This window comes from Triplophysa dalaica, chromosome 3, assembly GCF_015846415.1.
Source record: "Triplophysa dalaica isolate WHDGS20190420 chromosome 3, ASM1584641v1, whole genome shotgun sequence".
Lineage (NCBI taxonomy): Eukaryota > Metazoa > Chordata > Actinopteri > Cypriniformes > Nemacheilidae > Triplophysa > Triplophysa dalaica.
Window position 1 is genome coordinate 1,122,538 of NC_079544.1, and position 60,360 is coordinate 1,182,897.

At 37.3% G+C, this 60,360-nt stretch overlaps 5 protein-coding genes across 8 annotated transcripts; 4 read left to right on the forward strand and 1 right to left on the reverse strand.

Annotated features, from left to right (window-relative positions):
* Positions 1-332: 332 nt before the first annotated feature.
* c8a (complement component 8, alpha polypeptide) lies at positions 333-8,557 on the reverse strand. Its single transcript, XM_056741042.1, has 11 exons — positions 8,401-8,557; positions 8,218-8,329; positions 7,880-8,024; positions 7,652-7,799; positions 4,693-4,882; positions 4,288-4,470; positions 2,294-2,534; positions 1,979-2,110; positions 1,736-1,893; positions 1,382-1,607; positions 333-615 (listed from the first exon to the last, which is right to left on the reverse strand). Exons 1-11 carry the CDS (start codon positions 8,487-8,489, stop codon positions 467-469), a joined length of 1,773 nt encoding a protein of 590 aa, XP_056597020.1. The 5' UTR covers positions 8,490-8,557; the 3' UTR covers positions 333-466.
* Positions 8,558-10,922: 2,365 nt separating this feature from the next.
* si:ch211-188c16.1 (uncharacterized protein LOC562677 homolog) lies at positions 10,923-22,289 on the forward strand. 3 transcript variants are annotated; one of them, XM_056744477.1, is made up of 20 exons: positions 10,925-11,229; positions 11,623-12,526; positions 13,643-13,828; positions 13,903-14,314; positions 14,550-14,665; positions 14,749-14,774; positions 14,913-14,953; positions 15,057-15,098; positions 15,527-15,659; positions 15,863-16,022; positions 16,139-16,262; positions 17,660-17,694; positions 17,791-17,854; positions 18,413-18,447; positions 18,518-18,581; positions 19,446-19,535; positions 19,630-19,643; positions 21,490-21,523; positions 21,615-21,695; positions 21,832-22,289. In XM_056744477.1, the coding sequence occupies exons 1-19, from the start codon at positions 11,068-11,070 to the stop codon at positions 21,685-21,687; spliced, it is 2,715 nt and encodes a 904-aa protein (XP_056600455.1). In that variant the 5' UTR covers positions 10,925-11,067; the 3' UTR covers positions 21,688-21,695; positions 21,832-22,289. The 3 variants fall into 3 exon arrangements, 1 of the variants encoding a protein (XP_056600455.1); XR_008906322.1 differs by lacking the exon at positions 21,832-22,289 and having other exon boundaries at positions 10,923-11,229; positions 19,630-20,018; XR_008906321.1 differs by lacking the exon at positions 21,832-22,289 and having other exon boundaries at positions 10,924-11,229; positions 19,446-20,018.
* An 825-nt stretch (positions 22,290-23,114) lies between these two features.
* On the forward strand, positions 23,115-30,005 carry LOC130418184 (phospholipid phosphatase 3-like). Its single transcript, XM_056744181.1, has 6 exons — positions 23,115-23,333; positions 25,825-25,982; positions 27,426-27,706; positions 27,825-27,882; positions 28,002-28,178; positions 28,914-30,005. Exons 1-6 carry the CDS (start codon positions 23,204-23,206, stop codon positions 29,040-29,042), a joined length of 933 nt encoding a protein of 310 aa, XP_056600159.1. The 5' UTR covers positions 23,115-23,203; the 3' UTR covers positions 29,043-30,005.
* A 4,099-nt stretch (positions 30,006-34,104) lies between these two features.
* Positions 34,105-47,005, forward strand: LOC130418183 (outer dense fiber protein 2-like). Of its 2 annotated transcripts, XM_056744179.1 has the most exons (16): positions 34,105-34,626; positions 34,842-34,955; positions 35,799-35,918; positions 36,117-36,191; positions 37,917-37,988; positions 39,116-39,232; positions 39,402-39,587; positions 39,838-39,947; positions 41,087-41,222; positions 41,557-41,667; positions 41,746-41,850; positions 42,434-42,586; positions 43,601-43,701; positions 44,384-44,546; positions 44,619-44,744; positions 45,264-47,005. In XM_056744179.1, the coding sequence occupies exons 2-16, from the start codon at positions 34,857-34,859 to the stop codon at positions 45,432-45,434; spliced, it is 1,845 nt and encodes a 614-aa protein (XP_056600157.1). In that variant the 5' UTR covers positions 34,105-34,626; positions 34,842-34,856; the 3' UTR covers positions 45,435-47,005. The 2 variants fall into 2 exon arrangements, with proteins under 2 accessions (XP_056600157.1, XP_056600158.1); XM_056744180.1 differs by lacking the exon at positions 37,917-37,988.
* Positions 47,006-57,717: 10,712 nt separating this feature from the next.
* LOC130418137 (transcription factor HES-1-like) lies at positions 57,718-59,355 on the forward strand. Its single transcript, XM_056744103.1, has 4 exons — positions 57,718-58,002; positions 58,088-58,183; positions 58,274-58,361; positions 58,710-59,355. The coding sequence occupies exons 1-4, from the start codon at positions 57,883-57,885 to the stop codon at positions 59,153-59,155; spliced, it is 750 nt and encodes a 249-aa protein (XP_056600081.1). The 5' UTR covers positions 57,718-57,882; the 3' UTR covers positions 59,156-59,355.
* Positions 59,356-60,360: the final 1,005 nt, after the last annotated feature.

Below are 60,360 nucleotides of genomic sequence, written 5' to 3' on the forward strand. Positions count from 1 at the left end.
TTTTTCAATGGGGGGCATGTCTACTGATGCAAAAAAGTTGAGAAACATTTATCTTTGTGTACTGTCAATATTAACATGATTTTTGGGAGGCAACAGCTTATAGAAGAGAAGACATGATGTAAACCATTAGAAGGAATGGCCACTAGCGACCAAACCACCAGCCCCTGATGACATGCAGTGATAAAGTTGCTGTGTTGATGTGAACACAGCATAATATAAAACACCTCAGTTACACAGTGTTCTGCTTTGGATTATTTTTTTAAATGATTGAGCCAAAACAAAAATGCGTTGTGAGCTGCTCTTCCCCCACTGTAAAATAACACCAAACATACTTCTGGTAAACATTTTATTGTACAGCCGACAGAGGATGAAACCACCAACACGGCCTTTTAAAAATGTCTCTTACTAACATTTTTGTATAAATCAAAATAAACAACAACGTCAACAGACGCCGTCAGCCAAAAGACTAACAATTTTTCGTTTGATCGCTGTTTCCGAGACAAGGTGAACCGTTGTCTTTTGGCGCAGGGTTGTTACATTCCCGCTTCCGTGTCTTTTTTCCAGACGTGCAGGGCGACCAGCCGCTCCAGCAGCTCCAGGATCCATGTGTAGGACCTGCCAGAAAAAAACAGTACTTGCGTTCCAATCCATACACTATCCATCCAAATAGTATTTGAAAGTAGATTTGAGGCGTCCAAAATTGTAGTATGTTGAAAATAGTATTCCAAAGATTTGGTACTCTGGTAGAAGTTCGAAGTGCAGAACGACGCCAACTTTCACTAATCCTTGGTGTTTCCAGTCTGTTGTCATCACGCAACTGTGTTTTTTTTGGCAATTTTAACAATCATTGGTAGTTTAGTTGGTTAGAGTTTGGGGTTATGGTAAAGGATTCGTAAGACTTGAAACACTGAGGATTTAGTCAAAACCAACCAGCCAAGCCCACGGATCTGACTCGAAACACCAAAGCTGCGTCCCAAATGACATACTATACACTATGCATTTAAACTTTGCACTATGCACTCAACCACTAGAATATGAATTTAAGAAGTATCGTCCCAAATGGAATACTAAACGGTTTTACAATAAACGGAAGTAACGGTTACCCAGACGAGCGCCGATGACGTCAATCGCATGCCACCACCTGTGCATTATTATTATCGTCGTGTAGATGGTGAGAGCGGCTGTGATAAACACCCGGAGAGATAGAGGAAACTGGTTCTCAAGGGCGAACCCCATCCGTCAGTTCGACACAACGTCACACTCATTTCAGCATTCTATGATTTGAGACATACTAATTCTAATTTCTAATACTACGCAGCTATTGTCTCTCTATTAACATGATATTTAAATGGCACATGTTAAACTTTGTTAAGCACGTTACCTGTTCTTTTAGTCTCTTCACAGGCATCACCACTGTATCCAGATTTACACAAACAGCTGCAGGAAGTCCTGGACAACATGGGTTCTCCATTGTTCAGACAGCTGGCACAGCGACATGTATTGAATATCTGCATGTAATCCTCCAATGCCCTCTTCAGATGGGGGATCTTCGCATGTAACTGCTCCGCTGCGGTGCTAAAGCGCACCAGCTCGTATATCGGTAGAACCTATGAGCGGATCGCAATGACGATTAAACTCTTTTTGGTTGATAAATTTCACTCAGCAACAGAGAGTTGACTCTGTTAACATGAAATCCCTGCATGGCAAGCCATTACAGAAAGTGGAGCGAACGCACCTCAAAATCTATTAATGCAGGGTTGTATTTAAGACTCCTTCCCCAAATCTTATAACTTTTTTCATCCCTGATGTGCAACTGTCCAGTGCTGGGGCCTGTATATCCGCCTTTCACGGAGCCAAAGGTATCTTCAATAATGTCGCTGGATGACTCATTAGCTGTTAAGAAAAAGTTTGATTTAAAGAACTGTTGCATCACCCAAAGAAAGACACCACAAATCAGGCATCCAACAGCATGACGTACGTTCTTTTATCTCCGCATCTTTATGACATTGTTTTCCTTTCAACTTCAGATTCAGCTCAACGTTAGTTTCAACAGGCACACTCAGGCCCAAAGACGCACCGAGACAGTATCCAAACGATTCCCCAAAGAGCTCTGATGGGAACAAAATGGGATAGAATGACAATATACTGATTTCTTTCTTATAACTTCAGACAATCATAAAAGGAAAGGCCTAATATGATTGGAAATGCACAGAAAAGTGCTGAAGAAACACAATTTTCAAATGTTTTTCTAACGCTGTGTGATTAAATCTTGGGCGGAGATCTCCTGTCTTACCATTTCTTGTCATGGCATTCTTGTTTACAACTACAATATAATCCAGAACTCCACCCATGGTTCCCTCAGTGATGTAGTGTGTGCCGTACACATTGAAGAAATAGGAATAGGCAGCGAAGTCGTACTGTTCAGGAAGGTCAGTCAGAGCCCACAGCATCTCCTCGTCCAGCATCAGATCATTACTTCTCATCTTAAACTGAGCAGTCTGAACTTTTGACAAGAGCCTGACGAAACCCACCTCCTAAATATAAAAATGGTGAAAAGATGGACATGCGCTCCATGTAGGTTTTGCCTGCATCCGGACTGTTTTTATGTTGAATTGAGAACTGAATGTAATTCACAGTGTGGACATTCCAAATATAAACAAAAAACAAATAAATAAATCTAAGAAAATATACTATATCAGTTAAGTAAATGTATTTTTCAAGACATTTAGGGGCTTTAGAGGTGGATTGGATGGAAATGGGTAACACCCAAATACTCTATTGGGTGCAGTGCAGGAAATGCAAAAATTTGACAAGGATTAACCAGTATTTCATGATCCTATTGACCTCATACAGGACATCACTGAGAACATAATTTCAATGGGAAATATAGGGCCACGTTTACACAATGAAAAATGAAAAAGTTTTTCCAATGCGTTTTTGAAAAGTTTCACGTACACATGACAGCGTTATCGAAACGGTTTGCATTTACACAGATCCAGGAAAACTGCTAAAAACGCTGAAGTATGCACCCCTGGCAAGTGGATGCCATGTTGTTGTGTAAAGAAAAAGGACGTGCCTTGGCACATTCACGTGCACAGTAAGCCAAAAGTGCTGTTTAATACCATTGGTCGATGTATATGTGTGTTTAAAGTTTGGCAATTGTGCTAAAGTCTAGTGACTGTGTTAAAGTCAGGCGTTTGTTTTAAAGTCTGGCGATTGTGTTAAAGTCTGGCGATTGTGTTAACGCCTGGCGATTGTGTTAACGCCTGGCGATTGTGTTAACGCCTGGCGATTGTGTTAACGCCTGGCGATTGTGTTAACGCCTGGCGATTGTGTTAACGCCTGGCGATTGTGTTAACGCCTGGCGATTGTGTTAACGCCTGGCCATTGTGTTAACGCCTGGCGATTGTGCTAAAGTCTGGCGATTGTGCTAAACTCTGGCGATTGTGTTAATATTTGCCAATTGTGTAAAAGTCTGGTGATTGTGTAAAAGTCTGGCGATTGTGTTAAAGTTTAGCGATTGTGTTAAAGTTTAGCGATTGTGTTAAAGTTTAGCGATTGTGTTAAAGTCTGGCGATTAAGTAGTCGAGCAGCGAGAGCTCACATAACGGGAACCCGCCATATTGTTTTGGCTATACTCGCGCGACTGAGCGCAAAATACCTGTGACGTCATTGTTTTCATAATTTTACATGGAAATGAAAATGGCGACGTTTTCAAAAAGTTGCACTTTAAGACCCGTTTTTAAAAGTCTGCGTTTTCTGTCCCCCAAATGCGCTTTCCGTCTAAACGAACTGCTAAAACTCATAATAAAGTTTTCAGTGAAAACGGTGTCGTATAAATGGCCTCTAAATAGCACAAAGTGTGCACGACCCGCAATGGATAACACAGGATAAACCTGACAGAATGTTTTGAACTAATGATCAGAGAGGCCCTTCATAAGAGCGACCAGATGGAGGCGCTGTACTATATGCGCAGTGAAAAATAAATAAACAACCAACACGCTTTACTGCTCACTATCATAAATGATATTACAAACACAATATTTTACATGGAAAATTCACGTGAATGTAATATGAGACATAATGTTTGATATGCGTATGTTTTTTAAGAGAATTTTGTGACCTTCATAAAAGCAAAATGAAGTCTTCAGTGAACTTTTGTGAAAAGATGAAGATTTGTGATCTAATAGTTCATGTGTATTTTACTGCCTGTTGAAAATAACATCTCAAAACAATTATTTTGTGTCATATGCTTTTCATCATGTAAGCTGTAGTGCATGACATTACCTTACTGTTGTATTGTGATATGTTGTGTATTAAACTGTGTTCAACTCCTCCTTCCAAGCCAGCTTCCACATTATAGATTCCAAAGGTCATCCCTAAGTTGAAAGATGATTCTGATTTGATTGCTTTGAGTAAGGTAGCAGCATCCTCGTAATAGTCTGTTGATTGTTCAGTTGTTGCTTGTGTCTGTCAAGAACAGTACTGCTGTTAATCTAATGCAAAAAGTTTTCAGCGCATTCTTCATGACAGATTTACATAACTTACACTCAATTCAGTCAAATTATTTAACTCTTTTTAGTGAGTTATGTAAAATACCTTTCACAGGGATACTTTACCACAAGTCAATCAGTATGTCCTCATTCATCACCATAATGTTTTAAAAGATTATATAAGCTACAGTTGACGCACCATCAATTGATAGGAGAGGAAGTTGAAAGGTTTCCGGTAATACTTTTCATCGCCTTCATAACCGAGGTGTTCACAGAAGGGATCGTAGGCGAGTTTGCGCCACTCTCCGTTATAGATATATTCACAAACGCCTCCGTAGTAATTGTGGTCCAAAACAGGATTCATAGAAGTACCGGACAAAACATTATATCTGTTGAAAATAATCCAAAGGGAAATTTTGGGATTGAAAACTCACAATTGTTAGCTGTAAAAAGGTTGCTGTCAATTTTATAGCTTACTAGCAACTGGATGTAATGCCCTTTCAGACTAATTATGATAAGAATAATTGGTTACATTTATAAAGCGCTTCTCTGGGCACTCAAAGCGCTTTACATGGAAGTGGAATCTCCTCAACCACCACCAATGTGCAGCATCCACCTGGATGATGCGACGGCAGCCATATTGCGCCAGAGCGCCCACCACACACAAGTTTATAGGTTGAGAAGACACAGAGTACGGAGTAACAGAGTACATATGGGGATGATTAGGAGGCCATGATGTATAGAGGCGAAGGGGCGAATTTGGCCAGGATGCCTGTGTAACACCCCTACTCTTATTCGAAGGATATCCTGAGGTTTTTAATGACCACAGAGAGTCAGGACCTCGGATTAACATCTCATCCGAAGTACTGTGTTCTGTAATTTCATTTACAGTTCTGATTTCCTATTACAAATCAGGATTTTTTTACTTAATGCCAGTATGTTAGTAGACTATGTTTGTGGGATAAGCATTTTTTATCTTGCTTTTACGCATATGCTAATTATGTCCTAAAGATATTTGCTTAAGATTTTGAACATTCAGTTGCAAATGTTCTGTTGGTTATATGTACCTTGACACTTATGTAGTGATAAACACAAATAGAAATTGCTTCTGAACCAATCTTTTTTATCTCTTACAAAATGTTTTCTTGAAATACAGAGACTAAAACACTCATTTGGAAATGTATAAATGCATATTTCTAAATTTCTTTCTCTGTGATCAACCAAACAAAGAAATGTATGCAGGTTTGGAACAACTAAAGTGAGAAATTCATGACTGAATTTTCATTTTTGGGGTGAACTTTCCCTTTAAAAGGAAAGTTGGCTGTAGAGAGATGTATGGCTTTATATATTGACAATGGCATTGACTTTATAAATGTGAAATTAAATAACAGTGTAACTGTGATAGTATTCTTAAACTTATTTAAAAATGATTTTACTCTGAGGCCGCCATTTTTATTTGCGTCTAAATGCGTGAAGTCAAATGGTTGCAACCTAAACCTGTTCGCTTTCACTTCAGCGTAGCACACACGTGTTTTCACTATATATAACATAACAATATAAGACATCAAACATAAGATCAGATAAATAAATAAAAATATATAAAAAAGTCCAAATTTAGATCAAATGCTAAAAACATTCGAAATGATTTTGGTTATCAATAATATCTATGTTTGTATTGTTTTTAGACCAACAGTGTTAAAATTAGTGGTGGGCCGTTAACGGCGTTAACGCCGTTAACGCAGTGAGCCTATTATCGCGCGTTAAAAAAAAATCTCGCCGTTAATCTATTCTCAAAGTTGGGTTGGCAGCTGGGTCTATACTACGCAAGCTATGATGACTTTCACCTTGATATTTTAGCGCGGATGTATACCAGCTTAACTGCACTGTAGGGGGCGAGAACGAGATTTTTCAACTCGCGTGATTCGCGTCATTCGCGGAAGCAGAAGCCGGCTCATCATCTCATAACCAGGGCTTGATTCGCGCGATTCGCGCAGCAAGTAGGTCTATTGGCTCTTTGCATTAACATATAAATCACTCGCGCTTGACGCGCCATTCGCGTTTGGTCTGAACACAACATAACGTTACTGTGAAATTACCGCATCAAACGTGACGTGCTAACATGGATGCAGCTATGAAGCCGCCGGCTTTGCTTCAGGGAATATTAATTTTTAAGAAGCTTCCCAATAGAAACATCGACAAGACTAAGGTTGTTTGCACCTTGTGCAATGCGGAATTGGTTTAAAAAAAACACTTTCTCTCAACAGGTAGTGGTCTAGCTTTGGTTGAAACCAGTAACTTTGTATTGAGATCTAATGTATTATGGCTCCTGTATGACATATCGCTTGTTGCTCCCTCATTCTTTGTAAGTCGCTTTGGATAAAACCGTCTGCTAAATGACTAAATGTAAATGTTCTGTAGGAGCTCTTCCAGTCTCAAGTACCACCTAAACGGAAATCATCCCTTAGCTAATGCGGAAGTAAACATATGAGAATACATCAAATAGTGTCTTTATTTTCTTTCTTATTTTAGCATTATATATATATATATATATATATATATATTATCCTACAACACCTTATATTCACTGAAGAACTGATTAGTGTGTCTTTGTTCAGTTTAGCTGCATGTGTGTGAATCCATTTTACGTCATCCAAAAAGAACAACCTTAGGTTAAAATGAGTATTTCATTTAGGTTTTTTTTAAGATTTGAAAATATTTGATGCGTTTCTAATGACAAATGCTAGTAGTGTAAGGCGATTACAACCTATTAAGCCATACATCCCTCTATACTCCGGGTTCCCTTTAACAAAATATCAAATCAAGACAACCCACAACAAATGACACTAGAGCAACTTGTAGAATCACCTTCAGGTTTCTGAGACATTTTTCAACTTCTTTACAACCAAGTGGTGTCAGGGTGAACGTACGATGCATAAAACAAAACAATCAATAAATGTTACAAATTAAACTGTGTGATGTGATCCTAATGCCACTTTGTGATATTTTGTTACGCAAATTTAATGGCATATATTATTTTAAGTGCAGCTCAGATGTATAAATACTCATTTGGGGCCGCTATAAATTAGAAACCTCAAAGATGACCATCACACAGTATTCCACCACATGTTCATAAACAGTATTTTTAATCATCATCATACCCTTGACTGCCTTTCTCAGCTCCTGGTATGCCCATCATGTCGGTGCATTTAGTTTCTCTTTCGTTGATCTCGTTACAGCCGGTTTCATCTTCTTGTGATAGACATTCAATCTCGCCATTGCACCGGAGCGGCTGTGCAATACAACGCCCTGTGAGAACACATGAACACTGCATTTCAAAGTTGGACAAAAGGCAAATAGTGTTGACCGAAAGTTTGGGGAAAAATTACCATTGGGCCCACATGCAAACGTTCCCCCACAGTGGTCCTGAGGTTGACATTCGCCCTCTTCTTTACATTCCTTTTGATCCCACTGACTGTGAACACACTCGTCACCCCTGAACTGAGAGGGACGCTCCAAATGCTGGAACCGAGTCTGCAAAACAATTTCAATCGACATCGTTTCTGTGAAGCCTTCAAATAAATGAAATCAAAGGTTTGGATTTCAGAGGAATCTACACGTTTTTTTCCCTCAAAAACTGAAAAAACACATTTTATACAAGGCAAAGGAAATCCCAAAAGTGTTTTGGGTCAGTCTATGACCCCTTTAAATCACTAAGAGTGTTTACCTGCCTTTCCGTACAGGAGGAACATGTTGACCACGCTGACCAGCTCTTGAGTTTACAGTTGATGGGAGCAGGTTTTTCAGCACTCCTCGTTTGTCTTGAAGAAGCATTAGACCTGCAAAGACAAACCAGGCTGTGTAAACAGTAATGTCAAACATGAGAAGACCATCGGAGTATAACATCTACCTGTGGTGTAGGACATCATCTGTAAATCTGCCGGAAACACATTGACTGATACATAAAAGAAAAATCAGAGAAAGTGCAAATCCACTCATAACTGAAAGATCTGTTGCTGGGCTTGAGATTGATTTGACACTTATGGTCGGACAACAAACTGTTCGTTTGGTAAATGATCCACAGGGTCACTTACGAAATACCTCTTACACACAATCTATTGATACAAGGCTGTCATTATAAGACATATAATTTTAAGGTTAAAGTTAAAGTTGTTCATTCATCAGGACTGACGGTCTTTGATTTATTAAAATAAATAAATATAAATATGTAAGTATAGTTTTTAGAGGGTCCCGATTTCAGCATTTCGTTTGATGATTCAACATCTGGTTAGTCTCTTAAAGTCCCCATGAAATCAAACAGGAAAATTCTAAGTGTTTACACAGAGTTACAGGGATTATTATAAATGATTTATCCAAGCAAACCTTTATTTTCTCAAAATTAATTTGCACTTAAAAAACATTAAACTCCACCACATTTCACAATTAAACTTCTCCACATGACGTCAGCAGCAAAAAAAGAGGTAGGATTGTACTCACTGTCCAATGGCCAGGCATTTTAAGCTTAGTTTAAAACAAAGCAATCAAAAATCGAAGGGCAAAATACGGCCCGCCCCACATTTTTATCATTTTATGAGCCGTTTCTCTCAAAGAGGTCAATCACAACGTCCGTTTCACGATGATTTTAAAGACTGTCCGTTTCTCAAAAGGAAAGCTGAATCCTTCAGATGCCACATTTGCAGGCTGCATACGTCATCAAGCCTAGTTTATTTCAGTGAACTGAATATTATGTTCGCAAGTCTTAGACTACAAAGTACGCTTAACTAAGAATATAGTTCAAATGTATAATTGTTAATATTCTGAAGACACACTTTATGACGTATGCAGGCCACAAACGCGACCTCTAGAGGATGAAGCCTTACGTTTGAGAAATGATGAAGTAGAAAACGCACATGCGCAAAATAAATGTCTTTTTTGCGATGATCTACATCACTCCACGATCTGGTCCACGCTCGCGCACCTTTCTGCCGCGAGACTTTTATTCACACACAGCGAAAGAAAATGAGTCTGCAAAAGAAAAGAGAAGTTTGCCCTTTACACTGCCGTTAGGCAATAATTGGTTGACAAAAATGTTCCTTATTGTCTTCTGTAAACACCATTGAAGGGATTATATAGATTGATATTAAGATTATATAGATATATATATTAGCCTATAAAGACACATAATAATACAAAATTACTCAATTTAAAGTTAATTAGTATTAGCAGCTTTTAATAAAAAACGAAAGAAACCGTCTTTGACAATACTGACCTCAGATCGAAACACGACAAGTTAAATAGGCCTAATGCCATACATTAATGAATCACATAGGGAAGTATGGAGGAAACTGAAGGTTTGCAGTGACAGAAACCACTTAAACACATCGTAATACATCAAAATAGCCGTGAACAGTTCAATGAAAATCACAATGTAGCCTACAAAAATATACCGCCAGTTGTGCCGCCTGCCGTCAAGTGTTTCATCGCATGCGTGATACCAACAGTGTAGGGAGACCGTGACGTATTCTACTTCTTAATTACGCGCATGCCCAGAACGGACCGTGTTTTCGACAACGCCTGAGCGATCCGAAAAAAGCAAGCGGTACTTTATACGCCAATCTGTCTGCGCAGAGCAGACGAAATATGACCGTTGCTCAGGTCCTGTGGCATCATGGGATAGAAAGTGTTTACCCGACCCACATTCACGTATCTGGGCTGAATTAGTAGACCATCCGGGGATTCCGGACATATTATTCACGACTCCTACTTTATAGTACGGAAGTAAAACAAGACGCTCTGATATTATTTCCAAGCGTTATAACATCATGGATCCACTGGGTGGCGCTTGCATATTTGTGAATGTACTTTAATGTGCTTAGATGCACTGAAATGTTTTTGAGGTTTATTTTATTAAAGCTGGTCAACACTAAGATGTTCCCAGGTTTAAATAAGTGGCTGTTAAATTTGGAAATGTGCCAGTATAAAACATTTGTTTAATCTGTTAAATGTGTCAGTTTACAAAGATTATGCTTTCATTTTAGCATAAAATGTTTAATTTACTTGAAATATTACTCATGTTGGTAATGTGTTATTAATTTACCTACTGAGCAAAGTTTTGTGGACAAATGTTGAACTTATCCTTTTCATGGGCATTTTGTTTTCATAGTTAGCCAGATATTGTGATTTATCTTTATAAAATTGCCAAACAATATATTGATTACCGTAGAATTGCCACATCATGATATTATCAGTAAATATAGTTGCTGTCCCAGTTATATCCATTAAATAGGATGACAGCACGGATTTGTTTGGAGCTCATGAGCGCTTCATGAACCACGTGACCACACAGCGGCGATATCGTGTGTCGAAACTCTGTATTTTAACGGCTCTTGATCTGCGGAGCGCCGCTTGAAGTCAAACTCGTGTTTTGCTTAGAACATATTTAATATAAATATCCAGCGTTTGGCCAGCAGTCATTTGTCAAATCATTAACCAACGTTTCACTCAGGGAATTAGGAAAAACAGCTGGTCGCCTGACGCCTGCCTTCAGCCAATCCGGTGCGACTAGTTTTTAATATTCATGAGCCAAGCCTTCAATTGCGCGCCAGGTTTAAAAAGATCAAGTCAAAACAGCATCGCGCGTCTGAACGCGTCGTGTGAGTTATCAGGGTTTAGTTTGTGTAATGTGATGTTTACGGAGCCCGTTTTCGGCCAAGAAGGAGATAAAACAACAATGGAGCAGGTAAAGAAGTTATTTTGGGTGAAATGAACCAACTTATAATAATAAACAGAACTGAAGCCACGTTGTGCCTAAATGGATGGACGTTTTTATTACAAACACTTTTTCATTTGAATTTATGTAAATAATAATCTATTTAGCGTTTGTACACCAAATATTGACTTTCTCTTGTTAGAACCATTATTTAACCAATGTAAACAGTTACTCACTATATAGCTTTAGATATGTATTTCTACTAAATGTAATGGTTATACAAATGGTGATCAATCTGCAAAAACAAAACCATGGTTAACCATTTAGTATAATAATACAAGAAAGTAACTGCTTTTTCAACTTCATTCATATTTTTGTTTGGATTGCGGTTTAATTATTATTCACCTTTTGTATTGATTTTAGGAAGTGTCCAACTTCAAATCCATCAGGGCAAAGTTTCAAGAGGAGATCCTAGCAAAAAGCAGACCCATGCTGCCCGAGAAACCCAAACGCCTCCCAATAGCATCTTTCGGCCGCTCTGGTTTAATGACCATAACCTCGAGTCCAGCTCTGGACACCAAGACCCCCAGCCTACCTCGAGTCATTTTCCGAGAAGAGCAGAAAGTTCCTTCAGGAAAACGGCCTATATCATTTCCAAGCTTTGCTCACAAAACACCTGAAGATGGCGGGAACAGGCATTCGCTTAAAGTCCGACATTTGCCCCTCGTGTTGCCGATTTCAACTGAGCCGAAGCACGATATCGCTGCTCCTTCTTACAAGATGATCACCTCGCCTCTCAAATGCATCAAGAAACCAATGCCTGCACCATTCAAGCCAAGCAAAATATCACTATGTAGTAAAGAGACTGGAAAACACGGGCTGGAGCACATAAAGAGCGGCACTTATGTTCACGCAGAAGAGTCCGCTGATAAGGCCGTGAATACAGAACATGTTGAGATCCACCAGACGAGGGTGTCAAACCCCGGCTCACAGTCTCCCAGTCCACAGCACCCGTCTACGTCTTCACCTTGCGAAACGTTGACAGAATCGTCTACTAGCAGTGTAACCCAGTTCTTCGACCAGCATGTCTTCAGCACACTGGAGAAAGCCAAGAAGAAGCTCTCTCAAAAGAACCTGCTGGTGTGTGGCAGACCAAAGAGCTTCTACCCTAATAAAGGTGTAACATCCACTGAAAGTCCGCAGTCTCCTACTGAATCGGAGCGCTCTCATCCCGAGTCCATGTTTCCTGCAAGGACCGGATGTCCCTTTAACGGTGTCCCTGTTTATGCCTCCACTTCTCCATTTCGGTTCAATAAAACATCACCAAGTAAGTTGAGGAACTTCAATGCATAAATGTGTGTGTATGATATCTTGCATGATGAGGAGTGCTGTAGACCGTTTTATGCGCGCACTTGGACTGCAGTAAACTACCGGTCTGTGTTTGGCTAGTGTCTAACAATTATTTATATTTGACTTATAGGTGTAACAATTTTGCAGTAAAATATCCAAAAACCACGAGGCTAGAGTTATGTATTTTGTTCAGCTACTGAAATAATTTTTAATGTTTCCAACTATTTGTAAATCGTGAGAAAGTCGCCATTCCAAACAGTGACACGGGGCTGTGCAGTCACCTGTCAATGACGTAATATCCACGTTCCCCTTTGTAACCGCCTTTACTGACGTAGAAACCACATGACGACAGCGTCCTGGACAAATGCGGAAGTAGTGTCCAAGCGTCTAGCAAGCCACTAACTTGTTTCGAGCACTCACTTATTTATGGACCACAATTATTCGCAACAATTATAAAACTTTACCTCATCCGCTAATATGATTTCTCATTTCTGTCTGATTGATGGCCATCAGCAATGGAGTTAAAGACAACATATCCCATCATTCCACGCTCCTTCACAGCGTCATCAAGCTACGCCATTGTTGTTGTTTTGATTTTGCGCCCTCTTGCGGCGTTTTTTACAAACTGCACCTTTAATTTATGTTAATATTAATTTATACAATTGTATTAAATAAACTATTTGTGGAATGGGTTATGTAGTTTTTTTTCGCAATAAAGTAACCATATGATACATTGACATCTAGTGGTTGAGCTTTAAATTTAAAATATTAAACAATTTTAGCCAAGTAACGCTTCTTCCGGGTTTCTTTTGCTTGTTATCAGAAAGAATCTACAGGCGCTCTATTGTTTGTGAATTTGTACTGGAAGTTAAGGGCAGTCCTTGCAACGTTTGATTATGTTGTAGCTTTGAAACCTCCATAATGGTTACTTCATATAAAATCGTTGAGGAGTAATCGTTGACTTTAGAATTCATACTTGTATTCAATGTGTCTCATGTACAGCTGCTTTGTAACAATGAAAATTGTAAAAAGCGCTATATAAATAAAGTTGAGTTGAGTAAGAAATGTTGATATTCTTCCACCTGTACTTCAGGTGCCATCACTCATATAAGGCTGAATGGAGTCACACAGCTAGAAAAGGATCATCCTAAAGTACGCAAACCTCTACCTGACCTGGCAACCCTGGGGCCTTCGCCATTAAAGCCATCTAGACCTCCGCATGTCAATCTCATCCGATGCAAAACGCAAGGTCACTCCATCGACTCAAACGAAAAACACGGTATGGTAGGTGGAAGTGTGTGATTCGTTACTTAATTGTTTCATAATTTAATTGCCATGTTTGTATTGTTTCAGAACGGGAACCTGAGATTCTGGCCACCAGAAATGCATTAGTTGAGGGTTCAAACGTGCCACCCCCCGAATTTCCATATTTTGATAGTTTCGCTCAAGAAGCCAAAGAGGGTAATGCCATGAACATAGCAGCTCTGGAATTAGAGGCGGCAGAATTTCCAGAGTCAGGTTCTTTGCCGGATGAAGACGACAGCGTGCCCTTTCAGGCTCCGCTAGTGCAACATAGTCCTAGTCGTGATGGTTCACAGAACATGTGGTCAGGAGAGGTTCTCACCGGATCTCTAGAGGAAAAGAGAAACGTCAAGATCTTGTCATCGGTCGCTCCTTCTGAGCCAGCGAGTGCAGATGTCGAAGCGAAAGGATCACACGTCTCAAATGACTCCAGCGGTGAACAGCAACTTCCATCAGAATCAAAGTAAGCGTTTGACATATGAGAGGTTGAGCTGGATCCTGAATATTGAGCTTTGACAACTGCAACGTTCACAGTAAAACTGTTCATGATAACTTGAGTGTAAATGTTGATTCAATTTTGAAACATTAAGTGCATCTGATTGAAACGGTAGCTCCGCGATGCATCCACTTTTGTAGATGAGGTGTTTGGCCTGTTTAGTCTCATCCTCTTAAAAGATTTTTGTGGTCGTTCCCCTCAGCTCTTCTCAGCAGGAGCACAGCCAGGAAACCTGTGATAATGTCTATGAGGATGTGGAGTCGGTCCCCAGATTCCCTTTCTCTCAAAACTCTCGGAGGCAGAAAGGACCTCCAAAAAGTGAGTGCTGGATTAGTTGTCCAGTCGACTGTTAACATTTTCACCTGTTTGTAGGAAGTGAGATTTTTATGTTTGTTTTTCAGACCCGTACGCTGATAATGGCCATGTGGTGAGTTCTAGTACTTTAATTTACTGACCATTTTCTTGAAATAATTCTACTTGACACAATTTGGGAAAGTGTCGTTTTTTTTTTTTTTATGAAAATCTTCTTGGACCAAGTTCATGTATTTTTTATATTTTTTGACAGAAAGAGGAGGTGCGGAGAAATATGTGGCATGTCACTCCGTGGTTGGTCAGCGTTTTTATTTCACTTGGGAATGTATCATCTTTGTGTATGAACAGAACGGTTTAACATGTATCGTGTGATTGTTTGAATTTTGCTTCTTTTAAGGTCCAGTTCTGAAGACCAAAATGGCCCAACACAACATGACAGGTATTGGTTGTGTCTTGAATTCATGTCAGTCAGTTTCATTCTGATATGTTGGTGACGATTGATGAAGCTTAATGAGGGACATGTCAAGATTGTATTCTTTTCATTTCATTCTTTTTATACTATTGTGAAAAACAACATTTATACCTTACTCTATCCAACACGGCTGTGTTTTAAAATTATGAAATATTGAGACGACTAGCAATTTGCATGACAACAATTGTCGTAAAAAACACAATTTGTTATGGTCCCAGCAAAGATTTATATGAGATGCATTGCCACCTGGACATGTTTTGCACATTTTCCAATTATTTCTTGTATTATTGGGAATATTGGCACTATCTTCACTTTAAAATTATTAAATTAAATTAAATGATTATCTTCACGCCACACTCAAAATAAATTGGCCGTGTATCCTTTGATTCCTTCAGGAAAGAGCAACTAAGCCCTGAACACTGCGACGAGAAAGAGCAGAAGAAGAAAGAGAAGCAACGTCTGGAAAGGGAGAAGAAACAACAAAAAGAGAAACAGAAAAAGAGGAATGAGATGCACAAGAGATTTAAAGTTAGTGACTGTCACTCAAGTGTAAATGTGCATCCTAAAAAAACCCATTGAAGTTAAAAGGCTTCATTTAATTTTCAATAGTCAGTTCAGTATAATTTTAAGTTCGATTGACTTATAAAGCTAATTCGATTTACCTTAAAAACTAAATAAATGTAAGTTTCTTGGTTTTAGAGTCCTGATGTGCTTCTGATGTGTCTCCTCAGATCACCGGACTGGAGGAACCCATGTATCACGCCAGAGTTCTGGTGGCCAGCAAACTGCGTAAACACGACCTGTCCGTCAAGAGCGGAGACGTCATCAGCATCATCCGAACCGTCAACTGCCCCAAAGGAAAGTGGCTAGCCAGAGACGTCAACAACAAATGTGAGACGGGCTTGTTTCTGATGATGGCGGGTGTCTCGAGGCAGTCGGTCATTATGTAAACACAGTATTTTCATCACTGTACTGTATAACGTGACGATTCTTGCCTTGTTTTGAAGATGGCTACATATCTGTAATGAATGTGGAGTTGAACATTAAAGAGATGCTGGAGCTCGGGAAAAGAGCATCACACGCCGCTGGACGAGGCCAAACGGATGGAGATAACCTCAGCTTCAGCAGCAGGTGCAGATCTATATCACTCCCACTTGTTTTGGGGTTTATGTTTGACGGTGCTGACATTTTGTATAACGGCACAGTATGTCTTACTATCGTGACGTATATAACACCACGGTTTGACGTTAAATATTTTAATACTTTAAAAAGTTATTTACACTCAAAGTTTTCAGTTTTATGAATGGTTCTGTATACTGTGTTAGGTTAAACTGACCAGTCTTCTTTTTGATTGCACTTATGCTTTTGTTGTACTTGTGCTGTCCCAATTGCTTCCATTACCTACCCCACTTGTAAGTCGCCTTGGATAAAAGCGTCTGCTAAATGACTAAATGCAAGTCAACTAATAGAGAGATATTTTAGTGCCTGTGCAAACAATTCTTCGGAGTGTTTATGTCTTGTTTTCAAGTGCAAATATTGAAACTTATTTAATCAGAATGCATTTGAGAAGCAAAATGACAAAAAAGTATCTTAAAAAAATCTAGTTTGAGTTTATCAAATTGAATAAATGCTCTGGGATCTTATTAAACTACTTTAGTTGAGGAGAAAATATTTCACTTTACTAGCCATAGTTTTAAGTGGCAGTATGTTTATAGTTTTGATTTTTAAATTGCATTTTATTTTTAGACTTTGTTTTCATGATAATTTTAGTTAAGGTTTAAGCAATTTAGCTTTTATAAATTAACTGTTGATTTGTTATCTTGTTTAGGTTTTTCAAATAATTTTTAGGTCAATATTTTATTTGATTTCAATGTACAGAAACAATTTCAAAATCTTAACATTAGTAAACTAAAATAACCTTGTTCACTCAAAAATGACAATTCTGTATTCGTTTATTCACCCTTTTATCGTTTCAAACCTGTATGACTTTCTTACTTCTGCAAAACACAGCGAAGATATTTTGAAGAAAGTTGTTAACCGAACAGCACTGGACCCCATTCACTTCTATTGTATGAACTGGGGTCTAGTTAACAACATGTTTCAAAATATCTTCTTTTGTGTTCTGCGGAAGAAAGAAAATCATACAGGTTTAAAACGAAAAGCGGGTGAATAAACCATCACTTAAATAATAAACCATCACTTAAATAATAAACCATCACTTAAATAATAAACCATCACTTAAATAATAAACCATCACTTAAATTCGGACTTGTTTATAAAACTAGTGTAATCTTGTAGAAAGTCTTTCTTTTACTCCGTGTGCTGCACTTCAATGATGTGACTGAATTGTGCAACACTGAAGTAACATTGTCTTATTTACCGATCATTACTTTGACGGTAAACTGTTACAAAATAGAGCAAAGTGCATCATGTGACTGTTTACTCGTATATGTGCCGAGGGTTTCTGACCCCAGACACTAAACTGCAATGATATGTATAAATGAACCTCTTTAACATCTATTTTCTAGGTCATCTCATCAGAATCCAATGCTCACAATCAGCTGTAAGTTTGTTTGTTTGTTTTGTGTGTGTGTTGCTGTATTTATCAATACTGTACTTTTTGAGCATGTCATGTAGTTCTCTCTTTGTTTGTGTTCAGTCTCTGATGACAGTGAAGAGTGGACATGTGATGAAGAGACAGTGTCTCCATCTGCTGAAAAGTTGTAAGCGTTACAACACCGATCATAAGGCGTTATGAAATCCATTCAAACTCATTTGTATTCATATTTCAAAGATCCTAGCGTTTTTGTAGCTTGTTTGGTTAAAAATGATGTAAGCAAACAATAATTCTGTCTTCAAAGGGGAATTCTCCCCTTTAAGTTGATCCAAATCGATATAAATCTCTTTGTTTGGATGAACGCAGAGAAAGATATTTCATCGGATGCTTGTAACCGACACTAGCTTGCCCCCCATTGACTCCCATAGTAGGAAAAAACACTGATAGTCAAAAATGACCCAGAACTGTTTGCTGTCCTATATTCTTCAAAATATCTTCTTTTGTGTGCAACACAACAAAACAATTATGTATTTTTTCCTACTATGGGGGTCAAAGTGGGGCAACTTCTGTCTTGTTCATACGCATTCTTCTAAATATCTTTCTCTGCATTCATCAGAACGAAGACATTTATACAGATTTGGAACGAGTACTGTAAATGATCCTTGTTATAAAAGAGTGTGTAACCTGTTCTCTGCGGTTGTGTTTCTCATGTTTTGTTATTCAGGAGTCAGAACAGAGCCGTCTCTATGCCTGACATGTGTAAGCACAGCTTGTCATTTCTCACTTTTCCCGTGTTCTGCACATTTCCTCACGTTCTCTCCTCTCTCAGTTTACAGTAACTTATCTGCTCATCATACTGTGAGCGACGGCAGCACGGAGGACATCAACACACAGTGAGTCCCAGATACACGAAACATGAGAGTTTAGCATCACACTGAAGTCAGATTTTCACGTGTGAAAACAAGGTTATGAGGGAAATCAATCTTGTTTGAGCTTTGAAACACTTTTTTCGTTCTCTTTATTTGCTTGGCTTATGCAACATTGCATTTGTGAAAAATCAAAAATGACACCTGACTGTGATTTTGTTCACTTCTAGAGAAATGTAATAACAAAAGCACGCACGTCAACTTGAACAGAGTGCTCGACCGAAGCCTGTCATATCAGAAAAATGAATGAAAAGTCGGAACACCAAAGCTCCCAAAATCAAAACATGTATTAAAGGGGTCATATGAAACAGATAAAATGAGTATTATGGTCTGTTATAGATGTAATGCAATAACGTGTACACACGATTTAAGGTTCAAAAATGCTTTATTTTTCACATACGGTGCATGTTTGTCTCTGACCATATTTGGAACATCAGGTTCCTCTTCAATTGTACTGACAGGTGCACCACCTTACTTGCGTTTACATTTGGGGGTCTTAGTCAAATCAGACCACCAACTGATGTAGATTTGTGAGGGTGTGGTTACATGAGGGTTTTCAGGCCGGTCTGGGTGAGCATTCACTTTTATCTTTTGTTCACACGCTTTCATTTGTGCAATTTTACGTGTCTAATACATCCATGGGCAACTAATAACACACCAAAGACACAGAAAAACATGTGTTCATATGACCCCTTTAATATGTTTTGTGAAAGTCTTTTAGGAGCTTTGGTGTGCTGACTTTTCATACATTTTTCTAATGGAATGTTTCATAAAATGTGTGTACGCGCTTTGAAATGGACTTTAATGTGAATGTGTCCTTGCATATGTCAGGAGTGAAGCTCTGCAGAAACTGGCTGTGTTTTTTCAGAACGGCCACGAAAACCTCATCACCACTACAGAAGATGAACTACCTTTACCAAAGTATCCTTTTATTTCTGAACTGATTTCATCCATATTTTCGTCCAGTTTGATTTTACATAATGTCTTCTTCACTTTTTCTTCATTGCAATATCAGCTCTGATGATGCAAGTAAGTGACTCCAGGATTTCTCTGTGTAACTCGGGTGATGGCTGTTACTTCCCCCTTCAGTTCCTATCGGCTTTTTCATATTTTACAAGACTGTTGACTTTCCACAGTAATTGTTATTCCTACCATGGGAGGTCAATGAGGGCTTATTTTAAAGTGAACCACTCCTTTAACATTTGCTCAGATTTTACACTTCTTTTGTCACGTATCAAAGTTTCGACTAAAGAATTTCTGAATGTCTCTTTTTAGTTTTCTGTCCAACTCGAAACACATTTTTGGACTTTGTACATTGGGACAAATCTTTACAAAACTTGGGGCCGGATTCACGAAACTGTTCTCAGGACAAAATATAAGATTGTTCTTATCTTCATTTTTATCGTAAGAATAAAATAATATGATTACATTTGCTTGCTCAACTGTATAAGTTTATCTATACAATAAACTTTGTGTGTAACAAGCACATCGCATTCTTGTCTAGCCTATACATATTAGGATGTGATGTGTTAAACGTTATCGCATGTTAGGTAATATGTTAGCCAGCGTAAAAAAGATACTTATTATAATACTTTTTTTGTGTTACTACGATATAATATTTGTGACCCTCTCCGTTTCGAGTCACTTTGTCCCAGAATAATGTAAAAGCTCTCTGATTTTAATATGAAAGCTAATGTAAGGATCTAGAACTTATCAATTGAAATATTCCTTAAAGACAAGTAAACGTCAAAAAAATGATTCTGGCTCAATACATTTACAATTACATTTATGAATTTGGCAGGTGCTTTAATCCAAAGCGACTTGCTTTGCATTTTAGTCTACATTTTCGCTTTCGACTATGTGCAATCCCCTGGTATGGAACTTATGACCTTGGCGTTGTAGGCGCCATGCTCTAACCACTGAGCCACAGGACATCTTTCAATACAGTTCACATCACATGCGAAACAACCAAACACACACGTACTTAACATCTTACCTTTTGAGATTTAACACAACCTTGAGGCTGTCTTCATTTTAAGATGATAGTTACGACAGCTTTTGTTTCAAGAATTTGGATAAAACAAATCCTAAAATAAATCTTGAGAACATTTTTGAGGAACACTTTTTGGGGAAATTTATTAGAATTTAAGAAAAGCATGGCAGTTCAGAAGAATTTTCTTCTTAAAGAGTAAAAGTGATAAAAAGTGAGATCATGAAAATGAAATTTCATGCAGTGTGTATGAAAGTAAGCAGTCTGCAAAGTTGTAAATCCGTAGGTGAATGAATAAAGTTATTGGCTCGGAAATACAGACCAAAGGCCATCTGACCAATCACAGCAGACTAGGCTAGCGGATAGGAGGGGATTAGACGGATGAATCATGGAACGAATCAATTGAGAGTCAGTCAAGAAGTAAGGCAAGAATAACTGCAATTATCACGAAATAATTGTGTTTTTACACCCATGTTCACTCCATAAACCAAAGTAGAACCTTTAAAATTCCTAGTTGTGTACTCTTTAAAGAATGTTTTGTGAATCCGGCCTCCGTTATCAAGCTGGATGTTCAATTAAAAACTGTGTTTATTATTTTCTATTTTCAAGTGAAGAAATTCTCTGGAAAGAAGTTTCTAGCTTAACATTTAAAAGGTCACAAACACAAAATGTCATCGTCTTGGCAGTTATGCAAACATCTCTGACTGTGTTGTATCATTGGAAGAAATTCAAAAACAACTTGTTTTATCCTGATTTAGTTCATGACGTCACACCTGTTGGTTGTCCAGTTTCACTTTACGATAAATCAAAGCAAACTGTGTCCGAGTGCTTTTGTATTCATTGATGATCATGATTTTCTAAAAACCCTTTTTCTTCACTTTATAGGTTTTCTTAGTAGCATGGATGAACCTCCATACTTGTAAGTAAACGAGAGAGAATACAAATTGAAACACTGAACTTGAACTATGAAGCAAATATGTGGGTTAATATCCTCTGTGGGTTCATGACAGAGAGGCAGACGAGTTTCAGTTTGCAGACGTTGATCTACTTCCGCCCCCTGCGCTCTACGCCGACTCTCAGTGAGACCGCTGGTATGTGTGCTACTGTTTTACTTTCACACTGTATATAACTTAAAATCAATATGCATGATATATTAGACGTTTGTAATAATGCGTTAGCGTTGTGAGAAATTCAATGAGAGAGCTTTGTTCTTTCTCCACCATTCAGTTGACTGCAGTTGCTTCTGTCATGACTGAGAATCTTCACTCTTGATCCGCTGGGGCTCTTCCATCACTTTTGGGTTTAGTCAATGGAACAAGTCAAATGAGACATAAAAGGACTTTGTGTCCGTTAATTTCTGCTGAGGAAACACTACGATAAATTGTGGCTTTATGTTGGCGGTAAACTTCATTGTGAGGAAAGAGCAGGACATGAAAGAAGACAAACCCGGGACTCAATGGGAATATGGGATGAAATGGTAATATGTATGTACTGCTGATAAACAATACTCAAGTCATCTGTACGGAGTGAAAGTGACTTGAAATGAATTCTGTATGGTCTCTGTAAAATACACCTTTGAGTTGGTTTTGTTTTCTTTGTTGTATTGTGTCTATATTATGTGGGACAGTTGGTGGTTTAATCACGTGAATGTTGTTTGCAATAAATTGTTCAGTATATGGCAGAGATTCAGACATGTTTTCTTTCTGAACTGACGGATATTGTTTTGAAACACTTATAATGTTTGGCAGCTTGACCCAAACAGGTTTTTCGCACACATCGTAATAAAAACGATGACCCCCTATAGTGTACTTCTGTACTGTCCTGTTAAAACATTTGTTTTACACACTGTGGTCAGGATAGTCCCACACGTGGACCTTCATTACATCTGGAGACAAGGAAATGTGGTCCAACACTTTATTTCACTTCACAGCTAGAAACAGATGGCTTTGACTTCTCCCCTCCGGCAGATATTAAAGATCTCGATTTCTTTTTAATCATTTTATGTACCAAGACCTTAAAAAAACACAACAAATTTCTTTTGTGCTTGCACTTGGCCTAAAAAGCAACTTCTGATTGTGATTGTGAAGTGTGGGTGGTGTGGTGTGGTGTGGTGTGGCTTGTTGGATGAAGACCTGTTTTAAAGACCTTCAACCCGCAAAGATGTATCGCTGTTTCAAAGATAATGTGTATTAAAATAGTTGTGTTAAAGTAAGAATACATGTACTGTATATTAACAATACGATTCTGTTACTCTAGATGGCGATTTGTAAAATGAGCACTACACTAAATAAAACCTGCTGCACATGCCACAGTTCCAGATGTGGTGTTGGGTGTTTTAAAGGACACATGTGGTTTGAGTTAACTCCAGACAGAGGGGGTGGAGGGGCGGTTCGACATCAGCTTTTTGTCGTTTTGAAAAAGAGGGTTTGTGCTTTTCGACTCGTGTTGAAGCACTAGTCACGAAATCACTTTTTTAGTTGGATCAGGCTGACAACGGTGAACTCGGGAGTTCGACTTGAGAAGACTTCTCTGCAGGTTGAGCGTTGTTTCTTATATTCATTATAGTCTTTAGTGACAAAAAAACCAAGAACGTTGATAAATGCAGCAGTTACTGGTGGAGAAAGCCATGACGGCAGACAGCAGCAATGGACTGAATAACAAGAGTGACGGCAAAGACTACAGAAGAAATAGACTGATGGTCGGACTGGACCTTTTCTGTCTGTTTCTAGGTAAGTCATTCACTTTGTGTTTTACAAAGGTAGAGTTTTTATGAGATGCATACATTGCTCTTTATAGTTCAGGTCCTCCAGGTTTATATGATAAGACTTAAATATCAGATTGGAGGAAGGCTCTGACAACCTGGTCTTGTAAATACTCCAGCGTCCTGGTTTGGACAAGGAAATAAACATCTTGTTGTACACTGTAAAACTTGACTGTAATTTTGCCAGGAACTTACTGTAGACTTGATTACTACTTAATGTTTTTACTGTTTTTAATTTGAGTTCAACTTAACTTTAATTAGAATTAAAACACTTTGACATTTAATATTCAAAATGAACAAGAGGAGACTTGTCACATTACTGGCATTACACTGCAAAAAATGACATTCTTCCTAGGTATTTTTGTTCTTTTTCTAGTAAAGATATTTAAAATGTCATAAATTACTATACATTTACATAACAAGTAACCCAAGATATTTAGACTTATTTAATGAAAGAAAATATAAGAACTAGTTAAGTTTATTTTTAAAACAAAATTGTAAATTAAATCTACAGTAAGTTACTGGCAAACCTGCTGCAAAACTACAGCAAAGTTTTACAGTGTAGTCTGTAGGTTTGACAAAACATGCTAGAAAAGTGACCGTTTTCTTATTGTTGGCACATGATTTGACATTCTATTGATTTCTGCTTATTGGTTAAAGAGATATATAATGAAATATGAAAAAAATAAAAGAATTGCATTTTTTTTAAATCATTTTAACCATACTACAGCATGACGAAAATGTACTTGTATTGACTAAAACGAGACGAAAGTGCACCGACATAACTAATCACTAAACAAAACCAGGATATAGATGAATAAATAAAATTAAAACTAAGAAGTCTATTCATCGTGGGACTAAAACGAAGACTAAAATTAAAAATAGCTGACACTAGAATGAAGAATATAACTCACAGGAAATTATTTAAATATGAATATCAACTTTCATAGGCACCGAAACTACAAACTGCCCCGTCCTACCCATGCTCCCATTTTTCACTTAGTCTCTATTTTTCCACATTTCTTACATACCTCACGAGTCTTGGTTTGACATCTGCTTCCTTTCTCAGTTCACCACTCCGATGTTTATACGGTGCGAGTGAAATGTGAGATTCAAATTCCTTCCCTTAAACTCATGAGATCTTAGTTTTCACAGGTGTCAAAACATGAATTTCTTTTATGGTTTCTAGCTAAAAAGAATCACTGTACAAGAAAAATCTTGCGACTGGAACACACATTTATCATCATTTTTTTCATTGTGCTCGTTTGAAGTTCATATATTTATCACTGTGGCAACAGACATTTTTGAGTTGGAGAGGTCTGAATATTTGTACATTATTTTGTTAATTTGTTTACAATTTGAACTTGAATTAGTGCTCTGGATTGATAAATAATTTCTAATTGTTTTAATTATACAATCATTTGCTGTAAGATACTGTAATTGACCATTTAAGGAAAATTACATTTGGTGTCTCGGAGAGCATATTAAAGTCCCCGTGAACAGGAAGTTGCGATGGTTTTTACTTCCGTTTTCTGACACATTTCCTAGAGAAAAGGAATAGGCCCCTTTCACATGACGTCTCCAGCAAAGCAGTGTAGCGTTACTTCCGCTAGCCCCTCAGAATGGAGTTCCCTTGCACAGCTGCCACAAAATACGGCTAGATGATGTAATACATCTTGCAGAAAACCTTTTCGCTTACCACAAGATCGAAACTAGATAAAGGATACAAAGTCTTCGTTGAACAGTTCCTGTTTGATCAGGAAGGTAAGTGTAAGTGTTAGCGAAGGTGCTCGGATAAGTACTTGAATATGTGTTCTGTCAGTTTTTTTTCACTATTGTTAAATTCCAGCTTGACAGCAAAATGGTTCTTCTTGTTTGTTGCAAGACGGATGTTATGATGCACTGCTTTGCGAGAAGGCGGAAGTTAAGTTATGTCGTTGTGAAAAGGGCCTATTTCAAAGGAGAAAATGAGTGGGAGTGGCTTGCGTCGTTCACTGCAAATTGACTGGATGTATAAAAACAGCTGTTGCATTGGATTTGAAATTGAACTGGCAGCAGACTGGCAGTTGAAGGGGAGGAGTTAATGGATGCTCCGCCCAACCCATTTAACATGCGTCATTTGAGATGGATTGTCAGTACAGGAAGAAAGTGCATTTTCAGACAATATCTGAAGATTATGAGGTCACATACATTTTAAAAAGAAACTGACCCACATTGATAAACTGTTTACTATAAACGCTGCCATATTTCGTGAAAAATAAGAATTGTCATTTTTTATTTCACTGGGACTTTAAATCATGTTTAGATTCCAAAATGCCAAGGTTTTATTTCTAAATCAAAGTGCATGCTAAATCATGCATTCATATTGCGTTTAACTCGACTCGAACTCTTATTACTATTACTTTACTTCTTGTGTGAACCACAGTCTTCTCACCATTTCTTTCTCTGTTTGCCTGTAGCTGCGCTGCCTTTTCTCATCATAGAGTCTGGTGCTGTGAAGCCCTACAGACGCGGCTTCTATTGTTCAGATGAATCCATCAAATATCCCTCCAAACACAGAGACACGATCAGCGATGGCGTTCTCTCAGCTGTGGGCATGCTCGTAGTCATTCTCTCTGTAAGTTTGATTCTCTGCATGTCTGCTCACACATTTACACTTTGGGACTTATTTTTGTTTAGATTAAAATAAGATTGAGCCAACATCTTAATTTCCTTATGTTTCAAATGTAAATCAGGGTTAGACCAAGAAAAAGCAGCTTGATAAAATGACAAGTGAACATTTCTGCAAATTCTACAAAAAAGGACCTAGACAGAAGATGATACAATGTCCCATAATTTGGAGGAAAGAACAAATGTGTAAATCATAGATAACTATTTTAAGTGACATTTAAAAATGTCTGAATGACATTGTCAAACAAAATGTCAAACCAATTGGAAGCATTCTTTAAAGAAAAAGCATTTCACAACAATATTTTTTTTCCAATCGTAGGTCTTTCTCGAAATTAAATCACAGTATTTGGACACTTGATTTACAAACATAAGTGAAACATGTTTTTCAGTTAATGTAATGGGCTACACCTGCATGTAATATCTGCATTATAGGAGCTCATTTATTTAAATGCGTCCACTTAAACTCACCAGCTGAAAAAGACGGAAAAATTCAAATGATGTTGTCTCATTACAAACAATGAGATTGAATTATTCAATTGAAACACAATAACGAAAGCAACGTTTCTCAGATTCACGATGCTTTGCAGCCAAGCTGTCTCCCAGATGTCATACTATACACTATGCACCATGCACTCAACCATCTAGTTTATGAATTTTAGAATGGTAGTGTCGTCCCAAATGGAATATTAAACACACTATACTAACCGGACGTATTTGCGGTTTCCCAGACAAGTGCCAATGACGTCAATCGCAGAATTTGTACATTGCACATTTAATGTAAGTTCCATATGTTTCACCGTTCCGCTACGTCAGTAAAATTGCGACCATTGAAGTCCCCGTCAACCGGAAGCTGCGATAGTTTTTACTTGCGTATTCTGACACATATCAGAGTGAAAAGGAATATCAGAGGAGAAAATGAGTGGGAGTGGCTTGCAGGTTTTTTTATGTCGTTTGAGATGGATTGTCAGTTCAGGATGGAAGTGCATTTTCAGATTTTAACTAAAGATTATGAGGCCACGTGAATTTTAAAAAGAAAATGACCCGCATTGATTTTCTATTTACAATAAACGCTGCAATATTTCATGAAAAAATAAGAATTGTCATTTTTAATTTCACCAGGACTTTAAGTGCATGCATATTATCGTTTGCGTCTTCCAGGGACTTACAGTGCACTTCTTTATTGAGCATTTTCAATGTGAACACACTACTACTCACACTATTTATACTACAAAATGGCATAAAATAGTGATTAGTGCTCGATTTGGAACGCACCTCTCTCTTAGGTGTCCCAATACATTTGAGAAAAGATTTGTCCATTACGCAATTTATTTTACTAGTAATCAATTTGGATTGATCTTGACATCACATTTCTGCCCCATCATGTCCCCAGATCACAATAGGCGAGAGCTACAGAATTCGTCATCTTCATAAAAGCCCCGTCACGTTTGTGGGGAACCCGTACATCTCTGCTCTCTACAAGCAAGTGGGTGTGTTCATGTTTGGCTGTGCAGTCAGTCAGTCCTGCACAGACATCGCCAAAGTCTCCGTGGGCCGCTTACGACCTCACTTCTTAGATGTGTGCCAGCCGGATTTAGCCTCCGTCAACTGTTCATTGGGTTACATCACTGAATACAGATGCACAGGAGATGACAGTAAAGTTCAGGAAGCAAGGTATGATTTTAGATTCTTATTCAATGGGGGTGAGGCTGGTACAGCGTGTTAAGTTGTGTTAAGTAACGCAAAACTTGTTGTCCCAAGAAATAACATCGAGTACTTTGATCGTTGACAGGAAATCCTTCTTTTCTGGCCACGCCTCCTTCTCAATGTACACAATGCTGTATTTAGTAGTAAGTATTTCTAAAGTATAAGTGCATGACATGTCTCATTACATCCCCTAAGTAACAGTACTGTCGTTCATTATAACATTAGTCTGTGCGTCTGGATCTTTAATTTTGCCCTCGTTCAGCTGTACCTGCAGTCCCGGTTATCCTGGCGAGGGGCTCGTGTTCTCAGACCGCTCCTCCAGTTCACCCTGCTCATGATGGCGTTTTACACCGGCCTGTCACGTGTCTCCGATCACAAGCATCACCCCACTGACATACTCGCAGGCTTTGCTCAGGGAGCTCTTGTGGCATACTGCACTGTAAGAACAAAGAAATGAATCACTCCAACACTGTTTACATATGTCTAATGCGTAAGGGTTTTGGGCATGTTTTTGCCTTAGAAAAAAAGAACATTTTACACATGTCGTCCCTAATTTATTAGGATATTTTAACTATTTAAGTGTATAAATTGTACTAGATGTAATAGCAAACTGTCTACGTGAAATTGGCATTTATTTCAAACAAGGACTGAACCTCAAGCATTATTAGCTAGCAATTTCCTTTGTTGATCAATGAAATGAAAATACATAACTGTAAAACAAAATCTGTAAAAAAACTGAAATTTTCTGCTAGTTGGAGAAACGGAAATGCACCGTAAAATATTTTTCCATGTTCAATTTCAGAATAGAATGATATATATGAAATAGTTGTCCCCTTTTTTCTTGTAAATTTGTTGTCTTTGTTTGTAATTTTACAGTTTTTGACCGTATTTCACGAACAAACTGTTAAAAAAATTTTTTTGGCAGATAGGGCTCCGTAAATAAACTGTAAAATAAAGCCCAAAATGATAGAAAAAGATCATTCATGCTAAATAATAAAATAAACTAAAATATTACTTTTTTTCTTGTAAATTTGTGGCCTTTTTCCTGTAATTTTTACTTATTTCAAAAATGAATAAAAATCTTTTCAAAATAGTAAAATTTCCGTGAATATTAATTTTGACTTGTAATGTGTAAATATTTGTCTGACTGTCTGTATTTTCTTGTCATTTCTAGATGTTTTATGTGTCAGACCTCTTCAGGTCAAAAGGCAGGAGCTCTTCTCTGTCGACTGCCACCAGAAAGATAGAGCGTCTATCACCTGTGGACATAAGGGAACGGAGCAATCATCTCTCTATAGCGTGAGGATGAATCAGTGGACTGGCTGAAGATGAATACATGTAACTTCAACACCACTATGTAATCCACATTACATACAAAACTGTTTGTGTGTTATAAACACAGATGTGACTGACATGATACCTCATGATTATACATCATATGCTCGTAAACTTTACTCTTTTTTTTTTTTTAAACAAATTCCTGTGCCTCTGGAAGGATGATTAGTTCTATTAAATAAATGACTTTTACTTACACAACAACTTTAAAAAAGTTTAAATGTTAATGGTTAAAACTGTGCTCTGTTGTTAAATGTGTAGTTTTTTGTGTTAGAGTGTAGAATGGTAGATGTGTGTTAAAGAATCTCTTTGTTAAATGGACAGGTTGATTTTATTTACAGGACCTCCTTCTGCCGGATGGAAGGAACCTGCAAGGGTGGAATGTATTGTTTTTAATCTAATGGCACAATTTAACTCTCTGTATTTTTGTGTGACAAAGTTTTGATTAAGAATACAGACAGGACAGCTTTCATTAAGGTTTGTTTTTTCTTTGTACGTTAAGTGGCATCTATAGACGGTTTTATCTTAACAACATAAACGAACGTTACTGCGCATGCGCACTTTTGTGACCCCACCTTAACTTCCGGTACACATTCACAAACAATAGAGCGCATGTAGATTATTTCTGATAACAATCAAAAGATACTGAACCGCTACTTTTCAATCTTGTCCCGACATTAGTTTGAATAAAGACTGAGATTCCAAACTCAACCGCTAGATATCATTGTACCGTATGGTTTCTTTAATTGAGAATAAACTACAGGACCCATTCAACAAATTGTTTATTCAATTAAATGAACATACAACAAAATTAAGTAAAATGTTTATTTAATTCAATAACTATGCAATAAAACAATGATACTGTATCTATTAATATTATCATAAATAAAATATAAATAGTTATATTATCAAACACAAACCGGAAGTTAACTAGGGCTCAGATGAAACGGTCTATACAAGTGACCACTAATATGTGAGTTTATTACCAAAAGATCAAAACTGTGATTTGAAACAATGTCGTTTGACAAATGTGAATAAATTTTGTATAAAACAAAATTGAATTTAAGTCTTAAAATGTATTTATATATTTTGTATAGACTTTTTTTTATCTATTTATATATTATAAAATATATTACAAAATATATTCCCCATATACATTTACTGTATTTACTGGATCAATATAACATACTTGTTATAATTTTCAGCAGTGATTTCTATTAGAACTTCTGTGTTGCAAAATTGTATTTTAGGGAAGAGATGTGTCAGTCAACCTTGAAATACATTTGTACAGTATAAGGACTCGTTTGACCTACACTTATATTTCTCCCACATAAGGAGTCAAGTTAAAAATGTCACAGCTCACTCCCACTTTCTCTTTCAACAGAACTTATGATAGATACTGTACCTATGAACACACATGTGTGGTGTCTAATCCAAACAAAGACAAGCTGGGTACTCTAGAAAAGGTTTTTGAAAGTGGTTTTCGCTCTGGTGATGTTTTACTTGGAACTGTAGACACTGAAATGCTTTCTTGTGGTCAGACTCAAGTGTCACTTTCACCCACATTAATACATTCCCAGACGCATGGGCTTCAAATGCAAATGGTGTCACATTTTTATAGCCTTGCATTTGGTCTGATGGCTTACTGAAGATGAAAGAGTTGAAAAGTGATGAAAATGTTTAAGATTATAGTCTTATATGTCTTAACTAACAGTAAGCACAAGTTTTAAGGCTGAATGTTGTCAATGCAATGAGTAAGCTTTATTGTAAATAGTACATTTTCTAGGGTGAACATATATAAGGGAAGTCTTTCGTTCACAGGTTATATTTTAGTATAAGAATGTAAATTACAAATGTCAAGAATTGATTGTTGTTTTATTAATATTTATAATTAACTTTTATTTTTAGATTTTAGATTTTTGTTCGTTTCAGCAATTTTGGTATATGATTTTGTCCTTTTATAATATATCTGTTTATTTTTTGTTGCTTTATAATATTCATTAATTTGTATACATTTTAATTTATTATTATAATTTACTTATTTCAGTTCATTTTTGAGGCAACTTTTTATTTGATTTCAATGAACAGAAACGTTTACAAAGTTTTAATTTTAGTAAACTAAAATAACCTTGAATGCCACTTTCAAATAATCTGGCACCGTTTTTAACTATAAGAGACATGTGTGATATCGTAGAGGGCTGACATACCTTCAGTGAAAAAACATTTTATAGATTTTGTAAGTAAAATCTAAAAAAACTGAATTTTGCTTTTTTTTTGTACAGATTTTTATGCAAAACATAAAATTACAGAAAAAGATAGCAATTTTACATGAAAAACAGTGGAAAACAACTTTTTATATATGATTAAATAATGCAATTTTACAGGAACAAAAAGTTATTTCAGGTACATCTCGGTCACAGAAAATGTTACTGTTCTTTTTTACAGTGTTTCGTCATGTACCCTTTAAAACAAATATGTCTCCTGAAGGAAAATAATCTGAAACCAGAGTGAGATATACATGGGAATGATTTTGAAGACCTCCACCTCATTCAAACACTGGGTCCATTTTCTTTACTTTTTTTTGACGCTAGAGGAATTTACTCAAATGACCTCCATATGTCTGAAGGCTCTCCTGGGAACAGACGGGATGTGAAATACTGCTGACTGAACATAAACATCCCTCTGCACATTTCTAGTGCTGTTATTGTGAGCTAGTGCCTAGTTTGACAGACAATAGATATTTGAGCCATTGACCCATCGTTGTACCCTATGGGCTGGACTTCTTTGTCCACGAGATGAAAAGTGTAGTGGTATTTAATAATCTACAAATCCATTTTAGGGTTGATGTTTGTGGTTTTATTCAATGGAAAAATGTTGGGAAATACTTCCTCCGTTGTTTTACTCTTTCTGTACCATTTGCTCGAACTGAGCTGGGAAAAGAGGTTTTATTTATGCAGGTGCATTGGTCTAGATTTTTCTAAATTGAATTGACAAAATGTGCCACAAGTAATGAACTATTAAACTATCAGTATACCAACAAGTTTATTTGGAGTATAGTTGTAGTACAAATGAAAACTTAATTGTAAACTTGTTGTGTACTCAAAAGTTTGCTACTGTTACACTTAAGGTACACTTAAATGCAGTGCTCGAATTGAAGGGAGGCTGGGGGGATCCGGGGCCCCCCATAAGGAATTAGGGACCCCCCTTAAGAAGTAAAAAAATGGACTTTGGGGGTCCCTCAGATAGTTGTATTTGGGTAAAAATTATACTGACAAATGTGATTACATTTATGCAATGGATGTGGTACATTTTGTGAATTATTCTTTTACAATAATTTATATTACGTTTGATTATGGGCTAGCTACATTTACATTTATTCATTAAGCAGACGCTTTTATCCAAAGCGACTTACAAAGAGTTAGTGAGCAACAAGCCATATGTCATACAGGACCCATAATACATTAGGTGCCAAAACAAAGTTACTTGTTTCAACAAAAGCTAGACCACTACCTGTTGACAGAAACGGTTAGTGGTTTTTTTTTCATTTGTAAATATATTGTGTATTTTGTATCAATTGTATATTGCAAAACTAACCCCCACAAAAAAAAGTTTTATGAGAGTTTCATAAGACATGAGAGAGCACACCTTGCTTTTTATAAGACTTGGTTCAATTTGAACACTGCTTAAATGTATACTTTAATAAACAAAAAAATGGGCCAATTTTTTCCCAAGCGGTATTCAAATAGTACACTTCCAAACATGTAACTAGTCAATTGATATTAGTGTACTTGCAACATAAATACTTAAACATATACTTGAACTTTACTTAAGTGTAGGCTACTTAAAAAAAAGAACTTCAAGTTTAAAGCTTAAAGCTTAAAATCCAACCTGAATGATGACAAAACATAATGAGGAAGCCTTTGCACTCTAGAAACCATTTGAGTTCTCAACTATTAGCATTATAAACACTTTATTGATACCAACAAATCAAGGACATGCATCACAAAAATGGTCAAATTTTAATGGATAAAGCAAATGGTTCATATGTTTTTTTTATGTTTTTTTTTTAATGATTACCATTATGAAGTATGAACCATTAGTTTTTTTCTATGAGAACCATTACACAATACAAAATGTAAATGTAGAATGTGTTGGTATTATTCCAATAGGATTTAACATTATTACCATTGAATCCATACCATTCACACCATACAATCCATTCAATTATTGTTTTTTTTTCAGCATGGTTCTATGAGATCATCATGTTTGTTGTGTGTTCCAGGGGATTAAAACGCACAATATATATTTCAGACCTAGTGGAGAAATACTAACTAATAATAATAGGAAACGTGTAAAGTTTGCTTAAAATGAAAATACTTAATAAAGATAATTATAGGAATAATAAATAGGATTCCACAACTGATAACATATGAAAACATATGACAATACAACATTTACTGTAGGCTTCATAAAATTTACTTTAAATATTTTGACTTAATTTGAGAATTTTCTCTTTCGCATTTCTGCATGTCTGAGCTGAAGAGCAGCTTTCACCCCGACCGCGCTACCAAGCGCCATCTTGTGGCTGTTCAGCAAAAGGTAACCAGAGTTTAATTTAAATATAGTACAAAAGAGGATAAACATACGCAACTAATAACAACAAAAATACATAAATATAACTTGGGGTATAATAAAAAATAATAGTAATGTCAGGGGTAAAAAAGAACATCAATTAAAATGGCATAGTGCTACGTAAGTATTTTTTGCTTTTTGTTTTTATATTGCTTAAAGTTTTTCCATATTTTTTCATTTCTCTAACAAAATGTTCAAAGTTTGGCTTCAGCCCATTGTTTCACATGAATGTGATATTTACCAAGTAAAAAAAGCACCAGAGTTTCACGACTTGGCAGCTGTACTCTTTGGTAATACGTGCAATTGGATCACGTGAGGCACCTGAGCCAATCATATACTAGCCTCTGGTCTCATTTCCTCTGTTAGGAGGCCGCAGTCGTTACGCTTTTTTGACAAAAGGTCTTCAGTCTTCAATCTAGTGGCTTTGATGATTATACTTCACTACAGCCAATGACAGCTGACGTTAGAAAACCCACCAATGAAATCCGCCTTCATTTATATGCGGTGGCCAAATTGGGTATTTTAAAATTAAAAATCATACTTCAACATCGTTATTTCAAAAGAAAACACTTTTTTAAAATCTCGTTATATAGTTGATAATACAAATATTTATCAACCACCTTGTTTATTGATGAATGCGTCACGGTACATAGTAAATAAGCAGAGTTTGACTATATGAGAAATATTTGGCAACCCTAGATGACGGTCGGCTGTGAGTGCTTGACAACAGTCGCTATGAAAGCTCCGTTTTAAGAGCTGGACGACTGAGACACAGGTTTCATTTCACTCACATTTAAGGCATTTGTGCCGATGAACTGTGTAGAAAACGCTGCAGGAATGACAGGATTTGAGGGTGTTAAAACACCACAAGCGACGAAGAAGACAAACTCCAACTATGATGCTTCAGCAATGTGACAACAGTAAGTTAACGTGAGCACGTTCATTTTCGGACTTCTTCCGGTTGTTCGTTTGCGAATAACGTCATGAAATATATCTTGTTATGCAGGAGTATTGCATTCTGTGTGCACCCTTGAATAACATCTAAACGCAAGACTAGGCTGCGATCTCAGTTCATCTAAAACGGTTTTACATGTTTTTCAGTATAATAATAAATGCATGTGTTTTTTGTGTTTAGTTATCATGTGTGTCAATGGACAGAAGGAAAGTTCTACTGAAGATCCTCAGTGATGCAGAATGTGCTGATGCTCAGCTGCTTTCACTGAAACACAGTCTGCGTCATCAGTTTACTGTAAGTTACGTCATCACTGTTTATTTACACCTTCACTGATGTTCACATCAGCAGGGTCTTAATTATACATTAAAGCACAGATTTTAAAGTTCGACTGAATTTTGATGTCAATTCCACTTTTGCACTCAAGTAGTTTAAAGGGGTCATATGGCGCAAACACATGTTTTTCTGTGTATTATAAGTTGCCCATGCATGTATTAGACACGTAAAATTGCACAAATGAAAGTGTGGGAATAAAAGATGCATTCTATCTAAAAGCGAATGCTCACCCAGACCTGCCTGAAACGCCAGATGGTGGTCTCTTTTGACTAAGACCGCCCAAATGTAAACACAAGTAAGGTGGTGTACCTGTCAGTACAATAGAAGAGGAACCTGATGCTCCAAATATGGTCAGAGGCGTTACATTTCTGTCACACGCTTGCAGTATTCAACCAATCACTACACACTGATGAACTGGCCATTCATAGCACACCTCGCTTTTCAGAGCATGCTTTGTTAAAAATCTGCATGTTTCAGAGAGACGGAGCAAAGAAGAGAAACAAACATGCACAGAATGTGGAAAATAAAGTGTTTTTTAACCTTAAATCGTGTTTACACATTGAATTACATCGAAAACAAACGATAATATTTGTTTTAGCCGTGTCATTTGACCCCTTTAATTACGTCAGAAGTATAACTAAATTACAGAAAAAATGAGAGTAATCCCTTAATTTACTTTTTCAAGGGAAATGTAATTAAATTACAGTAATTACTTAGTAACTAGTTACACCAACACTGCACATCAGCCATATTATGGTAAACAAGTTTAAGTTTACTCAGACCGCTTATTTGTTTGTTTTAAAGGTTTCATCCAGCGAGCAGCTGTGTTCACAACAGAGAAGCATGTTGACTGAGAAGCTGGACATAATGAAACATCTGATCTCATCCGTCCATCAGCAGCTGAAAGAACTCCACGATGAAGAGGTTTACTTCATTACTTTCAATTCATCCGTCATTCATTAGAGGACGAATGACATGAAGAATGTGCAAAACAATTAAAGAATCCATAACAGATATGCATCTGCAATAAACATTAGAAACCGAATTTGCATTTGGAAAGATAAAAATGATTCTTAAATAATTACAGAAAGTCATCTTATTTGACCAGTTTGTGTTTTGCAGGCACGTTGGATAGACACAGAGAAACAGATCAAAATTTTGCGAGAAAAGCTCAGACGGACTGAGAGTGATAATCAGGTAACATTAATATAATGATGATCCACGATGATCGTCTTCCAGAAAACCAGAGCTCAGTATTAATCTGATGTAAATTTGATCTGATGTTATGATTTTGTTTGATTTTGTGTTAAAATTTGAGTTATTTGTGTCAATTTCACAGTTATGTGAATTGCAATCACAACACAAATTATGTCATTTTCATTTACATCATGATAGAGGCATCCCATAATAAAATGAAAAACCTAATTTTGGCTTTCCACACCATTCACTGGCAATAAAAAATGGTGCTGTACCTAAATAGACCTTTTTTATATTTTCCTTTTTTTATGTATGTACGTTTATAACACTATACTTAATATTATGTTGCCTTTAGTGTTGGGTGTAACTAGTTATGAAGTAATTAGTTACTGTAATTAAATTACTTTTCCTTTGAAAAGTAAAATAAGGGATTACTAAAAATTTTCTGTACTTTAATTACGGTTACTTCTGATGTAATAATGCTACATTATGTATTTTATATTATTTATTTGAATGAATTAAAAGAGCCGTTTCATGTCTTGAATCACTGAACTAATCAAAGTTGATGTAGGATATAGAAAGAACTAAGTAATAAGAAAGTAAATAACTTTTGGAGAGAGTCATTTGTACAGTAATCTAATTACACTATTGAATATGTAATTCCTGCCTATGAGTTAATTACTTTTTCAGAGTAACTTACCCAACACTGTTTACCTTTGCATTTAAATTAAAAAAAGAATAGTTAAGCCTAATGCGACTCAATTTCTTTTTCAGCATCCAGAATAAAAGTTTGTGTTAACACAATATATGTCTGTGTACTGTGCATATTCATTTTGTATTTACAAACATAAACACATACTTATATATAAATTTAGGAAATATTTTAATGTATTCATTTATATTTACTAATAATTGAAACTCTATATCAACGTTTATTAATTTTTATATTTTAAAAAATTCATAGGTTCAAGGATAGACATGAAACTGCTCTTTTAATTCATTCAAATAAAAAATATAAACTACATAATGTAGCATTATTACATCAGAAGTAACCGTAATTAAAGTACAGAACATTTTTAGTAATCCCTTATTTTACTTTTCAAAGGAAAAGTAATTTAATTACAGTAACTAATTACTTCATAACTAGTTACACCCAACACTAAAGGCAACATAATATCAAGTATAGTGTTATAAACGTACATCCATAAAAAAAAGAAAATATAAAAAAGGTCTATTTAGGTACAGCACCATTTTTTATGTAGCTCAGTGGTAAGAGCATTGTGTTAACAACGCATGGTTGTGGGTTCGATCCCAGGGGACTGCACATACCTATGTAAAATGTATAGGATAAAGCAATGTAAGTCACTTTGGATAAAAGCGTCTGCCAAATGCCTAAATGTAAATGTAAATATGTGTGTGTATGTGTTCATAAATACAAAATTTCTATGTACATTACATTGCCATATATTACGTAAACACAAACTTTTACTCAGGATACAACAAATCACGATCAATCGTTTGACAGCCCTATATTTAAAGTAATGTAAACACTATCGTTGAGTTTTTCATTTGCTATTCCATCAAATGAAAATGCAAAATATATATTTGTGGTAGTATTCTATGCTCTTGAACTTTACCCAAACTCCAACGACTTCCGCTGAAAAACTTGGAAACGTGAAAAAGTTCGATAGGGTGTGTGAATAAATGCTTGCATTTGTTTCTCAGAGCTTAAGATCATATTTGATTGAAAAAGAGAAAAAGTGTCATGATTTGATGGCTGGGCAACAGAAGGAAATGGTAATTGTTCATTTTTTCAAATATTCAAATTGTATTCATTTATTGCCATGATTTTTTGGTTTCTTCTTAAAGAGTACATAACATGAGATCATGAAAATGACATTTCATGCAGTGTGTAATGTTGCCTTGTTTGTAAGTAAGCAGTCTACCAAGTTGTAAATCAGAAGGTGAACTGAAAAAAGGGAGTCGACTCCGAATCACGCAAACTAGTCGTCCTCGGTCCGATTCGTCCACCACTAGCAAGTAATAGATAAGTAACTACATGTAGTCACCGCCTACGTTTTGCTAGGACTGCCCGCGAAAACTTTACTTTTCTCTCCTAAACACTGTAGCTCATGAGACTCATTCGCTGCAGACCAATCACAGCAGACTAGACCATCTGACCAATCACATCATACTAGGCAAGCAGAGGGGAGAGGATTAAGCGCAGGTCACACATGATTTCACATAAAATTACACGTTTCACTGTTTAAACTTTACCATCCACTCCTGTTTCTATTGCTGCCACAAACGAAGGCGCTTCTCTTTTTATTTGGTTTTGTAATCTTTTACATTCTTTTCATTCTACAATGAGCGATTCCTCCATTTTGGAATTCTTTTCTACCGAGAGGTCACGCTATGACATTTTGATCTTCTATTAGTCTCACACACTCACGTGACGCAAATTCGCAATTCAGAGTTCACCAATCTTGAATGTGAAATATTTCCGCCCGGGCTTCCGTTTCCGCTCTGTCGCATGCGTATGAATGGAAGTCAATGGAGGGAAAATTCAAGCGTGACCGCGGCTTTAGACAGATGAATCGCGCAACAAATCATTTGAGAGTCAGTCAAGGAGTAAGGTAAGAATGACTGCTGTTATAACATAATAATAGTGTTTTTACTCCATCTATGAACATAAACTTATTGTGGGACATTACATAAACCAAGGTAGGACCGTACAGATCCCTAGTTATGTACTCTTTAATGGATTGTCAGCCATTACCTTATAGGTTTTAAGTGCTAGTACACACTTCACAAATATTAGATGATTAGATGATGAAGAGCAACAGAAACCAGAGAATATTCAGTCATGTTTTTGTGACCAGTTGTGATGTATAAATGCATTTTCATCTCTCCGCACTTCCCAGGAGAACACAGAGTCAGGGATTCAGTTGTCCAAGTCAATTGAAGCTACGCAGGCGCATCTACAGACCCAACTTCAAAGCAAAGAGGAACAGAATGAGCGTCTGAATGTCCAGCTGCTGGTGACCTAAACAACCATATTTCTTTCCAGTAGCTAAAGACATGAGCATGAATTTGAAAGCAACACTCGCAGCTTCTTCCACAATCATTCTGTTTTTATGAAGAGATAACTTCACACGGGTTGATCTCTCATAATGTGACATAGTCATTTGTGGGTGCTATTGTCTGTAGACACTGGAGCGGAGCGTCACACATCAGAGGCTGGAGCTGGATGAGTTGAGAGCTCAGATCTCCGGCGTGTCCGAGAGCTCACGTCAGGAGAATGAGGCGCTGAAGAAAGTCACACGAGCTCACAAACGCAGAGCTGAACGGTTTGAGGAGGCTGTGGAAAGATGCCACGGACAACTGAGAGAGAAGGTTTGTGTATCTTTTTTTGTGTGGGCGATTCCAGCATTATGGATGTGCCAAAACTTGATCGATTTCTTAGAGAATACATTTATATTGAATCATCATAGCCCTGATGATAGAGTCCAGAGCTTTCTAAAAGAGGGAAAGATTTTCATCATGATGATGGTTGCATGTTGTCTTCGTTTGAGCCAGTCTAGACACAGTATGATGATGGATCGCTTATCAATATCCATGATGTCTGTTGAATTGTGGGATGCAGGAAGTCCTTCTGGCTCAGAGCCGAGCAGAGAGAGACGTGTGGCAGCAACAGCAGCAGCAGATCTCACAGGAGAGACGACAGCTGGACACGCAGAGAGACGCAATTAAAAAGTATCTTTCATCTCGAATACATTTGTGTGCATCATATTTATTTATACCATGGAATACTGGATTCTGATTGGCTGGAAGGTGTGCATTAAAATCCTTTAACACACGGGTAGCTCCAGTCAGTTTGATTACTTTGAAATTTTCTGGAAAAAAGAACCGTCATTTTCACCTGTTTGATCTGAAATGACAATACAAACATCAATAAAAGCTTTAACTTGGCAAATAACTAAGATATAAGTGGAATAATCCATGGCTAGACGTGCATTAAAGGATTTTAAAGGACTCTGTGGAGGCAACCACCCTCCGCTTCGAGTCAGGTGGTACTTCGACTCCACGTCGTGCAGTAAAATCCATTAATGCACAGCTAGCCGTGTATTATCCCTTAAAAGTCGGCCAATCAAAATGTCTTGTAAGGACATTTCCACTATGAATGTGATTGTACATAGAGACAGATTTTGTGTTGCGCTTCTTGTGTTATTTACTTGTTAAAGGGATACTTTACTAGCAAATCATAAATGTCCCATGTTTTACTCACCCTCAAGGCATCTTAACTGAATATGGTTTTCTTCTTGAAGAATAACGCGTATAGACAGCGCTATTAATGTTGCTGTCAAGCTTCCGTCATCTCTCGAATGGGCGTGAACCAGAGGAATGTTTGTGAAAGCTCCCACCAGAGTAGACGCTATCCTATTGGAACAAAACGGAAAATGCAGAGTTCATCACCGGAACTTAAGTCACGCCTGTGTTACCTGCCGGAAGAACAAGCCTCTGGTTCATCTGCATTCGAGGGATGACGGAAGCATGACATTACGTTAATAGCACTCTCAATATGGATATTTCTCTTAAACAAATGCATGGATGGGCTTCAGAAGAACTTTGGGAAGACCACAGAGCCGAGTCGTGCCGTTCTTTGATCGATGGATGCACTTTTTGGAGCTTCAAAAAGTTGACACGCATTCACTCCCATTCTAACGCTTTGAAGCAAAATAATAAGTGGTATTATAACTCTGACTGCATTATTCTTCTTCGCCTTTGAGGGTGAGTAAAACATGGGTAAATTTAGATTTGGCAGTAAAGTACCCCTTTAAGATGAACGGCTCACTTTGCTAAATGTTTAAATGTAAGTGTGAATCTTATTAAAGTGAAATCACAGCACTTACTGCAGAGCTGGACAGAAAGAGACACACAACAAAGTCAACCAGTGCAAACTTACTGAAGAAGCTGGAGAAAATCACTTCTGAAAACGTTGAACTCAACCAAGAGAATGCATCCATCAAGGTATGAGCTATTGTTGACCAATAACCAGGGTTGCCAGATCTGTGTTACAAATCCAGCCACAGGCCAATCCAAAACAGCTATAAATTCAAAATATGAATATGAATGAATAACAAAATCCATTTACATTTTAACAAATATGCCGCGGCAACAGTTTTAAAAAAACGGCGATCTGGCAACCCTGCATCTCAACTTGGTTGTGTCTGTCACATAGCAAATGTACATAATTAATAGTCCTACCACCTTTTAAGACTTATACATTAATGTTTGCTGTCTTTAATGGACCGATGGGTCTTTCATTTGATTAATTTTGAATTGTATTTCTTTTCACACACAGGCCTTCATTGCTGATACTGCACAGAAGCTACAGATCAGTCAAGCTACTCTCCAGGAACACAATGTGCTTGCAGAGGAGAGGAAACATCAAGCTGAACAGTACCAGCATCAGGTCAAACCTTATATCTTTACTCAGAAAACATGTTGAACAGTCTACGCTTCGATTTAGCTGAGATGTTTTATTTGACAGCTAGCAGAACTGAAGGCAGAAATCACAGAGCTAAAAATCAAGCTGAAGAATCATCTTCAAGAAACTTGTGACACTAAAGAGGGGAGAGATGCTGAGATCATTCAGGTAATAGAACATGAGATGCTTTGATATCCTTGAAGAGATTGGCTCAGAATTAAGGCTAAAACGGGGCTGGACTGGGAAGACACATCGGCCATCCACCATATTCCAAATACTGAAAAGAAAACAAGTTCAGATTCCCTTTAAGCAATGAACAGTCATATTTCTACATGTTTTAGGAAAAGTTATTTTTTATTAGTTTTTCCCAGTTTTTATGTGTCTTTTCTTGCCGTCAGTCTTTCTCATTTCTGTTGAATGACTTTGTCACTCCTGACGTTTGATTTCGTTGAAATTGGCCGCAATACATCTAGACATGCTGATTTGAAATAAAAATGTCTCTTAATTTTTTCCACTGCTGAACTGTACGTATTAATAACGTAAGGTTATGGCCATTCTTATAGTCATGTTATGACATCATTGAATGCAGTCGGTTTAACTGACAATACATGTTTTCCAAAACATTGTTAAATAAAAATATAATTCATATTGTGCATGTGTTCATGTGTGAGAAATGTTGATTATATTTCAGCAGCTTTAAACATTTTGAATCTGTCCATTGGGATGATGTGATGATCTCTCTCGGGTGCAGGAGGATCTGGAGAGACGTGTGCAGGAACTACAGGTATATCCAGAGTTGCTGGCAGTCACCGAGAAGAAGCTGCAGCACAGTCAAGAAGACTTGAGACGCTCCGAGCAGAGATGTGCGGACAAGACCGGGTCCATTAGACAGCTACAGGACACAGTGAGTGTTTGTCTTTGTTAAAGGGACAGTTCACCCAGAAATGAAAATCATTTACTCACTCTCTCTTCAGTGCTAAGCTGTGTGACTTTCATCTGCAGTAAACAGAAGAAGATATCTTGAAGAGCGTTGGCAACCGAACAACGGCGGTACCCATTCACTTCTATTGTATGGACACCAGACCAATGCAAGTCAATGGATACCGCCGGTGTTAGGTTACAGACATTCTTCAAAATGTCTTCTGCAGAGGATAGACAGAATCTTCATTTTTGAGTTAACTAACACTTTAGTTGACTCGCAGCAAATTTGAGGTCACAGTCAAACTGTGCCGGACACGTTCACCTGTGAAACACTCCAGTGATGTGCCGTAGTCAGGGGAGTGTTTACCATTTTGGGCGCCCTAAGCAAAGTCAAGACCTGAAGCCCACCACACATTGCTTAACATTTTATTTTAAATTGCACAGCAGTATAGAGTACATGGAATTAATGAGAATATATATGAACTGCATTTATTTTACGTTGATCCACATAACAGCACAACATTCTCTACAGTTTGTTATAAGTGTAAACCTTCTTGATTTTGGGATGAAAAAGTGTCCTTTGTTTTATTCAGAATTATACAGAATGCTTTTAGCTACAGTATAAGAAAGTAAAAGGTGCAAGATTCTTCTTTCAATGCTTCTTTTCATAGCACTTGATTCACACAAATTTTACTGATGTAGCGAATCAATGCTATTAGATGTATTGTCTTTAGCTTTCTTTCATTTTTGAGCATCGCTTTGATACATGTGCTTCATTGTGTGTATCTGAGTGTCTAAATCAAGCGTCAAATGATTTTACCCCTGGTTGCCACTAGGGGGCCCCAAGCTTGCAGGGCTCTATGCATCTGCGTGGTGGTCAACAACGCTTCTTGTCCTTTAAAGTGATTTCCTTCATATGCTAAATGTGTTCTCTGTTTGTGACTAATAAAAAAATGATGTCATGTGTCAAAATCCTAAAACTGTTCTTGGTTACCAGGTAAACATGCAGATAGAAAAAATGAAGTCTTCAATGGAGATGAAAGAGTCAGTCAGTGAAACAAACTCCCAACTGAAGCAGAAAGTGAATCAACTTCAGAAGTGAGTGTTTGAAAGTGTTGCTTACACATTAAACATCATCTTATGCATCTTTAAGCACTGAAACGAAAAAAGAAACTACTTAATTTATTGCCAATTACTCAACGTCCAAAAATTGCATGAATATATTTAACAACCACTAGCACAGTGTTGTATATTGTTTTGGAAATGGGTGATTCATCAGGTCTGGGTTCAATACACAGAAATGTTCTTTGCTGTTATTTTGTAGTCCATTCTGTTAGTTTTATCAGCCTTCATTTTCAACCAACATTTGATCAGGAAGATGCCAAAAATCTAATCCTCCTATCTTTGAAAAGCATAGGGAATCTACAGTGTAAGACCTCATGGGGTCTTTGAAGTCTTTGCACATACAATCCGAAATTTTCGTATGTGTTTCTTCATATTTGGCGATCGTTTGTTTGGTGTCTCTGAATTATCAAAACGCCTCCGTCAAAACCAGATGCGAAAAACGCAGATCGAACGCAGTCTGAATTTTTTTATGAAGAAAAAAGTATCGGAGGCATATACTACCGTTCTAGTACCGGTGTATTGTGCAAAACTTTTAGGTGTTTAGATTAGGGTGTGCGGTGCCTGACCATTATGATGCTGCTTGCAGCTTTAGTGTACGTTCATTTCAAAGGAAGTTTATAGGGTTTTCTGCACTTGCTGTGTGTTTGAATGACAGGAGAATAGAGGAGGTGCTCTGTGAGAACCGGGAGCTCATCCACAGACTGACAGTTCAAGAGGAGGAGCTGAACTACAGCAGCAGACGACTACAACAGCGTTCAGAAGAGGGTCAGACTCTAAACCAGCAGCTGCAGACGGCTCTCACAGACCTTAAACAACAGGTAGAGCTGGATGTGCTCATTTTCTGTCATCCTTATTTGTGTTCACTTTCAGACTAAGATGTATTTGTGCAGGTTTGTAAGCTGAATGAGAAAACCTGTGATAGAGAGAGTGTCCTGCAGGCCAAGCTCAAGCAACTAGAGACGGAAAAAATGAGAAGAGAAAAAGAACTTCAGCAGCTCAAACAGATCAAGCGTTCTGTTAGTATCCATCTCTTCATCTCTGTTGCCTTATAGTGTTGTTTTATCACTGTAAATATCTCTGTTAAAGGGATAATTCACCCAAAAATGAAAATGGGTGTCATCATTTATTCATCTTCAGGTTGTTACAAATCTATTTAAATGTCTTTGTTCTGATGAACTCCGAGGAAAATATTTGGAAGAATGTCAGTAAAAAAACTAATCTCATCAAATTGTTTCCCCTACCATTACCTTAGGGGGATGCCCCGCCCCTTAAACAGCACCCCCTTCTGTTTCTATATGGTCGCGCGTTTACAATTCTCCTCTGCTCTCCGTATCGAGTTCCAGCGGATGAGCGCACACAGACACGTGCAAAAAAAGTATTGTCGGACCTCCGCCGCAAAGAAAATATATAGACCGCACTCTTTATGGGTGAACTATCCCTTTAACTCCTACTCTCTGCTCTCTTTTCATCCATCCAACATTCTGAAAGTACACGTGTTTGTACTCACTGGTTTATTGTTGTTTCGTATACTTTAGAGTGATAAGCAATATGAAGACCGGCTTCGAGACTTGCAGCTGAGCCTGGAGCAATCTGAGAGGCACAAACGGAGCATTCAGAACTATGTGGACTTTCTTAAAAATTCCTACGCAACCATTTTTGAGGAAGTCCTCACATCAACTTACATGTCGTCCTGCTACTTGAAATGAAACTCTTGGTGTATGTATGTGATACGTGAAAATGTAATTCTCATGCTACTTGCTTTCTCGCATTTATTAAAAATAAATGCAACTTTTTCCTACAATATACAGTCTGTACTTTATATACAGCGTTTCGGCTGTTCATACATCACAGTGGTGTTTTGGATGAGGGGCCTGAAAACACAATGCAAGTTTGAGACCCATGATGGCTTTTTCGTGTCCGAAGTGTAAACTCTGCGTTTTCCGAAAACGTGGTTGTTGTTTCAGTGTGGTGAGCTGTTTCCTTATAACAGACTTTTGGGGGAGAAATGATAACGTGTGATTTTTCTCACTATCCGGTTAATAAGCTGCCAGTGTTTATTACAAGTAAGGTTTGACAAAAAGTTGGGCTTCGTTGGTCGTTGTTTAGGGCGTTACATTAAACGCATTACCTGGTACCTCTTCACCACAGATTCAGGTTTGCAAGACACTTTTCCGCTGTTTTCAGTCAATAACCGCTTCATGAACACCAACTTTTCTACACATTAAAAGTATCTTGTGGTTTTATGGTTTGATGGATTTGAACAACCATAAACAACGCAAAACACAGGAATTTTGAGTTTGTGATAGAGAATCACTTGTTGCACTTTGCGCGTCATTAAAACCACGTGATTACAAACAACCTAATAACAAATGACTGTTGTGCTAATCGGCTGCGAGTGAAACTGAGGCTTGTTTTAATGACAAATGACGCAGGCGTGTCTTATGTTCCGGTGAGGAACACGGCATTATCATTTTTATCCAATAGGATAACATCTCTATGCAGAAGCATTCGTCATCGTCATTTGCCAAATTTCGGCTCCCCGTGAGATTTTGACTCCCCTACTTCTCTAAAGCCCGCTCCCCCACCTAATCCTCACCCTAACCTTCGTAGGGGGAAAGAGGGGAGTCAAAATCTTACGGGGAGTCACATTTTGATATGACACCCGATAAACAAAGCTCTGGTTCACATGCAGCCGAGAGATAACGGAAGCTAGACATAAACTTGGATATCTCTCCTAAAGAAACGGATGGATTTGCTTCAGAAGACCTTTATGGAGCTTTAAAAAATTGCCCCAAGTTTGCTCCCATTCTACCACTTTGAAGTAAAAGGATACTAGGTGTTAAAACTCTTGACTGCATTATTCTTCAAGAAAAAAGTCATATTCAGTCAAGGATGCCCTTGAGGGGTGTAAAACATGGTGAAATTTTGTTTGTAGCGCAACACACGACGTAGTGGCTTACACTCAATATTTTACTTTTTTTAACAATAGAAATGTTGAGCGATAGAATCCAATGATGCAAACTACAAAGCGCTGTTTTAAACGGAAATGATGTAATTTACATGATTTGTGTGATGTTAGTCGCAATTATTAGTGAGGAGACAAGAGATAGTAACGGAAGCGTTTTCAACGTTTTAATAGGGATAAGATTTGGAATAAATGAGTACATGTTAAACTGTGTGGCTTTAAAAGTCTGTTTATAGGTTGTGGTAAGACTATAAAAAATGAAAAACTTGTTTGCAAATGCATTATTTAACAATAAATTCTAACAGACAAACACTTTTTCTTTATTTGTCAGTTTCTTTATTCATTTGACAAAATATCCCAAGACAAGTGTTAACAGCATTACTTAATGAATTTTATTAACGCAAAGGAGCGTCACTAAACTCTTCCTACTCACGGTGAGTTGTGGGTAAAATACACTGTTAGAGCGTGCATCATTCTGCACTTCAAATACTACCGGGAGTATTTGTGACAAATGTTATCTATATAAAATGTGTCTATAAATCAACATAACCATGATCTCAGACTATTTAAATTAGTCTGAATAATGAAGTTTACATTGCTCCCATGCAGTGTGACCATACAGTAGTCTTCCCATTGGTTCTGTATCAGACCCATTATGCAGCAGAGCTCCTTAGTTACACTGTTTCAGACTTCAATTACAGATCAGTCATAGGCTTTACAGAGGGATTACTGTGGGATTTTTGTAGAGATCAGGGGACAAGGATATGAATAGCTGGGCTGAGATCGAAAGAGTTCTCATGCAGCCTTGGAAAAAAATGGAAGTGCTTGGAATGCCACCAGGGGATTATGGGAATATTCATGACCACGTAAGAAGAGTCATGAATTGATCTATCCTGACTAGATCATCCTATAAGTAAACGGGAGCTAAATGAGGATAAAACCCACTTTTACTGGAATTCTCTGGGAAGGGTGAGCCAGTCTTATTATTTGGTTATGCAGGAAGGCCTGCGCCGGACTTTTTCCCATTCTTACATACCAGAAGGTGGCGAAGAAAGAAGATCTTCTCTAGAATATCACTAAACTCTTATAAATTAGGTGACCGTTTTCACAACACCGATTTCAACTAAAAACTTTTATGCACCGAAAAAGCAAACTTTTTAAATCGGGTCTCAAGGTGCACGTTCTTGAAAACAGCAACGCCACTTTATGAGAACCCTGACGTATTATGTGTTCGTTGGCACGAATGTACGCTAAAAAAATGACATTTTCGACAGACTTAAAAATATCCTCTTTGTTACAGCCAACTTTATTAGGTTTCATTTTTCACATTATATTTTGCTTTGGTTTAAGATGATTTGTGTTGAGTTATAGACCGAAAAAAATGAAACTTTGGAAAACGTATAAACGTTATTCTTATTTGTTAAAGCCAACTTCAAAAGATTTTCTTGAATTATATTTGAACACACCTTTACTTTATCATTCAATATTAATCAAAGACATGCATTCGTATTAGTTCCAGGTATAGCCTTTACTTTTAAATAAATTACAGAACCTGTCATTTTACATCAGGAAATTTTATTGATTTATCTCAAGGTTCTAATTCGCTTAAAAATTAATAGTTTTCTTTAAAAAAAGTTTTTACCCAAATCATTTTGTTCAAAATAAATCTGTTTAGTCTGGTTAACACAAGTCAGTTTGCTTAATTAAGTTTTCTTTCTGTAGTTCATTTATCTATTTGGGAGGAAAAGAAAGCAACTTACCCTGATATCAAGTAACCATTGAATATTGAAATTCCAACAAACCATCATTATTGGGATAACTGTTTGCTTTAGTTGACTTGCTTTATGTAACCTGGTAACTCGTTATTGCACTTCTTCTTCTATAGTTACCTTGGTTACCTATAGTTACCAATTTACCGCTTCATTGTTTCCTCGCCTCTTGTAAGTCATTTTGGATAAGAGCATCTACTAAATACCTAAATGTAAATGTAAGACGTTTCACTTCCTTTATAAAGTAACATCGCAAAACAAATAACAAATATTTATAACTTCTTAAATTACTGTACATTTACATAATAAGAAAAGTGACCCAAGACATTTAGACTTGTTTTATTAAAAAAGAAAAATATATAAACTACGTTAGTTTAAGATACGTAATTAGATTACAATTTTTACAGTGTGATTTTACTTTTAAAAAATTACAAAATGTTATTTTGCTTTTTTTCCTGGTGCCAGATATGCCATTATTTCACAAGTTTTTTTTTTTACAATAGGAATCCTAGGGCTAAACAATAATCTGACCTGACGAGGCAAGCCCTCGAAACAAATTATCTGAATAACTTTATTTGTGTAGCACAGAGCAACTGATCAATCGACTCCGTGATGTTCCAATCGGATTGGATCTGAATCCGTCTATCAGACCTGCTAACTTTTTTAACATTTCTGTATCATCTACTGTATCTGCCTCACAAAAAGTACATCAAACTGTTTAGCTCATCTGTGAAAGTTCATCAAGTGAACCTTCTATTTGTCACGTTTTTCAATAAAGCATCTGACCTCAGTGAGTTCTCTTATTTAAAGCATTTCAGTCACACATTTTTAATTTCCAGTTAGATTAAGCCGGCTCATTCTTGACAACGCTGGCACGCAACTGAATCTTCCTGATTCCTAGCACATCAAGAATGTGTCTTTAACTCAGATTAGCCCATGATTGCGCTTTTTCTCCATTGCGTTTTCAAAGAAAGCTGTCTGAGAGCCTTTGCACGCTAGCACACAAGAATCTTCAAGCAGTTGCCCTCTCCCAACATATTATCATTAAAATACACATGGTACGTCTATCAATGCTCTGAAACAGCATATCATCTACATGCTAAGTAGGCCATTGAGATTGTATTTGTTTGGAAACACTTTCATGTTGAAATGGAAGGACTTGCACGCAAACTGGATTTCGGTTCTTCTCAGAGCCTTTCTGAGAAGCATTTGAACAGAAAGACAAAAGCGAAGGATGCATTCCTATTGCAAGAGTCTTTTCCTTGAGCTAATTCCATGTCCTTTACCTCAGGCTTCAGACAACACTAAACAGGGCTTCTTTATTCTGAAACAAACCTCAACTCTAAGAGTATCGTACTCATGGACTGCCAAGTTGATGTGTATGGCGTGTGGTCCCTGCTTCAGCTGAATATGGAGAGCTTTCAGTCTAGCAGGAACAACTTCATTCAAGCAATGATTCTATAGCCTCAACTTTTTATTGAAATCAACATTTTCAAAGTACAGTATGACAGTTCTAATTCGCTTAAAAATGAATAGTTCTCCTTTAAAAAATGAATTTAACCAAGTTTTAACCCTTATAAATTTGTTTAGTCGGGTCAATATAAATTAGGTAGCTTAATTAAGTTTTCTTTATGTAGCTCATTTATCTTTTTTGAGCAAAAAAACATGCAACTTAACCTGATCAAGTTACCATTGAATGTTGAAATTCCAATAAACCACCATTATTGTGATCGGATTTGCTTTAGTTGAGCTCTTGACTCTCATCATAATTCGTTTTATTTATGTGCTCTTGTAATCTTGTGATCGAAACATTAAGCACACCGTCCCCTCTCAAAGTCATCTCATCTTTATGATTAAAAAAGGTCTAAAAAAGATTTGAACATGTCTTTTGTTAACACGGTGACATATGCATGTGTTATTTGGCTGGAACACATCTGAAATGATATTTTCAACCTCCAGAATCCCCATTTACTCAAGTTGATACCAGTCCGACTCGTTCTCACTCCCGACTCGTCGCATACTGTATCCGTTCGGTCGCTGTATACGCGCATGGTACTCCTTTGGCATCGTTTTTTCGTATTCAGTTGCTTTAGGTTGTTGGCTATACACTCCAGACCGTGACGCGTTTAATTAATTGCATTTGTACAAATTAGTGCTGTCAAACGATTAAAACAATTATTAATCTAACATTACATTAATGTTTTTAAATATACTTTCACATTCTAATAATTTCACATTTAATCTTCAAAATTAATGTAGAATCAACTGAATTCCTTAACAACATCATTTAATGAATGAAAGCCAATATTCTGACATTAGTTGTGCAACTGATGATTTTGTCTTTAAATGAACACAAGTTGTTTCAAACGGGTATAAATTACATTGTTCTATTGATCACAAGGAAAGAAATTTGGACATATGTTAGCAGTTTACAGTTCTTGGACATCACTGACTACTGTAGTATTGTAGTGCCTAGTTAACTTTTCTAAATTCTTCCAAATATCCTTATCTGTGTTCATCAGAACAAAGAAATGTATACATATTTGGAATAATGAGAGGGTGAGAAATTCTCAACAAAATTATCATTTTGGGGTGAACTATCCCTTTAACAGCGCTTTCATTTTTGTTCTGGGGGCTGATTACCGGCAGGGAAAAACAAGGCCTCATCGTGTGAAACCTCTTCAAGCTCACTCTTCTTACGACCACCATATTTTCATGTGATGTGAGCGCTGTGGGGTCTGTTGGTTTCCCATCTCTCTTCTTTCCTCCACTTATATATCTCTTTGTCAACAAAGGCAGCGTGAAAGGACTCTGAGGTAGGTAAATGTATTCAGAGACATTATCCGGGTGATTCTTTCGGACCCTCTCCCTGGGCCTGTTTGTCACTAATCTTGTCCCGCGTGCTTAGCACACAGACTTGCTTGTCTGATGCCTCTGAACCAGACAAAAGGCTCACGGGCCTCCTCTGGGCTCTGGCTGGGGAGCTCTTTGTGAGGATGTGAGTCAAAGCGGGAAACGGAGGAGCAAACAAGTGGAGTCACTTTCAGAGTAACCTCGCTCGCTGGGTCCACTCGGTGCTCAGAGAGACAGTTCTCCAACTCAATAGACTTTGTCCCAATTGGGTCTTAATGGCGTCAAGTCTTCTTTCTGAAGTTTTATGTGAGAGGATTCTTGTTGTGCACAACAAGTTATCCGGTGCTAAATGAATAATGGGGAGGTATGTGATATTTCTTTTGTGTGATTGAGAATCATTCGTAGGCCCTTATATCCTTAAAGAACTGCTCTGAAGTGGATCATTTGTCAGATTGTTTGTTCATGTAGTGCTGTCTGTTGTACATGGTGAGATTGTGTGTTTATGGATTAGTGTCGAGCGGTTCATGTGCGGGGTCATAGATGGATGTGCACTGGATTACTGCTCATAGGTCTTTGTTGGGGAAAACAATGCTTGTAATCCAGAGATAATGATGTTAAACAGTGACACGTCTGTTCATTTTTTAGACTTTGTCGTTTATTACTTTAAGACCCCTTTTATTTATTTAAGACCCCATGATATTGGGATAAAAATCAATAGAATGGGATTGTTGTGACATGTATTTCTTGTCAGTTTGTATTAAGTTCATTTATGGGGCTACGGAGAAGGTTGACCATTTTTTAAAGATTGAAACTGAATAAGGTCTGACTGCGTAGTGTCGTCATGGGTGTATCAAAACAGTCTAAACCTCAGAAAATCTCACCTATTTGGTCTTTTTTTCCATCATAAGGTTGACATTTGCATGGAAGTGCCCGTGTCATTTTCAACTTTGACTGTTTGTTGCTGCAGTTATGTTTACAGAATAGGTTTTGATTGGCGGTCCATGTTTATCATCAGCTCTGAAAGTGATCCTGAGGATAAAAATACAAATGTTGTTCTTCTGTATTTATTTGGTGACAGTGTCGGGTGCGCTGTGCTATTTAGATTTGGTGATGATTTCATTCCTTACCAACAAAATATGGTCTTTTATCAAGGCCAGATTGCATCATCTTTTAATCAACATACGTGTATATTGATCACAACATAATCATATATTTATATATAAACCTCACTGTCCGATCAACAGAGACGCTCCAGAGATGGACGATTTGCGGCCTTTAGCTTTCTCGTTAGAGACCCTGTCTACCATACGGACCGACGTGTAGGTTATATATTTGTATAAACAGTATATGAAGAGTTTATTTCCAAAACTCCAAATTCATGTTTTTTATAATTTATCGTGTTTTTATCATGTTTTTATTGTGTTAGTAAGCTGTATTTTTTCTCATGGCTCAAATCAAAACATGATTTATTTTTAATTAACACGAGTTAAGCAAATGAAAGAAATGATTATTATGAAACCCAACCATTTCTTCCCTGTGACCTCTTTAGGACTTTCAGTTCCCAAAAAACGTTCAGTTAACTTGTCACCCTGGGGAGAGTTTTGTTCAAGTGAGGTTTTTTCCTTCTACACATCGCTAAGACCTAAATAAAGTACAAGATGTTCAACACAGATGTGATTTGAACTGTTTACTTCTCACATACGTTGGTCAAATAAACACTCATAATAAGGGGGAATAAAATATGATTTATGAGATTGACCTGACTAATTTTGATTAGTACTTTTTTACAGTTTTGATCATTCCATTTTGTTTCATACCTACTGTGTGTACTTATAAACAACATGAAATAAACTTTAATTATACAAAAAGTGTGTATTGGGACATGCAAATTTGCTGGGATTGTGCTCATGTTCTGTCCGGTTGTTGAACTGTAAAAATCATTTCTGTTTCTGTGCTGTTTCAATTAAAAAAATGATGTTACCTGGTTGCCTTGACATTTTTGAGGTATTTCAACTTAAAAATATTGGTCAACACAACTAGTTTGCATCAAATTCATTACGTTAACTGATAGTTTTAGGTTGAACCAACCAAGTAACTTCTTTTAGTTGAAACAACAAAAAACAAATGATTTGTACAGTGTCCTCATGCTGTTATAGATAAGATATTTTAAGTTGTAGTGTCAAACTGAAAGAGCAACAGTTTGACAGATGCTTATACCTCAAAGCTGCCATTGATTTATCTCAATGTGCTGTTATTCACAAGATCACTTAGTGTTGAGAGAAAACGTTCTGTATGTGACAGTAACTGTGGTCCCTATTAACCCTTAAATGCATCACCTGGGTCTCATAAATCCTCAATCTATGTCTTATCAACAATAATTAAGACCAATTTTTTTCTTTTGTTATGGTGAATAAAATTATATTGAACACGTGGGTTCAGCGGTTGGCAGTGTTGTCTCACAGTATCATGAGATGTGCCCGGCTGAGACAGAAGCACTTGTGTATTCCGTGTTTACAACAGTTGTTATAAGAAGTCATCACGATCGACTAAGCGCTTAATCTTAAAAGTATGTGAGGTTCAGGGCATAAATTTATAATCATATGGTTGATGTTAACTTTGACACGTTTGTTAATTTACACCGGTCTGTTACTGCTGGGACATTTCCACGACTCTAAACATGACGAGGCACAAAACGAAACGTGATTGGTCGATTCCCCTGTCAGTCATATGGCCTCTTGGGGGGCCTTGCCAAAGAAAGCAGAGGGCTACGCGAGACTAGGACCCATTCAACAAAATGTGTATTTGAAAAAATGAACACACAACAACATTCAACAAATAGGTTGTTAAATGCAATCATTATAAAATAAAATAATAATATTAATTAATATGAACATAAATTAAATTAAATATAAAGTTATATTATTAGACACAAGCCAAACACAAACCAGAAGTTTACTGGGGGTCAGGAGCGCGTGCGTCAGATGACGCTGTACATTTTTAACATGTTTTTATATCATTGTGGAGTTGTTCATGAAGTATGGGCCGGGACATTTTTGGACTATTTGAGCAGTTTAGAGATCCAATCGTGGTAGATAAACATGCGGGTCACTAAAGACCCAAATATGTAATGATGATTGGGACACACTCAGGCATTTAAGAGATCGGTTACCCGAGAATAGAAATTCTGTCGTTATTTATTCCCCCTCAAATTGTTTTAAATCTGTTTATATGTCATTGTGCTGTTGAGCACAAAATAAGATATTTTGAAGAATGTGGGAAACCGTTCTGGGGCACCATTGACTACCAGATACAGTTAGGACCATAAATATTTGGACGGAGGCACATTTGTTATTTTAGCTGTGTACCAAAATGTATAAAAATTAGAATTATACCATGATCTGTTTGAATACTGGATTCTGATTGGATGGAAGGTGTGCATTAAAAGCCTTTAACACACGGGTAGCTCCAGTCAGTTTGATTACATTTAAAATGAACTGACAAAATAACCGTCATTTTCACCTGTTTGATCTATAATGACAATGTAAACATCAATAAAAGATTTAACTTGGCAAATAACCATGATATAAGTGGGAAAATCCACAGCTAATCCTTCGCTTCGCGTCGTGTGGTTCTTCGTCTCCACGTGTAGCCGTGGTTAATCCCTTACTTAATAAATATCACAATTAGAATCTATAAAGGTTTGAAACAACTTGATGCTAAGTAAATGATGACATCATTTTAATTTTTACGTTAGCCTGTCGTCCTAAAACTGTACTGACGTGGGCAAACCAAGAAACACAGCAGCGCTAAATGTGTCATTCAAACCCTCTTGTGAGTCAAAACCCTTTATCATACAAATGGAAATAGAAGTTGGCGTTTTTTCTTAGAATTCAGACGTTTCTGGGTGATGATTTTTCGCTTAACAATAATCAGTGTGAAATCTTGTGTTAAAACTGAAGTTTAAAACAGGTGAGTAAACATGAAACCCACGCACAAGATGTGTATATTTCCTTTGTCAAGGTTTGAATGTTCAGTTCTTCTCAAGAATGAGTGTTTAGATGGCAAAGTGTTTGTGAACTTATTTACATATGTATGTGGATTTTCGGTTTTCTTCTCACAGTCCTGTGTGAGCAGCTCGAGTCCCTGAATGATCTTTGGCCTCTTTGAGTGTTGAAGAGCCTTTTGGAGACGTCTCATTGGACTTCGGCAAGAAAACTTGAATGTCGGCGTGAAGCCAGACCCTTCCTAAATCAGGTTTTAACCCCGAGATCTACCCGGTGAATTCAGTCTCCGGACATCAGCTCAAGAGCTCCCAAGCCTCATCAATCTCGAATCAACAATGAGAATCGGAACCGTCTGTCAGCCGCGTGACGCCTCTTCCGCTTCTCTTTATACGGTCACAATGACTGGCGAAGAGGGGTCACTTTGGGTGATGCCCCAAAACAGCAGTCTGTGTGAAAGTCTTGTGCATCCTTCACCCTGAAAACAAAATCACAAGTGTACACAGAGCGCTTTTTCATGAACAATTCGACAAGTACTGTTCAACCATTTAGATTGTACTCAAGCCATGCGCTTCAAAGCATGTTGTGACTTGTATGGTTACACAAGCTTTCTTAAATTTTCTGAAGCACATCAGACGTCTCATAAGATCTGCACTGGTGTTGATGTGGAGCTGGTCAAATTTCAGGGCCCGGGCTCAGACTGACAGCATAAATGGTGTTTGTTCTGGCAGGCTGGGGCAGAGGTTCGAGGGTTAGGCAAATGAAGAGGTACTGGGCAAAAAGGCCAAGCTGTCAAGATGAAGGGCGTAAGGAAACAGAATTTCCCTTTTCATACGCAATCACATCTTGACGTGGGAAAACAGCTCAGAAAAGAATGACCGAATTGTCCGGCACATTGGGGACCCATTCGGCTGAAGGAAGGGAGGATGCTTTCTTCTTCACGGCCGGCATGGCCAGGGGTGGATTGAGCCCACCTAAATGTGTGCATTGCCCACCCAATGAGAATCAAAAAATAACACCAAAAATTGCAGTATTCTCCATTGTCTGAAAGCAACTTCTATATTATTACTAAATATAAGGTAATAATCAACAATCATTATTTTGGTTTTAATCTTCTGTAATGAATTGCTGCTTTATATTTATAAATTCATAAACATCATAAATCCTTTAAAGGGGTACTACACTCAAAAATGAAAATTCTGTCATATTTAATTCCCATAGTAGGAAAAATAACTTTATCTTTTTGTGTTGAACACAAAAGAAAATATTTTGAAGAATGTAGGACAGCAAACAGTTCTGGGGCACTTTTCACTCTTTTCAAGTTTCAAGTTTTATATGAAACTTGGGAGAAATGTTTTCTGAAGTTCTCAGAAAAAGTCTATTTTACCAAAACACATTCTTATCAGAAAAATGAGAATACTTTTGATTTGGTCTCTTCATTTTCTTAAGGGCTTTATACTGTGTGTGGTTTGGGTATATGCCCACCCAGGCTATCTCCTTGCCCACCCTTCTGCACCTGGAAGAAACCTGCCCTGGTCCCGGTATTGACACCATGACAAAAAGGATTTTGCATGAAGCTTAAGTTCAGAGTTAGATGGATAAAGATGTATGATCGGAGGCAGATAACATTTAGTCATTTTAGGTCAGGTCAGCGTTGATGAGGTAGATGAAGTATGTGTGTCATTTATATGTGGCATCACATTTAAGATGGCTGTATGCCTGCTATACGACAAGTGCTATTGTTTCTCAGTTCTCAGTCATAATTCGGATCAAGAAATCAAAATGATGAAGTCTGGTGTCCTAAACTTGCATGAGCAGGTATGATAACTCAACTGGAAAGGTGAACTATTAATTTTGTAAGTGATCAAATACCTTGTGAGAACTATGGAGTGACACAAGACATATATTAACTAAACAAATGTATGGACCCCACAACACTCCAGAATCACTTACAATTGTTGGCTGTTACATTTATTTGTCAAGGAACTAACAGTAAATGCATTGTTATCATATTCTTTATTAATAATAATAAAATTCATTAAGTTTATAAAGCGCGCTTCTGGGTACTCAAAGCGCTTGCATGGCTTAACATCAAAGGGGGGGTCTCCTCGACCACCTCCATTATATCTTTTTTAAATTGCATTAATTCACACTTAATATTTATTATGTTGCTAATAAAAGTTTAGGATTGTGATGAAATAACATGATGACGGTTTTCATTCGGTTATTTAGCGTATTTGGGAAGAGCTGTGGTCACTGTCGACCAATCACTGTTATTGATCCATAAAAGACGTGGAACGGAGCACGCTATTGGTTGCCTCTGATCGCATGGAAACCAATGGCGTGTTCCGCGTTCACGCGCGCGCACATATAGCGACTCGGCTGAGTGAACTTGATCTGCTCAACTTTCTCACGAGCCAGAAACAGGATTTTACGCAGTCAAACGTTTTGGAGCATCTTCAGAATTCCTTTTGTAAATGACTGACAACTCGAAACATTTACGATAGACCTACAGAGCTCGCGCTTTACGCGGAAACATTGGCTGTGTAGAGTTGAGTGTCTGGACATGACTTCACATCAGATCACGTGTAAGCTCTCCAGCGCAGGTCACGAGCAAAGATGCGCACTTGACATGACGCTAAATATGACATCTGGGAAACGCAGCAGAGACTTACAGCACAGAAAGGTAAAGAGACGTGTACGATCCATTAAAGACGAAATGTGTTTGTTGAAAAATGTTCCTTTTATTTATTTTAATTTGTTTTCCCAAGTCCTCTAAACCAATCATGGAGAAAAGGAGACGTGCACGGATAAACAATAGTCTTACACAACTGAAGACGCTTATTTTGGACGCATTGAATAAAGAGGTGAGTTGACAAACAATTTCCCTATTTAATTTAGCACATTGTTGTTAAGGAGGTAAGTTTAACAAGTGTTGTTCTTCGTTTTCTATTCAGACATCTAAGCACTCCAAATTGGAAAAAGCAGATATTCTTGAAATAACAGTGAAACACTTGAAAAATCTGCAACGTGCGCAAATGACTGGTAAGGTTCTTTATTATGCTTTTTTATTTGAGGAAAATTGTATATTAATCAAATAATAAATGATTTGCACCAAAACTTTTCGGAACAATGTTTTCATATTACATGAAGTACAGACCTATGAAACAATCATTCTAACATATCCCGCTATATTTATCAGAAATTAAAAAATAATAGTAGACTAATAATAATAATATCGTTTACCTGACCACACACAAACTGCCTACATTTTCAGGGGTTGGATGAAGTTATGAAGTTTTTATTTATTTGTTTTGAGTGCATATATTAAAATAATGTGTTTGGTTTTGTAACTTATTAAATTGATTTCCCGTTGTATTTTATTTTTTTAAGCGAACAGCGTTCCCATGCTTGGCATTGACAAGTACAGAGCTGGATTTTGTGAATGCACAAACGAAGTTATCCGTTTTCTGTCCACTCACGAGGGTGTTGACACTGAAGTGAAGACCCGACTCCTGTCACATCTGGCCGGATGTGTTTCACACATGGACCTTATTTCGTGTCGTCCCCAGCATCACCTGCGCGCGCGCACTTCAAAACCAGGATTCGAGCCGCCAGCGATGCCGCAGCTGAACGCTTCACTTTTTATTATGCCACCAGAGGCTTCAAAATTACACAATAGTTTCCGTTTGGTGCCGTCAAGTGATGGGACCTTCGGTCTTTTAATACCCAGTTCATCCAGTAGTGGCTTGACCGGGCGTCATGACGGTGCGCCTCTCTCTGGCGTGCCCCCAAGCGCGCGAGTAAACACTCAAGACTCCCTTTGGAGACCTTGGTAGGGTCTCACAGAATGTTTGTACAGGGATGTAAATAGTTGCAGCAAAGGCATGCTTTCTTTTTAAACATCAGAACGGAAGTTTTTGGTGCCTGGATTCAGCACGAATTGTAATTTAGAACAAGCATCAACTGTTCATTCGTTTTTTATAGAAATTGTTTTGTCATGGAAGATTATTTTAATATTAAATATTTGTATAATAAAGCTGTAAATGTTTTTATTTATTTCGTAATGTTTTTATAATTTAGCTTGAGTGTTCTGTACCTTTTATATTTGTTTGTTGGGGATTCATACAGATAAGAAACTTTTAGTTTGGTAGTTTAGTATGTAGTAAGGCTGTGGTGAGTTTTAAATGCATCAAATGTTTAGAAAATACAATAATAGAGGTAGTAGTAGGGAAGATATGGAAGCAAATAAGAGACATAATGTTTTGAAATTTAATAGCCTATGAATACTTGATTTTGAATTATTTTACTTTGGAAACCATGTATCTGAATTTATTTGTTTCAAATTTACCTCTATGAAATTTAAATATGAAAATTCTTGATTTCCAATTTAAAACCCTGAATTAATGCACAAAAAATCAGATACAAAAAAAATCAACTTACAGAATTTCAGATAAAATACATTCAGATTTATCAAATGTGATTGCTCTTATTCAGATCTCAAATTTCAAGTTAATACTTTTCAAGGAAAACATCTGTCTAATTCGACTGGTCCAATTCAGATCGAAAAATTCAAGTTAAATATTCACATGGAAACATCCGGGCTACCCAGGATAGGAAAAACAGTTGAGCCCAGAGCCTGTCTGCAATTGAACCGAACCATTGAACCGAACCAATGAACTGACGTCGGGCGGCCTATCAGAGCACGACAACCTGACTGTCTGTCATGATCCAAGAAGAGGTCAAGGCACGGATATTAAACCTGTTAAGAAGATGACTTCTAGGGAAAACGAAGGCGCTCCGGTAAGTTTGCTGTTTATGTACAATCAGACTCTACAGAACAAAAGTATGTTGTTGCTAATTATTTTTTGGAACTATTATTATTATTATTTTTCGACCGACGTCGGTTCGGTTCATTGGTTCGGTTCAATTACAGACGGGCTCTGGGTACAACTGTTTTTCCTATCCTGGGTAGCCCGGATGTTACCATGTGAATATTTAACTTGAATTTTTCGATCTGAATTTGAGCAGTCGAATTAGACAT

Bases quoted from the DNA above. Each gene is read 5' to 3' on its own strand.
- c8a (XM_056741042.1), bottom strand. From the start codon at position 8,489: ATGAGTGGATTTGCACTTTCTCTGATTTTTCTTTTATGTATCAGTCAA. The intron at 7,800-7,879 runs GTAATTTTTCCC...GTGTTCTCACAG, and splicing joins GTTTGCATGTGGGCCCAATG to GGCGTTGTATTGCACAGCCG. The intron at 4,883-7,651 runs GTATGATGATGA...TATTTTCAACAG, and splicing joins GCTGAGAAAGGCAGTCAAGG to ATATAATGTTTTGTCCGGTA.
- si:ch211-188c16.1 (XM_056744477.1), top strand. From the start codon at position 11,068: ATGAGCCAAGCCTTCAATTGCGCGCCAGGTTTAAAAAGATCAAGTCAA. The intron at 14,775-14,912 runs GTGAGTTCTAGT...ATTTTTTGACAG, and splicing joins ACGCTGATAATGGCCATGTG to AAAGAGGAGGTGCGGAGAAA. The intron at 18,448-18,517 runs GTAAGCACAGCT...CTCCTCTCTCAG, and splicing joins CGTCTCTATGCCTGACATGT to TTTACAGTAACTTATCTGCT.
- LOC130418184 (XM_056744181.1), top strand. From the start codon at position 23,204: ATGCAGCAGTTACTGGTGGAGAAAGCCATGACGGCAGACAGCAGCAAT. The intron at 27,883-28,001 runs GTAAGTATTTCT...GCCCTCGTTCAG, and splicing joins ACACAATGCTGTATTTAGTA to CTGTACCTGCAGTCCCGGTT. The intron at 28,179-28,913 runs GTAAGAACAAAG...TGTCATTTCTAG, and splicing joins CTCTTGTGGCATACTGCACT to ATGTTTTATGTGTCAGACCT.
- LOC130418183 (XM_056744179.1), top strand. From the start codon at position 34,857: ATGGACAGAAGGAAAGTTCTACTGAAGATCCTCAGTGATGCAGAATGT. The intron at 43,702-44,383 runs GTGAGTGTTTGA...TTTGAATGACAG, and splicing joins AAAGTGAATCAACTTCAGAA to GAGAATAGAGGAGGTGCTCT. The intron at 44,547-44,618 runs GTAGAGCTGGAT...GTATTTGTGCAG, and splicing joins TCACAGACCTTAAACAACAG to GTTTGTAAGCTGAATGAGAA.
- LOC130418137 (XM_056744103.1), top strand. From the start codon at position 57,883: ATGACTTCACATCAGATCACGTGTAAGCTCTCCAGCGCAGGTCACGAG. The intron at 58,003-58,087 runs GTAAAGAGACGT...TGTTTTCCCAAG, and splicing joins GAGACTTACAGCACAGAAAG to TCCTCTAAACCAATCATGGA. The intron at 58,184-58,273 runs GTGAGTTGACAA...TTTTCTATTCAG, and splicing joins TGGACGCATTGAATAAAGAG to ACATCTAAGCACTCCAAATT.